Raw genomic sequence first — 72,089 nt, 5'->3', positions numbered from 1 at the left:
GACCCGAGGCTGTCACGGCGACGGATCGCCGCTCCAACAATCCTTGGAAAGATGGTGGAGTTCATGCGCCGCCATCTTTTTGAAGCCTCTGGCAACCTCGCCAATGGCGATTGGCAGGAAAACACCAATAGCAGAATGCAACAAAGACTTACCAGCTATGGAGAGGGTTCAGCCTGTCAGCCTTCTCCATGCACCCGCACCCGGCATGTGACATAATACTACATCACATGTCGGTAAGGGGTTAAAATAAATGTAAAAAAAGTTTGCAGCCAGATCTTGTGCAGTGAGCTCTGCAGATTTTTGTGGCAGATAACTTTAAAAAAAGCATTAGCAAAGAGAGTGTGTGAGCTTGGCGGCGAGTGTGCACTGATCCCAAGTGTGTGCAGTGTCTTAAGTGTGACTTAGGTTTAAGGGACTTAAGTTTGAGGGGCTTTAGCAGGTAACTTCTGTGTTTTGTGTTACTTTGACTGTAAATTCTTCTTTCTGTGCATATTTCTCTTGTGATCCCCATTAGAATAATGGACTCCATAAGTGGCATTGCTACACAGTGTACATCCTGTGCCATGTATGCTTTCCTTGAACAGCTGTTCGAGGGGGAATACTGCTGTGTGGGATGTGTGAAAATTGCTCATCTGGAAGCCCAGATTCTGGATCTAAATGAGCAAGTTTCAAGGCTGCGGGCAATTGATAATATGGAACGAAGTTTGCTGCTCCTGGAGCACAAACTCTCTGGGGAAGATGGCTGTGGGGAGGGAAGTATGGAGGTGCAGAATGAGGGGGCAGCTAGTTGGGTAACATGTAGAAGGCGGGGTAGAGGAAAGAGTTGTAGGGAGTCTAGTCCTGACCTGGTGCACCCCAATAAGTTTGCCAGGCTGGCGGATGAGGGGGATATCAGCTCTGGGGTAGCAATGTTACAGCAAGACATGGCCGCTAGTAACCAGGGGACTGTCTGCTCCAGTAAGAAGGGTAATGGGAGCACAGGCAAGGTCAGACAGGTGCTGGTAGTGGGAGATTCCATTATTAGGGGAACACACAGGGAAATCTGTCACAAAGACCGTGCATACCGAACAGTGTGTTGTTTGCCGGGTGCTCGGGTTCGGCATGTTGCGGATCGGGTTGACGGATTACTGGGAGGGGCTGGTGAGGAACCAGCGGTCATGGTCCACATTGGCACTAATGACAAAGTAACAGGTAGGTGGAAGGTCCTTAAAAATGATTTCAGAGATTTAGGCCATAAGCTCAGGGCAAGGACCTCAAAGGTAATTTTCTCCGAAATACTACCTGTACCACGTGCCACACCAGAAAGGCAGCGGGAGATCAAGGAGGTAAATAAGTGGCTCAAAAGTTGGTGTAGGAAGGAGGGGTTTGGGTTCATGGAGAACTGGGCTGACTTTTCTGTGGGCTACAGGCTCTACAGTAGGGATGGGCTGCACCTCAATGGGGAGGGGGCCGCTGTTTTAGGGGAAAAAATGGCTAGAAGGTTGGAGGAGTGTTTAAACTAGAGACCTGGGGGGAGGGCAATTACACTTGTGCAGGGCAAATAGACGGTGTACATAGAGAGCTGGGAAGAGTCATAGTCCATGGGGGAGGAAGGGGGGCTGGAATGAGATTGGGGAATAAGGACAAAAGGAATACGGACAGGGAAAACCATATAAAGTGTATATACACAAATGCCAGAAGCCTCACAAACAAAATGGAGGAACTGGAACTCTTGATGTTGGAACGGAAATATGATATAGTGGGTATCAGCGAGACATGGCTGGACAGTAGCTATGACTGGGCGGTTACTATAGATGGTTATAGTTTTTTTAGAAAGGATCGTATAAATAAAAAAGGGGGAGGGGTTTGTTTATATGTGAATTCTTGCCTCAAGCCCGTCCTGCGAGATGACATCAGTAACGCAAATGTGGAGTCCCTATGGGTGGAGATAAGAGGAGGGAAAAAGAATAATAAAATATTACTAGGGGTTTGTTATAAGGCTCCCAATATAATGGAGGCAACAGAGGAAATGCTGTTAAGTGAAATGGATGCGGCTTCAAAGCATGGTGAAGTACTTATCATGGGGGACTTCAATTACCCAGATATCGACTGGGGGGCAGAAACCTGCAGGTCCTTCAAAGGTAGCAGGTTCTTGTCAACAACAAAAGACAATTACCTGTCGGAACTAGTCCTGGAGCCAACAAGAGGGGGGTTACTGCTGGACCTTATCCTTACCAACAGACTTGATAGGCTATCAAAACTACAGGTTGGGGGGAACCTGCGGAATAGTGATCATAATATCATTGATTTTGTATTACGCTTTACTAAGCATGTTAGTGAAGGGGCAACCAACACTCTAAACTTCAGGAGGGCAAATTTTCATCAACTAAGGGAAGACCTTAAAGGTATAGACTGGGATAATGCTCTCAAGGACAAAACCCCCCCCCCAAAAATGGGACTTTTTCTCATATATTCTGAAAAAGTCCTGTGAGAAGCACATACCTTATGGGAAAAAGCATAAAAGGAACAAGAAAAACCCTATGTGGCTAACTAGTCTTGTAAGGAAAGCAATAAGCGAGAAAGATAAAGCGTTTAAGGTGCTAAAACGTGAAGGTAGCGATGAGGCATTACAGGATTATAGAGAGAAAAATAAATCCTGTAAAAAGCAGATAAAGGCCAAAAAAATAGAGACTGAAAGAAATATTGCCAGGGAGAGCAAAAATAATCCCAAATTATTTTTCAAGTATATAAATGATAAGAAACTAAAAACAGAGAGCGTGGGTCCCCTTAGAAATAACATGGGGGTCATGGTGGAAGGAGATGAGGAAAGGGCCAATCTACTGAATGTCACCTTCTCAACTGTCTTTACCCAGGAAAATCCCCTGGTGGAAGACACAATGAGGAATAATGTAAATTCTTTTTATAATGTCAACAGTTTAACCCAGGAAGAGGTACGGCGCCGCCTCGCAACCACTAAGATAGATAAATCACCGGGGCCAGATGGCATACACCCCCGGGTTCTGCATGAATTATGTACGGTGATAGACAGACCGTTATTTTTAATATTTGAAGATTCACTGAGGACTGGTTATGTTCCACAGGAATGGCGCATAGCAAATGTGGTACCAATATACAAAAAAGGATCAAATAGCGATCCTGGAAACTACAGACCCGTAAGTCTAACTGCTGTGGTGGGGAAAATATTTGAGGGGTTTATTAGAGATGCTATCCTGGAGTATCTCACTGTGCACAACCTTATAACCCAGCGTCAGCATGGGTTTATGAGAGATCGGTCCTGTCAGACTAATCTGATTGGTTTCTACGAGGAGGTAAGTTCAAGACTGGATCTGGGGGACGCTGTGGATGTTGTATATCTGGACTTCTCAAAGGCATTTGACACCGTGCCACATAAAAGGTTGGTATATAAAATGAGACTGCTGGGAATAGGAGAAAATCTGTGTATCTGGGTAAGTAATTGACTTAGTGATAGAAAACAGAGGGTGGTCATTAATGGCACATTCTCAGATTGGGTTGATGTTACCAGTGGAGTGCCACAGGGGTCAGTATTGGGGCCACTTCTTTTTAATATTTTTATTAATGACCTTGTAGTGGGTTTACACAGTCAAGTTTCAATATTTGCAGATGATACTAAGCTGTGTAAAGTAATAAATACTGAGGTCGATAGTTTAGCATTACAGAGGGATTTGTGGAAGCTTGAGGGATGGGCAGAGAAATGGTTGATGAGGTTTAATGTAGATAAATGTAAAGTTATGCACTTGGGCCATGGAAACAAAAAGTATAATTATGTTCTAAACGGTCAATTACTTAGTAAAACTGAAGATGAAAAGGACTTGGGTGTATTGGTGGATGGTAAACTTAATTTTAGTGACCAGAGCCGGGCGGCTGCTGCTAAAGCAAATAAAATAATGGGATGTATCAAGAGAGGAATAGATTCTCATGATAAAGACATAGTTTTGCCCTTATACAAATCCCTGGTCAGACCACACATGGAATATTGTGTACAGTTTTGGGCACCAGTGTATAAAAAGGATATAATAGAGCTGGAACGGGTGCAGAGGAGAGCAACCAGGATTATTAGGGGAATGGGGGGACTAGAATACAATGACAGATTACAAAATTTGGGATTATTCAGTTTAGAAAAAAGACGACTGAGGGGAGACCTCATTACAATGTACAAATACCTGAACGGACAGTACAAGGATCTCTCCAAAGATCTTTTTATACCTAGGCCTGTGACCAGGACAAGGGGGCATCCTCTACGCCTAGAGGAGAGGCGATTCTACCATCACCATAGACAAAGGTTCTTTACTGTAAGAGCAGTGAGACTATGGAACTCTCTGCCGCAGGAGGTTGTTATGGCCGACTCTATGTACATGTTCAAGAGAGGCCTGGATGACTTTCTGGAGAGAAAAAATATCACGGGTTATGGGGATAAAACATTTATTTAATTCTTGAAGGTTGGACTTGATGGACTTGCGTCTCCTTCCAGCCTTATATACTATGATACTATGAAAAAAATGTCCCTGTTTTGCCATTTTATGACACCCATAATCTTTTCATACTTTTTTCATACTTAAGTGTATGGAACTGTGAAAGGTGTCATTTTCTGTGTGGCAGTTTAATGTTTTCATACAAACCATATACGAACTGAAGAGCCAGAAAAAAGCAGTGGCAGGAAGCTTGGCACCACCACTACAGATGTGATTGGTTGGACAATACTTTTCACTGACTTTCAGAGTTCCCAGTGTTTTTTCTATTAAACACACTGGGGCACATTTACTTACCCGTCCCAGCGCAATCCCCGTGGTGCGTTGTCCAACAAGGATTCGAAACTGCCATGATTCACTATTATGCGCCCAATATCCTGCATGTGTAGCTTCCCCGCTCAGGTCCGCCGGGGTTCACCTTCTTCTTCCCGGTGTATGTGAGTGCATGTCTTGTGAAACAATTTGAAATGTCAAATCCCGCACGTTGTCCAAATCTGTCGGATCATCCGACGACCCGCCCCCCAGTTTGTGTCATGTGAAAGTCGGCGCTGATGCGCCAAAAACTGATCGTGTGCGCCAAAAGCCCCAGTTACATGCGACGCAAAACGGAAAAAGTCGGAAAAAGCCGACGAAAATGCGGTCCGCGGACCCTTAGTAAATGTGCCCCACTGTGATTCACCAGTCAGAAATAACTGGAGAACAGTAATCTTTGGGACTGTAGGCTAGCCTGCTGTTGTGATAGCCTGCTTTAGTGATAGCCTGCTGTCAGTATCAGTTGCCACCTTCTCTTGATCACTGTGTTTTAAGACAGTACAATCTGTTTTATTACATTATTGTCGTAAAACAGTTAAAGCAAATAATTTGTTTAGGCTAAACTAATAGTAATTGGAGAGCAATTTGAAGAATAAGCAATAACATTTTATTTCAAAATAGTTGATATAAGACTGGATACAATTGTAGATTCAAGCAACAAACACAAAGTGCAGAGCAGCTGAGAAAGAGCCATTCCCATATCTGATGAAGCCACTACAGGCCAGCAATCCTAATTACCATCACACTGTACAATATTAATATAGTCTTTTTGATTCAAACAGCCCTTTGTATTTCAGAGAGCCCTGTCCTGTTGAATGATAATGATGAGGCCCGAGGCAGTGTACCTGAGAGGTGTTACTTCACGCGTAGACTCCACGGGCTCATTCCAGACATTTGTAAAACATTCCCAGAATCAAAGAAATTCTCCTTGCATGAAAAGTAAAACACAGAGAGTAATTTATTTCCCAATGAAGAAGATCTTAACTATATCTAGTTGATTTATTGTCACTTACTAATTATTTACATTGACACTTTTGGCTACAGGGACCCAGAGGAGAGACTAGGTATTAGTTCATGTGCCACCCACCTTGTAAAGGACATTTACATTTGAATGAGTTCATGGATACAATGGATTAGTATATCTTTTGCTGATGTCAAAATTACAAAAATACAAAAAATGTATTCTGTCAAATAGGAACTTAAAGCATAACTGTAAAATTACCTAACAAAAAAAATGTTTTAGCACAGCTGGAGAAAGCCTTTGACAACTATTCCAATGATACCAATATCATGTTTCTTGCTTCTTCCTATCCTGAGGTATAGGGCTAATAGATATATGTGGCTCTCTGTAAAATCTCTGCCTCCTAGTCCAGGTCTTAGGCCTCAATGAGAGGACCCCTCCCTATAATATAGTTTTTTTAATCAATGTCTGATTTTTATATTTTATATTTTTTGCCATTATACTCTATGTAAGCTGTACTCTGCAGACCACCCCTTACCTGTGCAAAGAGGTTTCACTGTATATACAGGCAGTCCCCGGGTTACATACAAGATAGGGTCTGTAGGTTTGTTCTTAAGTTGAGTTTGTATGTAAGTCAAAACCGTATACTTTATTATTGTAACCCCAGTCAAAATTATTTTGGTCTCTGTGACAATTGGATTTAAAAAATGTTGGATTGTCATAAGAACCAGGATTAACAATAAATCTTTATTACAGGCAACATTGATAACTGTTAAAGCTGTTTATTATAGCATAGGACTAAAGTACAGTAAATTACCAAAATCCAGAGGTCTGTTTGTAACTAGGAGTCGTATGTAAGTCAGGTGTTCTTAAGTTGGGGACCGCCTGTATACTGTGCTGTGGGTGCATTTATTAGAATTAATGGGGAGCCTGAGCTCTGGCTTTTGTGCATTCAACTTCCACACATACACAATTTTGTTGCATTCAAACTTTCATACACAACCAGCCCTGCTACATACTATTGCTGGAGCCAGTATAAAGAGACTTCCTACTTGTATTTGGATGACCTGAAGCATGTGATCAGTCACATGCTTGCAAAGTTACTCAAGGTCCTGGAGATTTTTTCTTACTGTTGGGAATAGTGAGGACTGATATTCTTCAGCATCTAGTAACTACAGATTGTCTCCTAGTGCGTCTCCCAACAAGATCCACCCACCTTCCTCTCATCTCCAGTGTACAGCTACGGATTCTCATGGCAACCAATCCAAACAAAGTGAGAGAGAGCAGTCAGGGGGACAAGGTAAAACCCATAATAACATGGAAAACAGCTGAGAGTTGCTTATATTAACTTGGTGCAGAGTTATGTAAAAGTTTGTATACTTTACAGTTGTCCCCCTTCCTCTGTGTGCTGAAATGTCCTTTGCTGCAGTAAGATTACGGCGAGAGAATTGCTGAAGGAGTAGTGGAGGGGGAAGTATTCCTGCACAGTGTGATAGCCTGTGAAGCTACAGCACAGACGGGTGTCTGGTAACACACTCCGAAGCTCTTTCTTTCTAAATAGCATAATTTTAAAAGTTGATTTTAGAAGGAAGGAGGCCATAGTTAGCACATATAAGAATATTACCACAGTAATGGTGCCTGGATCTATGTGCAAGCTGTGTCTGTTATCTTGCTGGACTTTAAAGGAAATCTTCCACCAGGATGCAGGATTGTAAGCAAAGCATACTTACATGCTGGTGTGTGCACCCTCTGGCAGTATCTGCTCTTCTTCTCTGCACCAGTATATAAGTGCACTTGGTTTACAATCCTTGACCCTGGTGGTAGATTTCCATCAAATGTGGTGTTTCTATACACATTATCCACTTCACAATTCACTGCTCTTTGACAAATAAGATGTTGTACTCAGTCATCTCTGCCAGTCCCATGGAAGTGAATTCAGCAGTGGTGAAAAACGTATACCAATGCTCTGTTCACACAGGGAACTAAGGGACCTTCATTTTCATGAACGGTGGGGGTGCCATCGGTCAGACCTCACTAATCAGGTACTTATTACCTGCCGCAAAGTATAACACAGCAAGATTCAATCTCCTTCTGCAAACTACAAGAAAGCTGCATTTAAGTCGACAGTAGGCAACAGAGCTTCAAAAATTATTATTTTGGAACTTTGGTTCAAAATTTTATAATATTTGTGATAATTTGGTTCCCCTCTGGAGATATGCATTGTCTAAAACAATATCTAAAGTACAAAAGTTTGGCAAATACAATATTCCTCCAAATTACCTCCCAAAACTAAGTTGATAAGAATGTGAAGCTGAAGGCTACATGTTCCCTCTTTATTCTCCTTTCGTTCTGTTACAAAAAAAAAACCTCTATTACTGATGATCTACAAGAGAAGATTATATTGGCCATTTTGGGAATAGACAAAAATCTGTGCATGCTGAGAGACGAGCCTGACTAATTGGCAGCTTGTGCTGTAAGTAACAGTGTGATTGCTGCTCTGGTTCCCACCTACAGCTTCCTGTTATTGATGATCAGAGATCTTGTGTGATAATAATCTAGCAGGTATCATCTATTTGACTCTTCAACTATTTTGTCTTTCTATATCAAATATGTGATTCAAAATCGAGTATGTTCTGAAGACAAAAAAAGCGCAACTTCAATGCACAGTAGAATTTTTGGTAGATAATAGAGAAATAAAAAATATATCAATATTTTATAAATGCTTTATTTATTAACAAGAATGCAAGACTACAACAGCCCCAATCGCCAAGCATAACTCATTAAATTTACAACATAGTACAAATGTCCCTATGACTGACATAGAGAGTGACCCCTGCTATGCTTACACTCCTGTTTTTGCTGTACTGCCACCTTGATGCACAGGACAACATAATGGAAAGTGAAATAGCAAGGAAGAGCTAAGGACAGATGTAGATGAGTAGCAACTGTAAGTAGAATTAGAGAAGAGTTGGAAGATAAAGAAGGGTGGAAATAGGGGGGTGGTGAGGGAATAAGATGGACACTTCAGCCTCATTAGGAGTCTGGTATAATGTTTATCTGTTGGGCAGTCCCTGTTTTCATTAACATTGCCTGGTATTCCTCAATACCTTGGAGGTTCTTTCAATAAATTTAGTAGAATTTGCCCATTCCATGACAGAGGATGTCAGATCCTCCAGGCACATCATTTTGGTTATCTTGTTGAACCACAGTAAGGCGAGATGGTGATTGACTCAGTTCTCTTACAAAACAGGACGAGACAACCCTAACCATCAGCATGATGAGTGAAGTAAATGTGAGAAATGTGTGTTATAGTTGTCTACAAGTGATGAAGTAGTAACAGTGGATGGGGGCAGATGTAAACTAGGACTGGCTGGCTTGGTTGCGGCCTAGCCACAGATGTCATCATAGCACAATCCTATTGTAGGAGTCTTCCACACTTTTTTATGAATCTGGTAGTCTTTATTAAAGGTTTTTTGTCCCCTTTCCATATACCATCAAGAAATTTGCATATTAACACAGAAAATATCTGCCGCAGGCAGTGAACATAAATTTTGTCATAAGTACATATTATCACAGGAAGAATACAAAATTTCAGGAGTCTTCCACACTTGCCAGAGGCAGCCACATGAAGCAAAAAGAGGGAGAACCACGTGGTAACAAAGTACTCGTGGTGTACATGATAGGTCTTGGCTGAAGGTACATGTTGGTGGTGGCTATAGCAAGGGACTCACACTTTTAAACAGAGAAGATGCAAAAATTACATTTCCTTTATTGGAGAATTTTCAAACAGGTTAGCATCAGTAACAGGTTGTGCAACTGCCCACTCTTATGGCATGCAATGTCTGTTCAAATTGGCTGATTCAAGTACAGATAAACTTCCCTCTGGTCAAGTCTCCTAGGAGCTGTATCAGCTCTGCAGCATCAGCAGCTTCTGGAATATTCCAGGGTACTAGCGAAGAGGGCTGCCTCCATTAACACCAAGTGACTTATACAGCAACATTATTATAATACAATAAAATACATTACTAGATATATTGCACACAGTATACACACTAGGACTACTAGATGGTGTTGTTACACATATATACAGCCTAGACTAGGAGGGAATAGTTGGAGGAATCTTAGAAAAAGTGGATTACACTCTAGAAAGCTCGGTCTCTAAGTTGCAGAACCCAGAAGGGTGTCCTGTCCAACAAGATTAATAGACCAATAATTTTGTAATGATCCTATCTTTATTATAGCTGCTATAAAGGTCAGGTTCAAATTAGCTGAATAATTTTAATCCTGAAATGACCAGGAACGATGGGGAATAAGTAAATTATTAACATCACTATGCAATGTATATACTGCTGAATTTTCACATTCCATGGATAATCCCTTTATTGACCTAAGTGAAGATGTCTCCTGAAATCAGGTCCACTTTGTCTTTCCAATATTGGGGCAGATTTACTTACCCGGTCCGTTCGCGAACCAGCGGCACGTTCTCTGCGGTGGATTCGGGTCCGGCTGGGATTCATCAAGGTAGTTCCTCCGCCGTCCACCAGGTGGTGCTGCTGCGCTGAAAAGTATCTGAACGCACTCAAGTTCACTGGGCCGGACCAAGTGAAGGTAAGCGCGTCCCAAGCGACACTTTTATTGTTTTAAATGCGGCGGTTTTTCCGAATCCGTCGAGTGTTCACTCGGCCACGCCCCCGATTTCCATTGCGTGCATGCCAGCGCCGATGCGCCAAAATCCGATCTCGTGCGCCAAAAACCCGGGGCAATACAGTGAAAATCAGCGCAAATCAGAAATATTCGGGTAACACGTCGGGAAAACGCGAATCGGGCCCTTAGTAAATGACCCCCATTGTGTTCCATCAATATAGCTGTATAGGGTAGAGGGAGCCATAGTGGGTTTGTTATACATAATTTAGACACCATAGGGACTCCATGGACCGTTAGGTGATAAAAATGGTGAGGAATTCTTTGGAGCAGACTCAGAACCAGTAGTTTGGTTTTTATTAGCATTACTGCATGGGTTTTAAGTAGTTGCTGTGAATCTATTATACAGCATGTAACCATAAAAACTGCATGAACCCTTGGGGGATACAGAATCTACAAAAAATTGTTGGTTGTGATATGTTTTTACTTTAGCTAATGACTGAGCAATAATGGCATAGAATATTCCATTTTTATTCGCCTTGAACTCAAAGCATTTGTGTTCTTGTTCTCTAAACACACGCTACCAGCTCCGAATAATTCATTTGCTGTCTTTGTTCTATAAGCGCAGAGAGTAGTTGTGTTGTCAAAAGGGTGACTGTGTAATGGAAGCTGGAGACTGAGATGGAAACCTTGACATTTTAGTGGATACATTCCCAGGCCTTGTCTCAATTGCATTAAGCAAGATCCCATTCTAAATGCAGTTTAGAGAGAGAGAAAAAAAATGAAAGGAATACATAAAAAGATGATCACCTTCCTCCTTACAAAACAAAGCAGCGTTATGTCTTTGTGCTACCTAAACACTAAATGGAATCCTGAACAAAAGAGCTTGTTGTTCCTCTCTTCATCCATACAATTAAATTGCGATGTGTTAAACTGCATTAATTCAGCTGGGAGAGCACTCCCATCATTCTCAGCTGTCACTTTCATTTCTCATTTTTTTTTATAAATGCGTCTGTATATTGTAACTCATTATTTGCTGTAGTCAAGCAATGGCAATCTTTTTATTTTCAACTAAGCACATACATATAATAGAGTCAGACCATGATGATTCTACAGTGGGTGCAGAAAGTATTTAGACCCCTTTACATTTTTCGCTCTGTTTCATTGTAGCCAATTGGTAAGATCAAAAGAGTTCTTTTTTTTGCTCATTAATGTACATTCTGCATCCCCTTACAATGGTTCTACTCCATCATTGAAGTCCAGCTGTGTTTAATTAAACTAATTGGACTTGATAAGAAAAGAAACAGACTTGTCTATACAAGACCTCACAGCTTACCTTGCATGTCAGAACACATGAGAATCATGAGGTCTAAGGAACTGATCAAGGAGCTTGGAGACAGAATTGTGGCAGGACACAGAGTTGGTCAAGGTTACAAAAGAATTTCTGCAGCACTCAAGGTTCCTAAGAGCACAGTGGCCTCCTTAAACCTTACATGGAAGAACTTTGGGACAACCACAACTCTTCCTCGATCTGGCCGCCCGTAAAACTAAGCAATCATGAGAGAAGTAACGAAGAACCCCAAGATCACTTTAAGTAGTTGTTAACGACAGAATTATTTGAAAAGTCACAAACCAAAAAGGCGCAAAATTTGTAAAATGTACTTTTATAATATGTTTTACATCAGAAATTGAAAAAAATATTCCCTATGTGAATACCTTATTGTTTTAACATTTTCTATTGGCTAACTGTGAATGTAGACCTCTCCAGCAAATGTGCTGCTTACATAGGTTCATGCCACGTTCCAGTGCTGTATCCCATGGAAAAAAAGAAATATATCAGTCTCCTTTAATTTTTAGTAAGTGTAGTAATAGCCATACAATGGAACAAGCTCTTCCCTTTCCCAGCAACTAACAGAGGGTCACGGTAAACCCCTCTTGATAAACCTAGCTATCAATGTATGTTATACAGGCGGTCCCCTACTTAAGAACACCTGACTTATAGATGACCTCCAGTTACAAACGGATCTCTGGATTTTGGTAATTTACTGTACTTTATCCCTAGGCTACAATAAACAGCTATAACAGTTATCACAGGTGTCTGCAGTGCAGCTTTAGTGTTAATCCTGGTTCTGATAACAACCCAACATTTTTAAAAGCCAATGGTCACAGAGACCTCAAAAATTTTGCCTGGAGCTACCATTATAAAATATACAGTTCCGACTTACATACAAAATCAACTTAAGAACAAACCTGCAGAACCTATCTTGTACTTAACCCAGGGACTGCCTGTATTGTATCTTGTTGAACATCTAAGTGTTAAGCCAAAGGCAATAATGAAATACCCTGATGAATTGGGGACTTGTAAAACACAGAAAGTATTCTGTCTTCTAGTGGCGTCAGTTTGGACCCAAAATTGAAAAAAATAAAGGACTTCTAAGCACCAGCAGCCGCCACAGGACCGGATGTGTGGTAGTTAATACGGAACATTAGATCACATGAAAGATTGTTTGTCTTTATTATTAAATAACATTTAACTTACCTCAGTGAGGAAACTGTGACCTTTCTAGAGCTTCTATTTGCTGCACTTTAATGGGAACATTATAAATGCCAGGAGAGACTGCGGAACAAGGACAAGCTGAGTCTCAAACAAATTAAAGTTTGATATAGCTGGTGGAGGGGGCCGATTGTTGTGTATCTCTGTACACATTGTCTGCTGTTATATTACTTTTCTATCACAGGGCTGACATTCACAGTGCTTAAGACGTATGGATGGCCTTTTCGCCTGTAAATTTAGCCTTAAAGTCATCTAATTGTGGGCTTTGTCTGACCCAAACTAAACTTGGTTGCTCCGGTAAAAGAATGGTTGGTAATGTTTGGTCCCTGAACTATGGGAAAAGTTCAGCATTTGACATAGAAAAATGAATTGGGAGCTTGCAACCTGCAACAAAGTAGATCTCTTAATCTACAATTCTTAAAAACATGTCCAATAGTGATTAGATAATCAAAGTGAAGATTAGAAAATACTTATTTACAAAGATCTAAATTAGGGACAGAGTAGGTTGGGTGGCTTTAGAGAATGTGCTTGCACTAGTGTAGATGGGCAGGGTCATTGTAAGCAGTGGGCAAGGCGTGTGACTGCCCAGGTGCTGCAGAGCCTGCACCCCCTCTGATCTTCACAACATGCAGCAGGAGAGTGCCAGCCCCAGATGGCACAGGAAGAGAAAGCAGTGATCCATCTCTGACCCTCTGCTTTCTGAAAAAAACTGAAAAGACAGACTTGGGTAGGTAAATGTGATAAATATGTGTGTATGAAAATAAATGTATATAATCTTTATTAAATACATACAAGTGGGCTAATGTGCATTCAAATGTCTGTATGCATCTGTCTACATGTGTGTCTGTGTGCACGTATCATGCATGTGTCAGCGGGTGTATGTGTGCACGTCTTGGTCAGCATGCATGTGTCTGTATGTGTCTTTATGCATGTATATGTATATGTGTTTACATGCATGTATCTGCATGTATGTGTGTTTGTATGTGTCTTCTGAGGTTCTGCAGTATCTGAGAGGTGTATTATGAGGTTCTGCAGCAGCTGAGGTGTGTATAGCGATGTTCTATGGCAACTGAGGTATGAATTGTGATGTTCTACAGTAGCTGATGGGTATGTTATGAGGTCCTACGACAGCTTTAAACATAACTTTGGAGGGAGCAAATTTTGAGGTTCGCCCTGTTGACTAAATGACATAGAAACTGTCCTGTAGATGGAAATTACCTTGCCAATTAGTAAATAATTTCCCAAAGTGAAGGTATACATAGCTAACTCTCTAACAGTAAGAATTGTATAGGACTGACTAGACCAAATATTTAAAGGCAATGGATAAAGGCAGGTAACATTCACAGCAACACCAGGAATAAGGGGCACTTGTAGAACAGTTATATGTTTTCTAATTTAACAAATGGGATGTGTCATCCACTGTATGAGCGTTTTCCTTAGGCCAAAAAAGCAGGAAAAGTACAGTCAGGGTAAGGATGGGCCATGCATCATAGACTGTATTGTATATTAGCTCTTACTCCTTGAAGATAGGGAAGTATATAGTAAAATCCTGTGACTGGAAATGAAGATAAGCACACTGGTATCATTCAGCTCCCTCTCTACTTACCAGTGACAGTAGTAGAAGATGCAGGTTTGAGGAATTGGGCTATTACATTACATCCTCTGTTACTGAAAAAGCACATGTAGGATCAGTCAGTTATGTAACTATTCCATGTTCCTTGGGAATTTTGATGGGTAGAACCATGTTCCTCACTCTCCAACCTTATATACATATACAATATATATGAGCAGATAGAGGATATGTCCTTACTAACATAAGTACAGTACACCGAAACATGGACAAGTGTCAAAAGCGGTGTTCAGAAGAATAGAAACCTCATTACTTTAGCAAAATATATTTCCTAAGAACACAGGTGAAAGAATGTGTTCAGAAATCCATAATGAATGCAAAATGTATGGAGATTTCGTCGTCTCCTGGCTGGATAATGATAACTTATCTGTTGCTTTCATCTGTATTGTTGTTTAATTGCATAGCGAGAACATCATAGAGGTACACTTCACAAGTGTTTTAACCCACATCCACAGTGTGTGATTATTAATCACTGCACTACAAAAGAAACTATATTTAACCCTTTTATTCCCTGGAAGGATGCTACTGTATCCGACAACTTCTATACAGAATAAGCTTTTGTGCAGCAAAAAAATTTAAATGATGACTCACATTTTAACTATGAGAAAAGTCAGCTACAAGGAAATCTATTACTTATCTCTTATTTGTCCAGAGTTACTGTATATTCTGTATCATATCATAAAACTGCACTCACTATTCTGGCGGAGCCACTGTGTTACATTACTTATCCATACTGATCCAGAATTATACTCTATGGTCCACATTTATCATGGCTTGTATGCCTAAAAACAGGCGTACAATAAATTAAAATTGGTGCACTCGGTTTAAGAGCAATTGACACGTGCAGGGAGCTCCAGATTATTGAAGAGGGTGTGCCGATCTTCAATAATCTGGAGCACTCTGCACATTAATAAGCCAAACTGCACATAGCACAGTTTTCCTCAAGAAATGTGCCTAATTATTTAAGAGTGTCGAATGTTCTTAGGTGATCCGGTCTGTTTTCAGTATGTGACAAAGTTGCACTTGTTTTTTCTTGGTGCACTTGGTTTTATGCTGTAGCGACAAACAATTGTGTCACATAACATAATTATAATTTTTATTTATAACAGTTGTAAATGTGTAGCACACTATAAAAACACAGTACCACGACCCTTTAAGTACATAGTATTGCAAGTGTCTGAGAAAATGCAAATGTGGACAAAAAACTGGTGCATACACAATGGGGGACATGTATCATTATTTCAAATTGTCTCATTTTTGCAACTTTTGTAGTTTTTGTGACTTTTTTGAGCTTTTTATTCTCTCATTTTTCAAGTACGCCTTGGCTGCACCTTGTGCAGTGTGCCTTATGTATCATTGTTTCCCAGATGTTCCGTGCGACTTTTCACTTATGTATCACTTTTTGGCTTATTTTTGCGACTTTTAGGCGCAAATCTGCACCTGGTCCAGGGCAGGTGCAAAGGAAGGATTTCTTTCATGGACCCTATTTTAACATGTAAATTGGAATTATTTCACATGATTTAAATGTTTAAAATTTTGCACAGTAACCTGTTTTTTTTTAAATTCTGAAATTTTTGCATTTACATTTTTTAAATTTGTCACCTTATCACCACGTGTGACCTCATATGTCGTCATCTCCCTGGGGTGTGACTAGAGTGCTTAAAAATGCAGGACACAGCCTCAAATCCCAAATTAACAGTAGTGTCCATTCCTGCATATAACCCCCTCATGTGGCTTTTGTCCATTCCTGCATATAACCCCCTCATGTGGCTTGTGTCAATGTGGATTTGAGACATTTGCAACAAAAAGTCTCAACAAGAAGCCAAAACAGGAAAAACTGAACATGTATCACAAGGAAAAAGACATGATCATACATAAGGCACATATCCTGTATGTGTCGCTTCCCCGCTCAGGTCCGCCGGAGTTCACCTTCTTTCTGGTACATGTAAGTACTTGATCTTGCAACACAATTTGAAAGTTAAATCCCCTGCTCAGTCCGAATTAGGCAGATCATCCGACGCTCCACCCCCGATTTCTGTCACATGAAAACCGGCGCTGCTGCGCCACAATCCAATCGCATGTGACACAATCCCCAGTTAAATACTTGTCACGGCAGCGCAAATCCTGAAAACATTGGAAAATTCGTTGAAAGTGTAGCCGCGGACTCTTAGTAAATAAGCCCCTATAATGTAACCGGACCAATGTGGAATTTTTGGTATCTATGTCACAATTAAGTCAACAATTAAGTTAAGTTAAGTTAACACCAAGATTGGTTGAAGATGAATAAAAGGTGCAAACTTTAGGTTTGAACTGAGCTTCGGGGTGTGTTCACATGTTGCAGTTAAAACTACATAGTAAAGAGCTGTATTCAGTCTTGATGCTTTATTTTGGCACAGTTTTTGGGTTTAAGGGGCTCCAGGCTCCATTAACATCTATGGAGCGCAGAATTTGTAAAGCTTTTTTTGTAAAAACAAGGGCATAAGAAGCTAAAAGAAAAGTGGATCCTGCCAGAGGGATCACACTTCTGCATGTAAGTTTATGCTTGGTTTATAATTAGAGATGAGCGAGCACTAAAATTTTTCCTGATGCTCAAGTTCTTGTTTCGAATAACAAACCCCATTGAAGTCAATGGGAGACTCGAGCATTTTCAAGGGGAGCAAGGCTCTGCGATAAAATGTGTCATTTTATTGAGAAATAAGGAAGTCAGTCCTGTTTCTTTGTTTTTTTATTCAATGGAATATTTGTGGAACTTCAAAAAGGAGAATGACCCATGTTAAACATCTGCAATGTGTTCTTCACACATATTGTTCTTCACATACTATTGTGAAGAACACCGTTCTGCACTAATGTCTTCTGATAAGTTAGCAGATGTACGGAAACATCTGCAATGTGTTCTTCGCTGTGTTCTTCACTTAAATGATCCTAATGATCCTTAAATGATACTGTGTTCACTGTGTTCTTCACTGTGTTTCCTTAAGTGAAAGCTCGTTATCGAGCAGGTGAAATACTCGTCCTAGCAACGAGCTGCTTCGAGTACGCCAACACTCGAATGAGCATCAAGCTCGGACGAGTATACTCGCTCATCTCTATTTATAATCCATGATCCTCTGTACCATAATCCATTCTGTACAGCTCCTCCTCCACTGATGTCAGATCACCAGGCTGTGAGGTCTGTGAAGGAGCTGTGTTAATTAATTTTTTAAGAACAATATGGTAAAAAGTACTTCAGGAAATGAGATGGGAACTATGGGATATTTTACCCTTTAAATAATGGCACACAAAACCTGGTTACTGATAAATTTGTTCTTTTGATGAATATTGGTGTGAATGAACACATGCCTGGGTGCAAACAACTTTTTGAAAATTGTGTTGTAGAAATGCATGAGCTTGAGAAAATCTAACAGGAAAACAACTTTAAAGGGTATGTCTCATGGTGACAAACCCTGTCCACATGCCCTTAAGGCATATGGACATTATATGTGAAGTGTACTTCTGAGGAGCCCCTCTTCAAGAGAAATAGTGTGGTTTCCTTTTATGTATACTAGCTGCATCTAAAATATTTATCACATGGCAATGAATTGATTTGAAGGGCTGCCATGTAATAGCGCATTCCTCTACTGCTCCATGGGAAATGTCTGGGCAAAGAAGACTTCTCCTGGGGTTGTTTAGAGCTGCAAACCCTTTAATAATGTTACTTGGGGGAAATTGTGGGGTGTAAAGGATGACTAAGCAGTGTAACCTGGAGGAAGAGGTTACCACGGAGAAGCACTTGTAAGTAGATGGCAGTGATTTTCCATCTGTCTCCTGTGCTTTTTCACTCTGTCATTAAAACTGGGCATTTGCAGGAAAACTTGTCAGCTTAGTGTAACATAAGAGGTTTTCATCAGTCACCTATTAATATGCCGACCTCGCCACACACATCAGCCCTAATATTCAAAATGGAAAGTGTTAAAATTGAGACTCCCTTGACATAGAAAAAGGATATAAAGATGAAAGAGTAATCAATCTCTCATAAATTATATACAGCAGCAGATAAATTATATATTAAAAGCAGCAGTCAAATGATCGGGAGGAACGATAATTTATTCTGCTGAATTTTATCAGATTAAATCCTGGGAAAGATCAAACAAAAAGTTATAAAATAGGAATTAAAGGTAATAAAGGCTCCTTGACATGAGATAATACTGCCACCTGTATTGCATAATTAAGAAAAGGGGGGTTAGAGGTTAACATTAACACTTTGCAGGCTTAATGCATCCAACTCATTGGGCTTGTTATGAAGTATGGGTCACTTGTACCGTTAGCTTGGATAAGCAGCGGTCACAAAGTCTTAAAGGACATCTACCAACAGGATGAAGGATTGTAAACCAAGCACACTGATATACTGGTGTGTGCCCCCACTGGCAGGATCTGCTCTTCTTTTAGCTTTGTATTCCCTGTTTTTTATTTTGTTTTAAAGATTTAAATTTCTGCAAATTAGCCTAAGGAGCTTCAGGCTCCATAGGTTTTACTGGAGCCAGAAGCCCCTTAGGCTCATTTGCATAAATTCTAAAGCTAATTATTACAAATAAGGGCATAAAAAGCTTTACAAAATGGATCCAGTTAGAGGGGACACACACCAGTATGTCAGTCTGCTTGGTTTACAAACCTTCATCCTGGTGGTAGATTTCCTTTATTTTATTTAAGGACCTAGAATCAGCAAAACGTAGCTTTGTCTTATTATCCTATTATACTTTTCTGGTTCTTCATTTTTCTGTACAGCCAAATCTTTGTGCTAGCCTATGTGATATTCAGACTTAAATGGACTATTTTATTTTTAGAGTCCATCTTTGAATACTGTAATAGAGGTTTAACAATGAATCCCTTGGTAAGGACCAACAGAGGAGCAAACATGTTTGCATCTTGAGCTGAAGACATAACATGTTGATGCACATTTCTAGGTTTTCACACCATGTTGTTCTTCTCTTTCACCCCTGTGATGGTGCTATGGGCATTTAGCACCATCAGCAAATTATTGTCAAAAATATCCTTTACATTCATTTTGACCTATATTTAGGCAAGAAGGAAAGATCTAGGATTCCTTATGGTTTTGTGATGGTTTTGTCTGATAAAGGACGGTGACCCTCAAGTATGCGCACCTGAGAGCAAACTCTTCCATGGGCTGCATATCCTTGCTTTTTATGCAGGGGTACGGTGGTCTGTGTGAAGGGGAGTGGCATGACAAATAATGTATCAATTGTACGGTAATTTGCATGGCATGAGAGGTGTATTTGAATATAGGGAGGGGTGTGGTTGGGTACCTCAGTATTTTGGATGCTAAAGCAATTCCCTGGGTGCACCATGGTGTGTATAACAAAAAACAATAAAGTTTTTTTCAAGGATCTGCAAAAGTAGAATATACTACATGATGAGTATGTCTGAGATGTAACCACTGACTTTCTTTAAACCCAGAAATCTTGGCAGGTAATCAAAGTATCAAGTATCTGTTGTCCACTTGAAGAGTATTAAATGATATCTATGATTAGCTAAAAGACTGAAAACTTCTTAAAAGGTGAATTTCCCAGAGCGTTTGACGTCAATAACATGTGACATTTTGTTATAGACCATTATAGCTTCCTAATAAAAACATTTGAATATTAATAGTAGGAAATGGTCCCGTTGTGTTCCCAATACTTGTAACATTCAGACAGATGAAGTGCACACAATGCAAGTTGGGAACACACGGGAAACGGCACCGATCTGGAGTTAGAATTTTCTTGCCAGTAATTAAGCAATAACCACAGATGGTGAAGTCTGTAACTGAAGCTATATGATCTTCCCAGAGGTGATAATCGCTGTTATAAATCCTCTCACTCAAAACACAAGAACAAAATATTTTTTATGTCTTTAGACTGACACATGCAGCTTGCTCTAGATTGTGCAAGTCAAAAATGATCTCCGCTTTTCCTCTGGTTAAACAAAAAGTATAGAGCTAATTACTGAAGCCATATACCTGTACTAGCTCAGGCTAAGAAAACGCTAGGTTTTTCATGAACTGACACAAACCTATATTTAAAGGGAACCTGTGACCGGCCTTTACTTCATTAAGCTAACAGAACCCTCAGGAATTCCCTCTTTAAAGAGAACCCGTCATGCAAAATAACCCCCCTAAACTAAATATATTTTCATAAACTGCCATTAGAAAGCATTGCCTCTATCCCTTCATTGTCCCTCTACATGCCTGTAAACCTAAGCAATGAGGTCCTAAAGCTGTATGCAAATGACCTGTGAAATGTCCAATGAAGAATTAGCATATTCAAGCTGTCCACTCTATTCATGAGTGGGAGGCACAGCCACACCCCCAGTGCTTGACTGACAGCCTGTATAATGATGTGAGGCTGTATAATGATGTGCTTCCTGGTGCTGGTGGCCACGCCCCCTGCAGCCTGTGTGTGCATGTGTGTGTGTGTTTAGGAGAGATACAACAGCTCCAGGTAGCCATGTTACAGCAGAACATGTCAGATTCATGTGTAGCTGATGTCTGTGTCTCTCACCTGTATATTAGGAGGATGCAGCATGTCAGCAGATGCAGCACACACACTAGCCATGCTTTACTAAACATTACACACAGACATGAGCAGGGGGAGGAGAGGGGAGGGGGAACAGGGGTGACATCACTGCCTCTGACCATGTGACCAGCCTCATTTAGATGATAAAAAATAGATGATTTTATAATGATTAATGTATGAAATAACTAGATAAAGGCTGTGATGGATCCTTGTGAGCTGCTCCAACAGGTAGAGGTGACAGGACTAGTGACACAGACCTGATGACAGGTGTCCTTTAAGTGAAATCTCTTCACCTATAAAAAATCTCTGATTAGAATGGACTTGGTCATATTTTCATAAATCACCAGTTTGGAATATGCACAGAAATTTAGAAAATGGCTGAAGCCAGAAAACATTGCTGTTTTACAAAATATCCTATTTGCCAATACAAAACTACCAACGTAGTTTTTCAAAGCCATTAACAATCAGTTAAAACTGAAAGCCAATCAGTCAGATATCAATTAGCCGAGCTACAAATTAATTTATTTATTGTATCCTTTATATCCAATGACCCAAAATTTCTTCCTAAATTGTGATTCAGGTTTTAAAAAGCACTTAAGAAACCTCTAACCCTCACTTATCTATGTAAGTAATAACACTGGTGCATTGTGTGAAAATGCCAACGGGTATGTACAGGCGGTCCCCTACTTAAGAACACTCGACTTACATACGACCCCTAGTTACAAACGGGCCTCTGGATATTTGTAATTTATTGTGCTTTAGTCCTAGGCTACAATGATCAGCTGTAGCAGTTATCAAATGTGTCTGTAATGAATCTTTAGTGTTAATATTGATTCTTATGACAACCCAACATTTTTAAAATACAATTGTCACAGAGACCAAAAAAGTTCTGTCTAGGATTACAATGATAAAATATACAGTTCCGACTTACATACAAATTCAACTTAAGAACAAACCTAAAGACCCTATCTTGTATGTAACCCGGGGACTTCCTGTATTATATTAGTCATGACACATGAGCTAAATCTATATGGCTTTACTATCTAACTCTGATTTGGCTCTGTATTTATAGACAGCTTGGCATTTTGGAAGGAATTATATGGGATGCGTTATAACACATATGCAGCCCTTCTTGGGGGGGGAGTATGAGTTATACCCCTCCCACAGCAGACGCTAATGTGTGTACAATCGGACCTGGAGCCTTCGCAGTAGGGAAGAGTGGGAATGTAATAGAGTAAGTCAGTGCCTCCACCCTGGATAGAACAGACAGATACGACATAGGATTGTAACAATAACTTTATAAGAGTAGAAATAACAAAAGTACATGCAGATTATTGATAACACAACGGCACTACAATAACCAGCAATCCTGCAATAATGTCACATACACGGTTATATACTGAGAGAGACCTGTGCACTATATCTCCAGACAACACAAGAGATAATGGACTTGCAGGGGCCCCTGTGGATCACTGTAGATACAGAATCCTTCCAGGAGATGACAGGCAGACCAACTTGGGGATGGTTAGGGTGGTAGGATTTCTTCCAGGCAGCAGACAGCACAGCAGCAGATGCAGGCCCTGACTACACTAGCAATATGTCCTATCTGACTACAGGCTATCAATGCAACCGGACCTCTGCTACCTAGGTGGCCATCGGAAGCCTAACCACCACTATCCTACACTATAAGTATATAAATATCCCTCACTACAACTTCTGACTAGGTTCTGTAACTGTGTACATGACACAGAGCAGACTACTGGCTCAGAGAAGCAAGAGGCCATCATTAATCATATTCCCTCCACACTCACTAACTGACCTTACAGTGGCGTAACTAGAATCTGATGGGTCCCAATGCAAAGACTGTGCCAGGCACCCCGACTATAATGTATGGTTTATAGTAATAGTCTTCTCATATGGGAAAGTGACACCATATGGGCCCCCTAAACCTCTTGGGCCCGGGTGCGAGCGCAACCTCGGCACCCCCTCAAGTTACGCCCCTGTGACCTTAGGTAGGTAGATCTTCAGGTACAATCATATATTTCTTCTGTGCCATGTGCCTTGGACTCCTGCAGACCGGCAGAGTCTCATCTCTTTCTCTCTGTCTCCCTCTCCAGCCTCATGGACTGTATTTACTAAACAATCCCTGCTTGTATCTCTGGGGTATTGAGATAATGCAGCAGGGACAATAGGCTAATCACACTATTACTCAACAGCATTATCCCATCCCTACACACAGGAGCGTAACTTTAGATGGTGCAGAGGTTGCGATCGCACCTGGGCCCAAGAGGTTTAGGAGGCCCTTATGGTGTCACTTTCCCATATGAGAAGACTATTCCTATAAACAATACATTATAGTCGGGGCCTGGAACAGACTTTGCACTGGAGCCCATCAGCTTCTAGTTATGCCACTGCCTACACATACATGTGAAGCAATGGACATTTAGAGCAGGGCCATATCTGCCATTTTCATCCTGCCTCAGGCGCAGATTGCAAAGCTCTTTGGGGGGGGGGGGGCAAGCAGGCCAATAGCTGTCCAATGTTTCTGGGTCCCAGCCACTGCTGTAGGCACCGCAGCTCAGAGTTACTTTATGTGCCTACCCTTGCCCACAAGCACCACCTGCATCCCTCCTACTTTTCCTCTGCACCCTTAGTTGCACACCTAGTCACAAGCAACTGAGGTTGATAGCAGTACATCACTGTTCTCTGGCTCTGAGTCCTATGCTCCCCATCTCCACTTTCCCCTCCTTGCTTCAGTTGAGGCTTCTAAGGCTACCTACTCTTGACTCCTAGCCCTGACAGTCCCTAGGTCAAATCTGGCCTGGTGTGTGTATGACGATCTACTTAATAGGTGGGCTCTCTCCTTCAAGGATAGCAAATAACACAATGCTGGAATATTTTCCTCATTAACCCTGTCCCCTTGCCTTGAAGAACCGACATTTAATGTGGGGGTACTGTATGTTAACCCTATCCATGCCAAGGACATTGTGCATATGTCTTGACTGTGGTTTCAGTAAGAACAATCAAAAGGATACCAAATTTATATAGGCTTCAAGTGTTTTAATAGAATTAAACTCTTCTTAATGCCCTTTTCGTACGCTAATATCTTTTTATACTTTGGTGTATAGACCTAAATTGTCATTTTTAGCCGGATGATCTGATGTTTTCATTGCTACAATTTTGAGAACTGTACAACTTTTTAATCACTTTTTATTCAGAATTGTATATCTTGGAAAATGGCAAAAAGTGGTGATGACACATTCATTTTATTTGTTTATTTTTATATCAGTTCTAGGGGGTAATTATTTTTAATAATTAATTAATTTTCTTTTTTTTTTTCTTTTAACTTCTTTTTATTTTTACTGTAAGTTTGCCTTGTATATGGCAGATCTGCTGGTGATCTCTAACGAGTTGTCATGGACAGACCGTTACAGATCTGTTTGAATGACAGGCCCTGGAGTCTTACAGCAAAGTTACTGGAGGAGTGGCCACAATGTCATCCAAGATGGCAGCGCCCATGTGCTGCTAGGATTTAAATGCTGCCATCAGCATTTAAGCAATTAACACCCACAATTGATGCCAACACCAATCATGGGTGTCAGTGGTCTGCTGCATAAAGTAAAAGTATATCAGGCAGGTAACATAGGTACCCTGATGCATCCACCTGGCGAGGTTAGGAGAAAGTACAAGTGGCGGATGAACCAAATTTAAAACATAACTTTTAATCATTTGTAATAAAAATAGTGTAGTCAGTAACTAACTAACAACTTCTTAACTATAAACAAACCGGCTACAAGTAACCAATAGTGCATTCTACTATAGGGCATAAAGTACATCCTATACCCTCAAGAATTGTAACAAACTTCTCTCAAACAAAGATCATGTACCTGACCACATGATCAGAAGTTTGTGACCGCATAAATCTTCAAAACACCAAGGCAGGCCTCTGGGACCATATTCTCCAGTCATCTGGGTGTTGAAAGGTCCTCCGAATGGGCTTCACTTGTGTGCATGAGGGAAAGATGAGGTAAGATGGACTAGGTCCACAAGTCACGGGAGGGAGAGGTATGGCACTCTACAGGGCATGGAGTGCCTATTGTACCCTAATTGGGCTAGAGTGGTTCCCTATTATGCTCTACAGAACCTTGACTCTGGGCCTCAGCCCTATGTGACTGCCACCTCGACTGGAACCTATCCCTGCCGTCGGCCCACTGACCTTGAGCTGCACATGGGAGGGAATGGAGCACAAATAAGGCTGCTAGCATATGGTATCCTACGGTCAATGCTATAAAGTCTAAATACAGTCCCCACAGAGTAGAAAAGTGCAAAGAGTATATGAAATAGTGCAAAAAGAGTTTTAGTGTGTGAATCATGCTTCCATTGGTCCACTGACACTCTGTTACCCAACAGTTTTAGTTTGGCACCAGCATTTGGACGCCTACTGTTGTGGCAAATAATTCTACAGTTCACCTGAATGTGAGATGAATGAATCATTGACTGGCCTTAACCATTTGGCAACAGCCTTGAACCAAATACAGACCATCCCTGGGTGCACATCTTTGCTCCTGATAATATTTATCATCAGATGCGTAATGCAGGACTCTAATGGTCTAATCTTTCCCCTGATGAGCCCATACTTATATGGTTGAAACATGTCATGTAGGGACTCTGACTGAGATTACTGAGATTTCGGGATTCACACACTAAAACTCTTTTTGCACTATTTCATATACTTTTTGTACTTTTCTTCTCTGTGGGGACTGTATTTAGACTTTATAACACTGTCCCGTTGACTGTAGGATACCATATGCTAGCAGTCTTATTTGTCCCCCCCTCCACTGTGCAGCTCAGGGTCAGTGGGCCGACGGCAGGGATAGGTTCCAGTCGGGTGGCAGTCACATAGGGCTGCGGCCCAGAGTCGAGGCTAGGGCATAATAGGGCACCATTCTAGCCCCAATAGGGTACACCCAGATGACTGGAGAATATGGTCCTGCCTTGTTGTTTTGAAGATTTATGCTGTCATGAACTTCTGATCACATAGCCAGGTAGGTAATCTTTGTTTGAGAGAAGTTTGTTATAATTCTTGAGGGTAAAAGACGTAATTTATACCCTATGGTAAAATGCACTATTGGTGACTTGTTGCCGGTTTGTTTTTAGTAAAGCAGTTGTTAGTGGGTTATTGACTACACCATTTTTATTACAACTGATTAAAAGTTACGTTTTAAATGTGGTTCATCCGCCACCTGTACTTTCTGCTGCAAAAAGTAGCAAATGCCCGGTATGCATGAGAAGGGCTTAGCCCATGAGTTCAGTCCATCCTTAATGGCATTATGACGTTCAAGTATGTGTGGTTTATTGGTTTAAAAGTGTGGATGATTCAGGCTACTAAAATTCTTACTTATGATGGGGGGGGGGGGGCGATATTATAGTTTTTGCCTCAGGCAGCAAATTCTTATTACAGAAAATCTGTTGGGAGTCTGCCATTTATAGGAAATTAACCAGTAATAAATCTTAATCATCTCATTGACTGTGTTCTCTAATTTGCTTTAAATCTCACATACTGTGTTGCTTAATACTATTATGTGCATTTTCCATCCTTGATAGAGTATTGTAAGGTAAAACTGGTTAATGTGACGGCTTAAGAGGTCAATTAGGATCCTTGCTTCTTAAATAAAAGTCTCCAAAGTAGTTGCTTTACAAACTCTAAGACTGTACAGAGTTTTCAAGGTTGACACCAAAACGAAAACAGTCCTTGGGAAACCTCAGTAATGAGTTGCATTAATCAGTTCTCATAGCAAGGATCAGAAAGAAGAATTTGTACTTAAAGATTGAGGTTTGATATATCATTTGATTCGTTAAAATGTAAAATCTAAGACCATTTCTACTCATGAGGAAACTAGTATTACAAATGATACTCGGTAGGTTGAAAAGGGAAGAGGGAGCCTGTTAAAAGTTTGTTTCAGAAAGCTCTGGTTGGATTCTGGCAGCTCATTTCTGAGCTTGCTAATCTTACCCACGGCTACTCTGCTGAGCAGTTTTTGTTAATTGTCTTGCAAAGTTGATTACCTAGGCTCAGATGCATGTTTGTTCTCCGAACGATGAGCTCATCCCCATCTCTGACCCTGTGTAACCTGGACCTGTATCCCCAGCCTGAGCTGGAACCCTGTGTACCCAAGTGTACTCACCCTCAATGAGAATCTCAACATTCCGAGAAATTCTGCATATTGTCTACTTGGAGTTATCACAGGACAGTGACTAAAACACAAATGCAGAAGCATTTTATACCACTCATCACTAATAAACAGAAATCTTAATCCAAATTGCAAAACTACAGTATGTACAATATATGAGGCAATGTTCCGGGCTCCATCTAATTTTCCACAAGGGCCAAGGAATCCAAAGTTTTACTTCTGATTTTACTGGATGGATAACCTAATATTAGAACAAATCAAGTAATAATAAAACTTCAAACAGAAATTTTAAAATGACCAAAAAAAGATATTTCTCACTTTTCCCTGGTTTTTTTCACAGGTAGAAAAAAAAACTAAAATCTAATTTTGTAATAAGGGTTATCTTGACTTCTTGACTTAGTCTGTTTTTGACTGTTCGAATTACAGCAGAATTAAGCACATTTACCCTCTTGCCTTATAAAGAATTATTATTTATAAATGTTTAGGAATTGCAATAAAATCATAAAAGAAAATAAATGGATGGAAATAATGATCTATAGGTTTGCGCGGGAATGGAGCGTGACTCTTTGATCATATTTAACTGCCTATATCACAGATTGGAGGTGGTTTTTATATCCGGATAAATTATTCTGAGAGCATTCCCAATCTATATAGAACCTATGTCCAAATGGGATTGATTTCTGAACTTTTAGTCTGATGGGGTTTTAGGCCCTTAACTACTTGGGTCGCTATATGGAATAAAATTACCTATTGGGTCACTCCTACTCAAGAACCCACATTCAACCAAGTTGATGCTACTATGCATAATCACACCCTTGAATGGGACAAGTTGTTCAACCATAAATTACTTGCTTTAAACTGACCTATGCAAAGTAACACGCAAAGAGTGAACAGTTGCAAACTCCATAAATACTTATTACAGAAAATCTGTTTGGGTGCCTGCAGCTGTTAAACCAAGATGCAGCAATCCTTACTACAATAATAGGTAAAAAAGCAACATCACTCCCAAATATTCTGTTAAGAAATTAAGGCACAATTACTAGTATATACCCAATAATCCAACATTCAAAAGAAACCTACCATCAGGAATCTACCTATTAAGTAGAGTAACATCCTAAACAAATAAGCTAATTTTCCACAGAAACTACTCCACAATACCTACTACATGCACAGCCAAAACTTCGGGTCAAGGAGCTCATGCGCAGTAACTCTGGGTTCAGTCCCGTGCACGCACATCGTCGCACCTGTGTGACAGAGGCTTCGACTAGAGCACACTAGTAGGAGATATCACAGAGTTTTCTGGGGTGTGAAGTAGCCTTTGCTCCCACAGCCCAGAGAGGTTAGCCCAACCCCCCAGTAACCTCTGAAGAAAATTAGCATGTTAGTTAGATAAAGTGAAGATTAGATTAGAATGTATTATAGGTTTAGGGAAGGACAGTTTAGTGCTTTAGATGTTACTAGGAATCTACCATCAGATCTACTTTAATAGATTGAGTCCTTATGATAGGTTTCCACTAAAGTCTCAAAGCTAGAGAAACATGGACTACGTCATGGCTGGAGAGAGTCAAATAATGCAGGCAATGCAATCATAAAACTTCAATGCCGTTAGTGCCAAATGAGAAAGTGGGTTGAACACTACTGATGCAAATCTAATAATGTCACCTCAGTGTTCAGAAGGTAATGGATTCATATGACTATGCATCTCTACACCTCCTTCACGCTCCGGTAATTAGGTACTTGTCTTTGTCTATTTATGCCAACTTAGATACCATTGACAGGAGACACTATAGGTTACCATAGACATCAGATAAGTTACTTGCTTTTTACCCTATTGTTTTAACAATTATTACCTTACAGCTTCCAGATAAGTGGAAATCATTTTGATGTCAATGTACATAGCTGGATCACCCCCTAATGATATATAGAGCCATTTGCAACTCTAATCTAGGTAACACAATGAATACTCTATCATCTGACTCAGAATAGTAAATTAACTTAGATAAAACTGTTCTACAGCCAATCACAATCATTACTGCAGTGAAGAACGGGGACTGGTGAGCGGGCATAGAAAGTAATTATAAGTAATGAATGCATTAACTTCGGGAAAAGGGACAGCTCTGCATTCTACTTCATCAAACTGAAATTAGGAGAGTGGAGGGACGGGGTACTCCACAGAATTAATTTCATAACCATTATGCAGGCTTGTTTTTATCACATTCTCCTTGTGTGCTGGGAGGGAGCGTGGCTACTAGACAGACACTTTAGGATTTATGGATTGTATGGTATGGGGGTGGAATCTGTTAACAAGCTATGAATCATACTGGAGAGCGGCGCTTTAAAATATTTAGGCATATAATGGGATTTATGAATTATATTGAAGAATATGACTGGGAGTCATCTACTCATTGATTTATTGGCTGTACTGGGTGGAGACAGATTCTCACAATCTGGTTTAATCTCATTTTTAATTTTGTTAAAGAGGACAAAAACTTCCATTAGCCACCTCCAATAGATTCAGTATAAAGAAAGGGTGGAAGACCACTTAACACAGAAGTGTAAACATTGGACATATATATTATTAGAAAAGTAGGGTCTTGTAGAACTGCCAGATGCTCGTAGGCCACAGCATAAGACTTAATAACTCATGATGTTTGAAGGAGAAATTCCACAGGAGAAATGTTGTGTATATGTTGTAGTTTATAGAAAAGATCCTGCCAGATATATGCCTTCAAGTTATGCTGTTGTGCATCCATGTATCTTCGACAGCTCCATCCCCACTCCTTTGCAAAGCCAAGATATGCTTGGGGACATATATAAGACTTGCATTTGAGAGTTTTGCAGAACTCAATACATTACAACTAAAGATGTTATGCCTATGATATCTCCCTCAATCTCCAGAGTTAAAGTTAATACATTTCTAAGTAGAGGCAATTGGGGGAATAGATTAAGACTGTCGTTTAGAAAGGCAGTCTTAAAATCTCCCCTGCTGGTGTTTTTTAACTATGAGGCTCCAGCCTCCACCTGTAGACAAGATTGACAAAGTAAGCATTACGGCCAGGGCCACCCTGCGCCCGCCCGCCTGCCCGCCCCACTCCCTGTCTGCTCTCTGCCCCAAAACAGCCATGTGTGTTAGTCAGACATGCAGGTCGGACAATGCCAAAAACTGGCAGGGAGTGAGAGATTCATGTGCTATCTCTACTAGAAAACTGTTGGAAAAGGCATGATGAATCTCCCTTAAAAGGGTCAGCTCAAAGATTTGAGCAAAAGCCAAATTATGGTGGTTAAATGTTCTTTGTCATGGCCTTCCTACATTACAGGTTTTATGGGGCACTTACTTTTTATGTGGAGTGTTGTGGTTAGAAACTACCAAAAAGGCCCACAATTATTCCAAGTAAAAGTGTTCATGTTATCTATGTTAGAAAGGTATCAGATCACAATGCATCACAGCTTAGTAGCTATAAAGTTGCATAGACATGTACAGAACAATGAAACATAGTTTTAACTTTACAGTACCCATACCAAGCTGTTGCTAGCACTAGGCACTAGGCACTATGGGTTGACTGGACTGCTTTCTATATGAAACCAGTATAGGTGAGTACAGGGTTACATACAAAATAGTTTTTTATTTTTTTTCTTAAAGGGGTATTCCCACAAAGACAAGTTTCTTATATGTACTCAGCATAACAAAATAACACATTCTCTAATTCACTGTTATTAACAAAAATGCTGCAATTCACAGATATAAGTCCAACCTGTCTCTATCAGTCCTGGTGTATACAATTTCAGTTGCTCCTAGATCCAACCCTGTAACTTCAGACTTTCACGCATTCACACTGCCGTTGCCCGCTGTACCATAGCATGGCGGACACACGGCAGCGCTGGGAGAGGAGGAGGGGGGGCTTCTGCTCACCCCGCCCCTCTCCATAGAGGAATATGGTGCACAGCGCTGTATTCCAGAGACAAGATGGGACATTATTACACCGCACGTGTGCTGTACCACCGCACCACTCCGGTAGGGCGCTGTGCGCCCATTGTCGTCTACGGTGGCCGTATGTAGGCCATACATACGTCAGCAGTATATATGTCCCCCATACGGCTGATTTCTATGTCTTGTTCCTGCATTTCTAGCACCGGACACATACACTGATTCACCTCCTCGCAGGAGATTGTGAGGAGAGACAAGCTGTAAACTACCAGCTACAAGGAGATACACGATCTGGGGGAAGGGAAATGCAGGCACATAGCTGTGAGATGTAGCAGAGTCAATAGTGTAACAGTGTAATGGTCTATCAGCCTCTGTGTAATCATCTCATGCATATCTGATCTGTCTCTTCTCTCTTTCTATGTGTCAGTGTGTTTGTGCAAAAGCCAGATGAAATGCATATACACCCTGTACCCTGATAATGTAACCACATTGTCACCCACAGAACTAGATGGATAATACAGTAACGTGTCTGCTTATTGAGGCCCCGCCCACACCCTGGGATTTTGCACTGAGCACGATAGAGAGTGATAGGAGCTAAAACAGCAATAAAACTGAGTAAAATTGTAAATTAAGGGGTTAAAATGATCTTTATTGTGTTAACATCACTAGGAGATTGAAATGTGAGAATTTTATTTAATGGGAAAACTCCTTTAAGTTGAATTTGCATGTAACTTAGAAATGGTATATTTATAGTTGAAGCTCTAAACTATTATTTTATGTCCCTGTGACAATAAGATTTTCATAATTAGGGGCTGTCATGGGAATAAGGACAAGCATCCAGAGAGCTTCACCAGAGGTTACAGTAGACAGAGAGATCTATCTGAAACTAGGTCTCATCTGTAAGTCGGGGACCACCTGAATTGACTAATTTAATTGATTTGCTAATTCAATTGATTTACTAACACCACTGGATGATTGATACATTGTAATCTTATTTTCCAAGATAAATTTTAATATATACAGATAAATATTACCTATAGAGCCACAAAATCTTTCTGACCCAACCTATGACATTGGTTAATGTGTTGCTATTATAGAAAATGAAAAACTGCAAAATTACCGTGCAGCAACATTTATCTGCAATTGCTAATCATGGTATGTGGAGTCAATTCAGTCTATCTTTATGGTGACATAAGTCTAGTAAATCTTAAAGAGCCGACCTTCCACACCTCCATTTCTTGTGTTATAGCTCAACCAAGTCTACTAGGATATATCTCTTTCCAAGACACTAAAGCCTGCAATAGGTAGATAAATTTTCACAATGAAGTTTACAACTTGATATGAACGTCTTCTGTTTACGAGTCAATTTCTCGCCTGGAACAGGATCACAGATGTATGTCTGTAAAAGTGGTTCACTGTTCACTCCCAGCAAAATCCAGTGATAGTCTGATTCAATTATCTTCACTGTGCAAGGGAGAATAATAGACGGTGTTATTAACAAAGTGGTAATTGTGTCTAGTGCTACCTCCAGGATCATCACACAAGGAGAGACAAGCTCAAGTGGGCTAATCAAGGTCATGGAACCACGAGGAGCATTAAACGGTTTCTGCGGTGAAATGTTCCCTTCTTCCTAATACTCTGTCTTCTGCAAACATTTAACATACATGGATTAATGAATTGTGTCCTATGAATAATATGAATATCCAGAGAAGTCGACCACGTTACAAGAGTTCAAGTGTCCTGAACGGAGCCGGCGCCAGAAGCTGCGGGTGTCGGCTGTATATTATAGCCGACACCCGCCTCTAGCATCCGCCACCCGCGATCGGAGAAATCTGTCCGCGGCGTGTTAGAGGCATTTAAAGCTAAGTAAAAGTCAATCGGATCCCCCCCCCGCGCAGCGCTTACCGGGGGGGGTCCGCTCCTCCGATCGCAGCCCCAGGACTGCAGGTGCCCGGGGCTGTGCGATCCTAATCCAGGACCCGGCTGTAAGACACTGGGCATGCGCAGCATGTCTTACATTACACAGTGCAATACATCTGTATTGCACTGTGTAACCTGTTAAAGAGCTTGAACAAGTGATCAGAAGATCACTTGTTCAAGCTAAGATGTCAGTAACTGTAAAAAAAAGTAAAAAAAAAAAATAAAGCTTTTTTTTAAATAAAAATAAATAATAAAAGAAAGTGAAAGTCCCCCCAAACACCACATTTCCCTGTACACAAGTAATAAAGTATAAAAAACACTAAATCACAAAAAAACCCCCACTTATTTGGTATCCCTGCGTCCGTAACAATCTGTACAATAAACCCTAATCAAAATTGGACCCGCTCGGTGAACGTGGTAAAAAAAAAAGAAAACTTGCCAAAAATTAAAACTTTTTATCAAATTGCTTTACAAAAAATGTTCTAAAAAGTGATCCGAAAAAGTTACAATCACCAAAATGATACCAATGAAAAGAACATCTTGTCACACAAAAAAATAAGCTTACAACCAGCTCCGTCAACCAAAAAATACTATAGTTATGCCGCTATAAGAATGGCAATACTAAAACAAATGCAATTTTTTCTATTCTAGTTTTCCTTCAATAAAATTGGACAAATATAAAATAAACTATATAAATGAGCTATCACCGTAATCGTAGTGATCCATAGAATAAAGATAATATATTATTGTTATGCTACAGTGAGCACCCCCCAAAAAAAAATGCTAAAAATCCAAAACAAGAATTAATGATTTTTCTTTCCTCCACACGTAAAAAGTTAATAAAATTGCTTCAATAAGCTTAAAACCCACTTTTTTTTACAGTGAATCTCATCTCGCAAAAAATAAGTCCTTATTTATCTAAATAGCTTAAAAAATAAAGATTGTATAGCCTGTTCCCAATGCGCGTTGTTATAGAACGGTGTGGCGGGTAGTGACTTGCCAACACGGTTCAGACACAGTGATCAGGGCAAGATGGCGGCTGTTCCTGACGGCCATCCATCCTGCCCCATGGAACAGAAGGGTTACGCCCCACCCACATAATCGCTGCTATTGGCTCATCGATTCAGACCAGCCAATAGCAGTGAATTTACTTATGACGTCAGTAATACCGGTCACCATGTCTGTAGACACGGTGATCGGGGCAGGGTGGCGGCTGTTCCTGACAGCCACCAATTGTGCCTTGCGGTCCAGAGGGGTTTTGTTTCCCCCCTCTGTCCATGTTTGCCGCTATTGGCTGGTCGATTTGGTCCAGCCAAAAGCAGCAGTATTCGTCACAATGGGCATCGCTAGGGTGAATAAGAGCAACACTTGGCGATAATTTCCTTACGAAAAACAAAGATTTGGTACAAAAGCGCTGGCCGTGCACATTGTACAGATTACGCTGTACAACTCTTACGTACTGTTCCAATGCGCAGGTCCTGCCGTATCATTTCTCCGTTTTCAAGAGGAAGATATTAGGAAACTAATATTGGGACAAGAAGGACGGCGCCCCAGTACCTCTGGTTTAGATGTTCCTGTGTTTTGCCAGGACAGCATTTTCCCGGTGAATTCTGCTGCTTCTAAAGGTAAGACTCAATAAAGAGTCTGTTCCAAAAGAGGAGTTAGGATGGACACTACATACTACTAAGAGACCTGCGACAACTCCAGAGTTTAGTTGGTCCCCTGGTATATTCTACCTCCTTATATGCAACACATTCAACCTGTTGTGAATTCATTTCAGTAAAATGAATAATTGTAACAAATGTTAGGTCATGTTGCTCCCTATACCCCTCCATTATTTCATAAGGGGCGCCACATAACGGGCGCTGAACTTTCCAGAAATAATTGCAATTTCCATCTTGGACACATCATATTTGGAAACCACCTATATGTTCAAAATGCTCATTTCACCACGTGTATTACACTACACCACATATTACACCTTGCTATATTCCCCAAGGGGTGTACATTCAACAATTAGGGTGACTTTTCGGGTTTTCCTCTGTTTTGGTACCACTACGGCTCCCCAAATGTATCCTGACACATGTGAAGGATTTCTGTCAAATTTGGCCTCTAAAAGACAAACATCCCTCTTTTCCTCTACTGTGCGCCCATAAAGTATTTTATATGCACATGTTGGGTACTTCTACACTCGGGAGAAATAGTTTTACACATTTTTCGGGGTTATTCAATATATTATCCCTTGTGGCTTACAAAAATTAGGGGTAAAGTGACATTTATAGGAAAATTTTCACCTTTTTAATGTTTAGGGCCTAATTGGATTATTTACCTGTAGGGGCAAATACATATATAACACATTGCAAAATTCTCTAAGGGGTGTGCATTCAAAAATTAGGGACACTTTTCAGATTCTTATCCGTTTTATACCACTACGGTTCTCCAAATGCATGTCAAACATTTCTGTCAAATTTGGCTTCTAAAAGGCAAACATCCCCCTTTCCTTTTACTGTGCGCCCATACAACATTTTATATACTTCTACACTCGAGAGAAATAGGTTTACACATTTTGGGGGGTTATTACATTTTTTTATCCCTTGTGGCTATAAAAAATTAGGGGTAAAATGACCTTTATAGGAAAATTTTTACCTTTTTCCTATTTAAGTCCTAAGGAAATCAAACACCTTTACGGACAAATACACATATTACACCTTGCTAAATTCTCTAAGGGGTGTGCTTTTTCAAAATGGTGACACTTGTTGGGGTTCCCCTCTGTCTTGGTACCACTATGGCTCTCTAAATGCATCTTGACACATGTAAAGGATGTCTGTCAAATTTGGCTTCTAAAAGGCCAACACCCGTCTTTCCCTTCTGAGCTTCACTGCGTACCCATACAACATTTTATTTGCATGTGTGGGGCAATTTTATACTCGGGAGAAATGCTAGTACACATTTTTTGGGGTTGTTTCATCTTTAATGCCTTATGGCATACAAAAATTAGCCGTAAAAGTGACTTTTATGGGAAAATGTTCATCTTTTTCCTTTTAGGGACCTAATTGAAGCAAACACCTGTTGGGGCAAATACACAAATTACACCTTGCTAAACTCTCCAAGGGGTGTGCTTTCCAAAATGGTGTCTCTTGTTGGGGCTTTCCTCTGTTTTGGTACCATTATGGCTCTCCAAATGCATCCTGACACATGAAAACTTTTTCAGCCATATTTGCCCTCCAAAAACGAAACAACGCTCTTTCCATTCCAAGTGCCCCCCTGTGTCCGTACAGCAGGGTACAGTGACAAAATGGGTATTGGCATACTCAGGAGGAATTGCCCTAAACATGGTAAAATGCATTTTCCTTTTTAACCCATTGTGAAGGTGCAAATTTTAGTGTTCAATGAATCTATAGTAAGATAAAATTACATTTCTGTAATTTCACTTTCATTTATCTTTCACCCTCATGAAACGCTCATAGGGTTAACAAAATTCCCAAAGGTTGTTTTGAATATTTTGAGGGGTGTATTTTCTAAAATGGTGTCATTTGTGGGGGTTTCCTGTCATGTGGGCCTTATAAAGTCACTTCTAACTAAATTGACCCTCCAAAAGTAGGTTTTGATGATTTTCGTGAAAATCTGAAAAATTGCACCTAAAGTTATAAGCCTCCTAACATCCTAAAAAAAGGAAAAGATTTTTGAAAAATGATGCTAAGTTAAAGCAGACATATGGAAAATGTTAGTTATCAAGTTATTTTAGTGACATGACCAACTTTCCAAAAATTAGAAAATTTTGAATTTGGAAAACATTGTTTTTTTTCAAATTTTTTGCCAAATTTCCATTTATTTCATAAATAAATACTAAACATATTGATTACATTTCTCAACCAACATGAAGTACAATGTGTCACGAAAAAACAATCTCAAAATCAACTGGACATGTTAAAGCGTTCCAAAGTTATAACCACTTAAATAGACACATGTCAGATTTTAAAAAATGGGCAGTGTCAGGAAGGTGAAAAGTGGCTTCAGCGTTAAGGGGTTAACTAATTACGTAGGCCAAGACAGGAGAATACAAATTTAAAACTTTTAGTTGGTGAAAAACAAGGCATTTCAGTTCCACGGGAGAGACATTGACCGTCTATGAGGGGTTATAAGAAACGTTTCTCATTTTTGGACCCAAGACATTCTTAGCAAAATCAGAAGTTGGCAAGTATGCATGATAATATGCTCCTAGGCATCCAGTACTTGGTAACTTCTCCCACCTACATATATGTTCACGATAAGGGCATAGTTTGGGAAGGAAGTCTTTTCATCACTATGGACTTATTGGCATTGTTCATATAAAAATGCCAACATTTTTGGGAGGGTTATGATCAGGGGCGTCGCTAGGTCAAAAGATCCGGGGCTCGTGCCCCGGATATTTTGGCCTGTGCCCCGGATCTCCCCGGGCATCCTACCCTCTCTCAACACGATCCATGTCCTGCACGGATCGTGATGAGAACGTTTGCTGTCACTGCTTTCCCCAGCAGCTCAGCCTCCGGTGAATAATAGTCACAGAGGCTGACGGACCTGTGATGATGTCATGGTCACATGACCTGCCGGGGAAAGCAGTGTACAGAGAGAGAGAGAGAGCTGCATCTGTGAGGTAAGGGGGGAGACAGGATAGGGAAGGGGGAGAATAAGGGGGGTTAGTGTGAGCACATTACTTAGTGGGGGGCTGTGTGAGGCACATTACTTAGTGGGGGGCTGTGAGAGGCACATTACTTAGTGGGGGGCTGTGTGAGCACATTATTAGTGGGGGGCTGTGTAAGGCACATTACTTAGTGGGGGGCTGTGTGAGGCACATTACTTACTGGGGGGGCTGTGTGAGGCACATTACTAACTGTGTGAGGCACATTACTTAGTGGGGGGCTGTGTGAGGCACATTACTTAGTGGGGGCTGTGTGAGGCACATTACTTAGTGGGGGGCTGTGTGTGAGGCACATTACTTAGTGGGGGGCTGTGTGTGAGGCACATTACTTAGTGGGGTGCTGTGTGAGGCACATTACTTAGTGGGGGGCAGTGTGAGGCACATTACTTAGTGGGGGGCTATGTGTGAGGCACATTACTTACTGGGGGGCTGTGTGTGAGGCACATTATTTACTGGGGGGCTGTGTGTGGGCACATTACTTACTGGGGGGCTGTGTGTGGGCACATTACTTACTGGGGGGCTGTGTGTGAGGCACATTACTTAATGGGGGGCTGTGTGAGGCACATTACTTAGTGGGGGGCTGTGTGAGGCATATTACTTAGTGGGGGGCTGTGTGAGGCACATTACTTAGTGGGGGGCTGTGTGAGGCACATTACTTACTGGTGGGGGCTGTGTGTGAGGCACATTACTTACTGGTGGGGGCTGTGTGTGAGGCACATTACTTACTGGGGGCTGTGTGGGGCACTTTTCTTACTGGGGGCTGTGTGGGGAGCTTTTCTTACTGGGGGGCTGTGTGAGGCACATTACTTAGTGGGGGGCTGTGTGTGAGGCACATTACTTAGTGGGGGGCTGTGTGTGAGGCACACTACTTAGTGGGGGGCTGTGTGAGGCACATTACTTAGTGGGGGGGCTGTGTGAGGCACATTACTTACTGGAAGGCTGTGTAAGGCACATTACTTAGTGGGGTGCTGTGTGAGGCACATTACTTAGTGGGGGGCTGTGTGAGGCACATTACTTACTGGTGGGGGCTGTGTGTGAGGCACATTACTTACTGGGGAGCTGTGTGGGGCACATTTCTTACTGGGGGCTGTGTGGGGAGCTTTTCTTACTGGGGGGCTGTGTGAGGCACATTACTTAGTGGGGGGCTGTGTGTGAGGCACATTACTTAGTGGGGGGCTGTGTGTGAGGCACACTACTTAGTGGGGGGCTGTTTGAGGCACATTACTTAGTGGGGGGGCTGTGTGAGGCACATTACTTACTGGAAGGCTGTGTAAGGCACATTACTTAGTGGGGTGCTGTGTGAGGCACATTACTTAGTGGGGGGCAGTGTGAGGCACATTACTTAGTGGGGGGCTGTGTGAGGCACATTACTTACTGGGGGCTGTGTGAGGCACATTACTTACTGGGGGGCTGTGTGAGGCACATTACTTAGTGGGGGGCTATGTGTGAGGCACATTACTTACTGGGGGGCTGTGTGTGAGGCACATTACTTAGTGGGGGGCTGTTTGAGACACATTACTTAGTGGGGGGCAGTGTGAGGCACATTACTTAGTGGGGGGCTGTGTGAGGCACATTACTTACTGGGGGCTGTGTGAGGCACATTACTTACTGGGGGGCTGTGTGTGAGGCACATTACTTACTGGGGGCTGTGTGAGGCACATTACTTACTGGGGGGCTATGTGTGAGGCACATTACTTACTGGGGGGCTGTGTGTGAGGCACATTACTTAGTGGGGGGCTGTTTGAGACACATTACTTAGTGGGGGGCTGTGTGAGCACATTACTTACTGGGGGGCTGTGTGTGGGCACATTACTTACTGGGGGGCTGTGTGAGGCACATTACTTACTGGGGCTGTGTGTGAGGCACATTACTTAGTGGGGGGCTGTGTGAGGCACATTACTTACTGGGGGGCTGTGTGAGGCACATTACTTAGTGGGGGGCTATGTGAGGCACATTACTTACTGGAAGGCTGTGTAAGGCACATTACTTAGTGGGGTGCTGTGTGAGGCACATTACTTAGTGGGGGGCTGTGTGAGGCACATTACTTACTGGTGGGGGCTGTGTGTGAGGCACATTACTTACTGGGGAGCTGTGTGGGGCACATTTCTTACTGGGGGCTGTGTGGGGAGCTTTTCTTACTGGGGGGCTGTGTGAGGCACATTACTTAGTGGGGGGCTGTGTGTGAGGCACATTACTTAGTGGGGGGCTGTGTGTGAGGCACACTACTTAGTGGGGGGCTGTGTGAGGCACATTACTTAGTGGGGGGGCTGTGTGAGGCACATTACTTACTGGAAGGCTGTGTAAGGCACATTACTTAGTGGGGTGCTGTGTGAGGCACATTACTTAGTGGAGGGCAGTGTGAGGCACATTACTTAGTGGGGGGCTGTGTGAGGCACATTACTTACTGGGGGCTGTGTGAGGCACATTACTTACTGGGGGGCTGTGTGAGGCACATTACTTAGTGGGGGGCTATGTGTGGGGCACATTACTTACTGGGGGGCTGTGTGTGAGGCACATTACTTAGTGGGGGGCTGTTTGAGACACATTACTTAGTGGGGGGCAGTGTGAGGCACATTACTTAGTGGGGGGCTGTGTGAGGCACATTACTTACTGGGGGCTGTGTGAGGCACATTACTTACTGGGGGGCTGTGTGTGAGGCACATTACTTACTGGGGGCTGTGTGAGGCACATTACTTACTGGGGGGCTATGTGTGAGGCACATTACTTACTGGGGGGCTGTGTGTGAGGCACATTACTTAGTGGGGGGCTGTTTGAGACACATTACTTAGTGGGGGGCTGTGTGAGCACATTACTTACTGGGGGGCTGTGTGTGGGCACATTACTTACTGGGGGGCTGTGTGAGGCACATTACTTACTGGGGCTGTGTGTGAGGCACATTACTTAGTGGGGGGCTGTGTGAGGCACATTACTTACTGGGGGGCTGTGTGAGGCACATTACTTAGTGGGGGGCTATGTGTGAGGCACATTACTTACTGGGGGGCTGTGTGTGAGGCACAATACTTAGTGGGGGGCTGTTTGAGACACATTACTTAGTGGGGGGCAGTGTGAGGCACATTACTTAGTGGGGGGCTGTGTGAGGCACATTACTTACTGGGGGCTGTGTGAGGCACATTACTTACTGGGGGGCTGTGTGAGGCACATTACTTACTGGGGGGCTATGTGTGAGGCACATTACTTACTGGGGGGCTGTGTGTGAGGCACATTACTTAGTGGGGGGCTGTTTGAGACACATTACTTAGTGGGGGGCTGTGTGAGCACATTACTTACTGGGGGGCTGTGTGTGGGCACATTACTTACTGGGGGGCTGTGTGAGGCACATTACTTACTGGGGCTGTGTGTGAGGCACATTACTTAGTGGGGGGCTGTGTGAGGCACATTACTTACTGGGGGGCTGTGTGTGAGGCACATTATTTAGTGGGGGGCTGTGTGAGGCACATTACTTAGTGGGGGGCAGTGTGAGGCACATTACTTAGTGGGGTGCTGTGTGAGGCACATTACTTTGTGGGGGGCAGTGTGAGGCACATTACTTAGTGGGGGGCTATGTGTGAGGCACATTACTTAGTAGGGGGCTATGTGTGAGGCACATTACTTACTGGGGGGCTGTGTGTGAGGCACATTACTTAGTGGGGGGCTGTTTGAGGCACATTACTTAGTGGGGGGCTGTGTGAGCACATTACTTAGTGGGGGGCTGTGTGAGGCACATTACTTAGTGGGGGGCAGTGTGAGGCACATTACTTAGTGGGGGGCTGTGTGAGGCACAATACTTAGTGGGGGCTGTGTGAGGCACATTACTTACTGGTGGGGGCTTTGTGTGAGGCACATTACTGGGGGGGCTGTGTGGGGACATTACTGGGGGGCTTTGTGGGGACATTACTGGGGGGCTGTGTGGGCACATTACTTACTGGGGGGCTGTGTGGGCACATTACTTACTGTTGGGGCGTGATGGGTAACATGCACCTGGTTTTGTTTAAATGCAAGACAAAGTGTGAGCGCAGCCTTTCAGTATTTGGGGAGATTGTTAGGGGCAGCAGCAGGATAACACTGCCAGGGAACCAAGATGTGGGGACAATGAGGAACATAAGATGTGGTGATGTCTAATGGAGAAGATGGAGGAGACGTCACCTGCAGTCACTGGAGGGAAAAAGTAGGGATTTCTCTGGTGTTTCTGTAGCTGTATACACTGTCAGTAAAGTTGTTATGTGAGGGGTTATGTACAGGAGGGGGCATTACTAAAAGAGCGCTACATATGTATTGGGGCCCTTGCCCCGGATCTTTTACAACCCTAGCAACGCCCCTGGTTATGATGTCATCCGAGAGCAACAGGTTGCAATTTTAAAATTCAGGTTCAGCGGTGGTTTGCTCATCACTACTTACTATCTTTCTACAATTAGCAATAAGCATATTGATAATTCCATAAAAATGTAAATGCATAAAATGTTTGTTCATTTCACTTGTTAAATAAGACCAGTTAATGAAATTGGTTCCTATTTTCAATTGATACCAGACACCTGATATCAACAAAATTGTTGATATCAGTATGTTTATGAATTTCTATTTTTGCATAAAAATTTGTTATTGAACATCAATGTCCAGCCTTTCATCACACAGGAAATATAGGCCATTCGGGATCTGGAGAAGACTTAGTTTTACAAACTAAACATATTTTGGAGCAGACACACAATTTTCTTGTGACAATGAAATGTATTTTTCCTACTTTCACAAACGGCAGGGACCCAATTCTTTAAGGCGGCAATTGGCATACAATAAAACATGTCAATAATTTCCAGTGAATTGCAGAACATTTGAGAGCTAAAGGAAAATCAAATTGTTTGCAATGCTTGAAGAATTATAATACTATTCTTTAAGTTTAGAGAGTGTTGCTGTACGAAAATGTGAAGTACAGTCAGTAGAATAATAAAATAACTATAGGCCGAGTTATTCAGCACGAAAAAATGTGCTGAAAAACTCAAACTCGGCCTATACTTGATTAAAATAAGAGTCAACATACATCTTTCCAGTGCCCCCCGCAGTTTCTCTTCTTACTTCCGGGAGAGGCAGGTCTGTGCACACACTATGACATCAACCGCCACTGACATAGTGCATGTGCGGTCAGCGCAGTATCTGTCACTGACAGAAGTAAGAAAAGGACCTGCGGAGGGCGTTGGAAAGGTGAGCATTGTATACAAAGGCAAAGTGACAGTTGTGTGTCAAAAAGACACACATACATTTTTATTGTATACATGAACATTACACAGACATGACAGCACCAGAACAGATAAAAACAATTAAAAGGTAAAAAGTACCCTGCTGAAACAATATAAAGCAGTTTCATATGACAATGCAAAAGTATTTCTATACAGTCAGCCTTTTATGAAAAGTGGCCCCAGTATAAAATATTGTTGTAAATGATACATGCATAAGAAAAAATGCCTAAACAGTTCTGCTGCTGACATCATAGGAGTTTCCAGAGATGCTTAGCACTTGTTGTCCAGCTCACCCCAAACAATTTCAATTGGGTTCAGGTCTGGTGACTGTGGAGGCCAGGTCATCTGGCGAGGAACCCTATCATTCTCCTTCTTGGTCAAATAGCCCTTATACAGCCTGGAGGTGTGTTTGGGGTCATTATCCTGTTGAAAAATAAATGATAAACCGGATGGAATAGCATGCTGTGGTAACCATGCTGGTTCGATATACCTTCCAATTTGAATAAATCCCTAACAGTGTCACCAGCAAAGCACCCCCACACCATCACAAATCCTCTTCCACACTTCACGGTAGGAACCAGGCACGTAGAGTGCATTTGTTCACTTTTGCTGCATCACACAAAGACACGGTGGTTGGAACCAAAGATCTCAAATTTGAAAATATCCACTGGTCTAATGTCCTTGTGTTCTTTAGCCCGAACAAGTCTCTTATTGCCTGTCCTTAGCAGTTTCCTAGCAGATATTTTACCATGAAGGCTGTTGCAGACAGTCTAAACTTAACAGTTGTTGTTGAGATGTGTCTGCTGCTAGAACTCTGTGTGGCATTGACCTGGTCTCAAATTTAAACTGCTGTTAACCTGCGATTTCTGAGGCTGGTGACTCAGATTAATTTATGCTCTGTAGGAGAGGTGACTCTTGGTCTTCCTTTTTCTGGGGCGGTCCTCATGTGAGCCTGTTTCTTTGTAGCGCTTGATGGTTTTTGCATCTGCACTTGGGGACACTTTCCAAGTTTGCCCAATTTTTCGGACTCACTGTCCTCCATTTCTAAAAGTTATGATGCCCACTCATCTTTACTTAGCTGTTTTTTTTTCTATCTGTAATACAAATTCTAACAGTCTATTCAGTAGAACTATCAGCTGTGTATCCACCTGACTGATGGTCCCAACCCCATTTGTAAGGCAAGAAATCCCACTTACTAAACCTGACAGGGCACACCTGTGATGTGAAAACCTTTTATGGTGGCTACCTCTTGAGGCTCATCAAGAGAATGCCAAGATGTTTTTTTGTTAAGTATATAATTCACACATGTTAATTCATAGTTTTGATGCCTTCAGTGTGAATCTACAATTTTTAGAGTTATGAAAATACAGAACACACTTTGAATGAGAATTTGTCCAAACGTTTGGTCTGTACTGTAGATTCCATGCTTTTACAGAAATGAGAGATGGCAATTGAGATTGTTTGGGGTGAGTTGGACCGCAGAGTGAAGGCAAAAGGGCCAACAAGTGCTAAGCATCTCTGGGAACTCCTTCAAGACTGTTGGAAGACCATTTCAGGTTACTGCCCATTGAAGCTCATCAAGAGAATGCCAAGAGTGTGCAAAGCAGTAATCAAAGTGTCTACTTTGAAGAACCTAGAAGATAAGACCTATTTTCAGTTGTTTCACACTTTTTTGTTAAGGGGTTTTCCGGCGCTGTGCTCGGCAATTTCCGTCAGCTCCATAGAGATTAATAGAGCAGAACAGTCATGAGCGGCCGTCTGCTCCATTAGTCTGACGGAGCAACGAGGTATCCGACGGAGGTACGTGGGACCCCACTGGACCCCTCATTTTCGTGATCTGTGGGTGTCTCATCACTGAGACCCCCACTGATCAGCAAGTTAGGGCCTATCCCGTGGATAGGCCCTAACTTTTGTTCATGGGAAAATCCCAAGTAAATAATTCACATGTGTTAATTCATAATTTTGATGCCTTCAGTGTGAATCTACAATTTTTATAGTCATTAAAATACAGAAAACTCTTTAAATGAGAAGCTGTGTCCAAACTTTTGGTCTGTACTGTATATGACTGTACCCTGACAGAACAGGGATAAGTACTATCTCTAATCCCGGCTATTGCAGCGTTAGAACAACTGTATGATGCGGCCGGTAGGGTGATCCATGTCCCTAATATTTAAGAAACTTTGCAGCAGTTTAACTGGAAAGTACAATGTTAAAGGAATAGTTTCATATCTTAAGTTCTTTACAACAGATTGGACTTTTTCTTCCTTAAAAAGCTTGAAGTTTTCAACTTCTGTTACATGGTAGCTTTCAGATCCCAACATACTGTAGATGGCACTATTTTACTTGTTGGGTACTCTTCATTCCTCATGATACAGAATGTTTGAACTTTCTATAACTGTTAACATGTAAAGGTTATAATTCTGATGGTGTCTGTTGACCTCACAAGAACCTCCACCAGTGTTCCCTTCTTGATTTGACAGAACCTGTTGCTGTTAGTTGATAAATGACTTCTGCAACACAATTCTGTATTGTTTCTACACATGTTGCTTTTTCTTCACAACCAAGCTCATCACAAGATCACCACAACTCCTCAGCACATCCCACTTCAGAGACAGTCTGCACATAACATTCCTTCCAATAGACTATCTGGTCAGTTTACCATCTTGTTTCCCTAGAGGCACACTGGGTCTTTTTTGTCTATAGTGCATCTCCTGGTAAATTATTTTTTCCCTTATTGTTATAGACACTTACATTAGATTATTTCAGATAAACACTGCCATTGGCACCAGCTTGTTACAACTGACCAATGAGAAACTGCTGCCACTGTCAATGCCAGGTTCTGTAATGTATGGTGGCGCTACTGAACACCATAGCTCAGTAGTTACATAATCTGAACACTAAATCACTTTAGTTGAATGTACTATACATATATACATTATACTCACATTACATTTATAAAGTAATATGACTGGATTCATAATTACACTGGGGTTCATTTATCTTTAGTCTGGACATTTGCACCTATTTTTGTCTCATTCATTTATCACAGAGTATTTTAAAAGGAAAAGTTCCCGTGGTGCTACACTAACATGTGCCCATATTGTTTTTAGCTGGGAAATGTATTGTTCCTGTCCCCAGAAAATGACATTTGTAAGCCTACCTGGCACACTGCCTGAAGTAGCAGTGTGTCCCAAGGGTGTGTGCCATTTAAGCAGGGCAGTGCCCTCCCTTGGGCTGATGAGTCACCCTCTCAGACACACATGCCTGTGGGACACCCTTTAGACAAGATGCCACGTAGGCTTACAAACTTCATTTCCTGGAGATAGGAACTATGCATTTTTTAGCTAACTGTGTGGGCGCAAGTTAGTATAGTGCTATGGTAACTTGTTATTAGGTTTAGGCATCCATTGCATCCATATTTGATAAATAGAGGAGGACAAACATAGGCATAAACACTTTGGAAACAGGAGGGAAAGAGTCTTACCAAGGACCATTGTCCCCATTGACTCCTTCTATAATAACTTAGTCTGAGGCCCATGAGACAGTTCTTAAAACGCATTTCAAAAAGAAAGAGAGCTAATTCAATGAAGCTTTTGAATGATAGATGATCATTCATCCCTTCAGGTTGCATACAATTCATCTGAAAAATCCAATGCACCTCCTTTCGCAGGATAGATTATTCCAATCTTCCCCATGAACAGGTGGTTGTACCCATTCCGTTGCTTGAAAATGTAGGACATTTGGATTCCCTCCATGACATAAATGTTTGTGTCTTGTTGTGTCCTGGTTATTATCCACATCCTTAATGTGATCCCTAATCCTTCTCCTAAATTGTCTTTATATTTTTCCCACATAATTTAGTGGGCAAAAACAGGTGATTCAATAAATAAATTCTCCCTTAAATTTCCTCCATAGATATATTTTAACTAACTAAGCAATGTGTAAAGTGTGGTAATCCTTGTGAATGTATATCATGTTAGTGGAAGATTTTTAAGGTAAACAAATATTTAAACACCTATTGTTATGTCAGCACCCTGCCACGGAGAAAGCCCAAAGAGGCGAAACCTAGGTTTGTGTTTGTGAGCACAACATTAAAAGAGTTTTTATTACTATAACTTGCTGATCTGCAAAATACATTTATCCCATTTATGTAGGAATCATGGTCAGCCTTGGAGTCAAGGTGGAGTCAAGTTTGCAGTATTTTATGGGAATTGCGGGTGCACGAAGGGTCTTCCATGTTGTAGTGGTGAGGTTGATCTTCAAAACTGATGTGTCTGTTTGTGTATTAAGAAATAGAGCACTATCATATATTTTCCTTTTTTGAGTAAAAAGAAAAAAAAATGGTTCTTAAAGTAAAACTGAGCAGTTGCTTAACATAAAACACATTACATGTACTGTACTTTGGAGCAAATTTTTTTTCACACAGACTTTTTTTTCTCCAAGAATTGTTACATTTGAGGCCAGCTCCTAAACAACTCCTAAATAAAAGCATTTAATGATTCAAATGTAATACCTTATATAGATAATTTTTTACATCAGTCTCCACTGACTTGTACAGTGGGTACCATCTGTCATCTAACACTTGTTTTTGGCCTACATAATGCTGTAAGATGCTTTACAGGGCCTCTGACACAGATATGAACTTGTCCTATCTCAGCATTCCTATTGACTCTAAGAATTAGTAATTTCAAACTGTTGTGTATTGTGGATATTGGAAGACATTTACCTTGTATTTCATGAGTTTGGGAACATCTTAATAAATTAGAATAGCTGCATTCAGTTATTCAATTCAAAAAGTGAAACTCATATTATATAGAGTTGTTACAAACAGTGTGAACTTTTTCAATTGGTTATTTATGTTAAGGTTGATTATTATGACTTACAGCCTAGGAGAACCCAAAGGTCGCTATCTCTTTTTATGTAATATTATGTAAGACCAACCGTAAATATCCTTGAACACAACAATGTTGGCCAAATGAAAAATATGTATAGTAAAGGCACTCAATACAGGGTCAAGGCTCATTTTGCATGAATGACTGAATCAGTGTGGCGTGGCATGGAGGTGATGTGTAATAGAAGCCCAGTTTGCTTTTATTGTAGTAGACTTCAGCTTGTCTGCATTGTTGAGTGTGGTGTCTCTCATCTTCCTTCTGACAATGCCCCATAGATACTATATGGGTGGGATTAATGTTAGGTGAGTTTGCTGGCCAATCAAGATACTGTGGTTATTAAACCAGGGACTTGCAGTGTGGACAGGTGCCAAGTCCTGCTGGAAAATGAAAATTCCATATGCAGAAATTCTGTAAACTTACAGTAAACTTTCCCGTTAGATGGCTGCACTGACTTTGGTCTTGATAAAACACTTTCACCAGCAACTGACATGGCTCCCCAAACCGTCACTGGAAAATTCCAAGCAGCTTCCTCCACACTCTGGGGACTTGATTTGCAAATAAAATGCAAAATTTACTGTTTTCTGCTGATTCTGTCTATTGGTCAGGAGGGGCTTGAACTCCAGCATTGTTGATTCACTGTGTTTGATTGGCTAGCAAACTCACCTGATGTAACCCCATAGAAAATCTATGGAGTATTGTCAAGAGGAAGATGAGAGACACCAGACCCAACAATCCAGTTGAGCTGAATGCTGCTTTCAAAGTAACCTGGGCTTCCATAACACCTCCGCAGTGCCATGAGCTGATCGCTTCCACGCCTCCTTGATGCAGTCATTCATGCAAAAAGACCCCCAACCAAGTATTGAGTACATTTACTTTACATACTTTTCATTGGACCAACATCTCCGGGGTCAATTTTTACATTTGGTCTTATATTATATTCTAATTTTCTGAGTTAATAACTTTTAGGTTTTCCTTGGATGTATATCCATAATCATCAATATCAACATAAATATACACTTGTAAATGTTCACTAATAATTATATGTAATCAGAGTTCCCCTTTTTGAATTTAATTACTGAAAAAAATAACTTTTTGCTGATATTTAGATTTGTTGAGATGCACCTGCATTTGTAGTTCACCATGAACCTGCATTCGGGCCCCGACGTACAATCTGAAACAAAGGTCATCAATAACCATGTGCCATTTATAATATTGGTGTCTTTTATGTGACAGAGGTTTTTTGGGTTACATGAGGCACCAGGTACTGGGTGCAATTACTATTTTTGCAAGGCAAATGTAGTCATAAATTAACATTTTATACATGGCTCCTCACAGTCTACATCAGAACTAAATACATCTCATGAGGGCTTCAAACTGATTTTGGAAAGTTACCAAACAAAATATAGACATTTTCATTTTGATCAGCATGATAAGGGAAACATTACCCTTTTATGAGTCAGTTTTGCTCCTAGTTATGCTCTTTGAGATGTGACTGTATTCTCACATTCACAGACTTATGGATTTGTTCTTGGGCATTTTAAAAGAAAATCAACAATTTATAAACTTGTCACAAACATTAAACCTGAGTAATTTGTTGTCGATCAATCTGGAACCAAACCAACATTAGAAAAGTAAATCAATTTCTCTCCTTCATCAATAGGAGACACAAATACATTGTGCTGGGAGGGAAAATGGATTTTATTTTCAACATTTTTTGAAGTGTTGGGAATATTTTTGTTCATTTTTTTCTTTTAATTTTCATCATTTTGTTTCCTCCTTCAAACAATGTCTGCTTGATCTTGGTTCATATCAGAACTATGCTAGTCAAGACTATGCTACTACCTAGAAGATGTGATGATGTTTATAATGAACTTTTGAGAACGTTCCTGAGAATTTTTACCAAAATTCCATTTTTATCCACTGTACATCGGGCCAAAGTTAACCATGCCCCACTACAGGCCTTTTGGCAATCATCCATTCTCTACACACTGCTTCCATTAATGGCAGCACGCATTGATGCAGGAGGACGCACACAGGATAAATTCTCACCGCTCCTAGTATCTGCTGCTTTGCCCTGGATTCTGGCACTAGCTGTATGTGCAGTGCCCGGGCCAAGAGAGGACTTGAGAGGTCAGGACCGTTCGGCTACTCCCCTCCTGCAGTCTCTGCACTTCCCCAGGGGGTCTCCAGTATTAGTGCTTGTTCTAAGGGGCCTCTAGTATTAGTGCCTGCTCTGGAGTAGGGTCTATAATATTTGTTCCTGCTCTGAGGGTCTCCATTATTATAGCCTTTCTCTGAGGTGTGTCCAGTATTACAGGTCTGCTCAAGGGTGCCTCCAGTATTTTAGGTCGGCTCTTGGGGGTCTATTGTATTTTTTCCCTTTTGGCATGGGGCTCTTCTGTATTATAGGTCTGCTCTGGGGGTCTCCTGTATTGTATATCTGCTCTGGGGATCTCTACTATTTAATGTCTGTTCTGGGGGACTACTATATTATAGGTCTGCTCTAGGGATGGTCTCAACTATTATTATTGTCTGATAATGCACTGTATTAGTAGTCTGCTCTGGGGTCTGTATAAGTACAAATGTAGTATTATGCAGCCGTGGTTTCTGGGGTGGCAAATAGGGTTTTGAGAATTTTGAGTGCGATACAATACCCAGAAAAGTATTGCGATACTCGATACCGATACAATACTTTCAAGAAAAGAAAAAAAGTATTATCTGAATGTTTAGGCTGTGGTCACATAGGGCGTTTACATTGCATTTAGAAACGCAATGCAAAAGTCTGGGGGCGGGGCTCTGTAAGATTTCATATGCATTTCCTTTGAAACACATGCTATCAGCAATAGTCAACCAGTGATTTGCGAGGAGATGCTTTAGTGCTTTAAGTGTACTATATGTATTGTAAAGGTTGTCCTGGTAATGTTAATATAAAATAGTATACAAAATAGTATAATTTAGGGCTCATGTAGATGGCCGTTTTTGATGTCTGTGTGCCATCCTTTTTTTTTGCGGATGGCAAACTGACCCACTGTTTCCTATGGGTCTGTTCCCATGTCCATTTTCTTCACAGATGTGAAGGCAACCAACTGGGCAGGGAAAGAAGTAGATTAGAAACCCATCAGCTTTTTTTGCATGTGAAAAAAAAAAACGGATACAATATGGTCTGAATACAGACATCACATCCGCATATTTTGCAGATGAGCAGCGAACATGCCCGTATTAATTAATCCTTATTTTTTGTCTTTTTTCATTGAATTTAACTGTATTATATGCTTAAAATATTATAATTTCCATAATAATAATAAATAATCATCATCACTGCAATAATAATAATCTCCTTACTCCTTAATAATCATCTCAATATGAATAATAATAATAATAATAATAATAATGTCAATAATAATAATTTCAAAAATTATAATAATAATCTTAATAATAATAATCTCTGAGAAGATCCCTCTCCATATTCCAGTGCATTAAATCCTCCCATTGCAACCACTAAGCACAGAGTCTAGTGGATGGTGGCTATATCTCTCTATGGCAGGAGGAGTGTGGAGGTTGTGGGTTCCCATCACAGCTTGGCAAAAAAATTACTTAATTGAATTAAATAGAGACCTTGTGTCCGGGTAAGCCCTGGCTGGTGTAGACACCATATATGGACAGATGGTAATATTTCCTTGATAACGTGGTCCCTGTTCTACAATTACCCAACACATCTACACAAAGGATTCCCTGCCCAATGTCTGTGGAAGTCATTCAGTACCGCATGTAACAGAATGCCATTCTGGCATTGAAAGTATTGTATAAGTACCAAGATTTCGATGCATCGTGCAACCCTAGTGGCAATTGTTGTACTGTGGTTTTTGTCATGTATAGGGTGCTGGTTACTTGCGTAGCCCCTTGAACTTGAAGTATAACAATGAGTTCCTCAAAACCATAAAGGTTGTGCACCCCTGGTCTAAAAGCTAAAATGTTATGATTAAGAACCCAAAAATAGCTTGAAATACCTAAAGTTGTATCTGTTGTGTGTTCTGCATTTATTGAATAAAGCTACTACTTTTAAAAGATGCTCTCAGTGCTGGAACTTCACTACTCATTATCTACTGATATCTTGCATGCCGGCTTGGTGTTTGTTTCAATCCTATCCTATCCTAACTATTGCTTTGCGGTGAGTTAGAGTTATAAGTTTGCGGTGAGTTAGAGTTATAATTTTTGCTGCGGTCTAAAGATAGGTAGAAAAAGCCAGCCTAATGATGAATCCTTTTCACCATATTTATACCTTGTGTACATTGCAATATTAATACACATTAGAGCTAAAGAGCCAAACAATGGAAATAGCTGCTTCTGTACCCGAAGAAGGGGAACATATCCAATTTCCACCCTTCACTTGACACATACTGTACTTTGTTTCTCCTTAACAGGTAATTATTTAAAGTTTGAGATCTGGCATTTTAGCCAATGAGTGGTTAATAATACTGCTTTAACCTTAGAGTATCTAACATCTTGCTACTTTCTTGTCATTATTAATGATGTATTATTTCAGCATATAAGCATAGAGGGACATTGTTTTACCTCCCAACATTTGAAGCCTTTTCTTCTCATCCTCTTCTGTTAATCACGTCAGCTCACACGGGAGAAATCCTCGCAAATTGTGTATGCAGGAATGCAACCCTGCTTTTATCACTACAACAGCTGCCTCAAGCTAAACATTTCATCCTGGGATACAGCTTTGGTGACCTGCAGACTTCCAGCGAATTCAAACCAGGTCCTTGGCAGTGAAGCATCTTGAATTAAAGAGACTAACTGGGAATTTTTCTCATTCTGGATAAATTACTCAGTAGGGGCTGGCTTATCAAGATTTTCTTGTTTTGCTGTAATATTGGTGTCAAAAGTATACAAGTCAAATTTGCATGTATGTTGGAACTGTATATTTTATAAATGTAGCTACAGACAAAAATTTTTTTGGAAACTGTGCCAGTTGAATTTTCACAAGTATGTGCTGCCATAGGAACAAGGGTCAATAAAGCTTCATGACAGACACATTACAGCTGATTCAATGTAGAGAGAAACTGGGGGGTACAGGTGGGGTTAAGTCTCTCAGGACTTATAGCCAAAAAAGGAGTAATGAAAAGCTGGGGCGCAGGATCGTATAAATATGTAGTGGTGCTCTAGCTCTCATAGTCCAAAGCAAACAACAACATGCATAGTGTAAGGAAGAAAACAAGTTGGCACTCACCATATAGAATTATTCAGTCTTTATTCCAGAACAACATTAAAATCATGATGCAGGAGAGAGGGATCACACAGGAGCCCACGAGAGGCGACGGTCCGTTTCGTGCTAACTGAGCGCTTAGTCCTGCGCTCACTGAATTTTATAGGGTGAGTGCCAGCTCATTTTCTTCCTTACACTATGCACATTACAGCTGATCATTGCAGCCTGGGACTAATGTAAAACATCCAGGGAGCTTCACCAGAGGTCACAGTGGGCAGAGGGTCCTTCTGTAACTAGGGTTCGTCTGTAAGTCGAGTGGCCTCAAGTAGGGGACCATCTGTAATTTGTTTTGACAATAGCTAGAGAAACACATTAACTATCTACAAACTACACAATAATTATTTTATGATTATTCCTTTTATGATCGCCTTGCTATTTGTAGCAAAAAAAGGTGGTAAATGGTGAAGTTGTATATGCCTATGAACTATTTATGTGACTTTCCAAAAGAGAACACTGGGTACCTGAGGGAGTCATTACAAAATGATAATATCTCTCAATAGAATTGTGGAGCATAGCCCCTAACCCTGATGTAGTTCCACCCACAGTAACTAGTAACGTTAAAGTGTTTATACTACAATTAGCTGATGTTTTTTTAATTTTATTCAATAGTTATTGTACTAAACAGCCATAACTCCAATGTATTCTCCCATGGTATTTTACTTCTTACAGTGCTTATCGAAGGAATAATACAAAGTAAACAAGAAAAAACATAAAATGCAGATCTTAGAATAACGTAGAATAACCACTACTTAGAACACCAAGTTCCTTGGGACATGAATCATTCTTTGAAATGATAAAAAGAACACTCTGGTTGTTGATTGTTAGTTCTTTCACTGGGTGTTCCAAAATCAAGAATGACTGCTTATGCAAAGGCCTCAAAATTATAGGGGCACATTTACTAAGAATCCGGAAACTGCACTAAACGTGTTCTGTCTGTGTTTAATGCTGGGTGCGCCAGATTAAGAACGTGTGCCAGAAATCATGAATCTGTCACTTCCCTGAACTGGCCCAACAGACTTCACCAACTTTTTTGTGGTGCACCTTTAATATAGGGCATGTGACAGACTTTGCTTGTTAAATCAGACGCATGGTCTGACTGAGGGCCAGGAACATCCCCTAATTTTCGTTACATGGTGGGTAGTGCAGCTGTGGCACAAAACGGTCATGTGCAACACATTTGTGGTGCAAACACTTCTTAAAGACATGTGAAAGCAGTTTCCACAAGTGCAAAGTCCGACAGAAAACTGACGGAAAGCCCTTGGTAAATGTGCCCTATAATGTTTACATGTCCCCGGAAGTTGAAAAATTTAAGACACTCTTTTCCTGGGGCTTTGTGACTTGACTTTGTGTCAGGCTCCGGTTTTTCTTCTGTTATTTGCAACCTGATATTAACCAGAATCTCTTTTTCGAAACTTGGCTAGTTTGTGCTCACTTTTCCTATGGAACGTTTAATATGCATTTTGCTCCAACTTCTTCAAGTCATGTAGCCAGAAGAATACGAAGAAATACAAAGGTAATTCAAGTTTAGAGAACAAGTCTGCATTTTTACGGTGCATTGTATTGTAAAGCTGCACATGTGTCAGCTACAATCTGTACTATTGGAATACCCCTCAAAATCTGTTGAAGTGGTATTGTTGTTTAAAGAAAGAATGCAGATTATGTAAAACCCTTTAAAATATTTGTTTAGAAGTTAGCACCTATTATACTTTCTTGGGCTACATGCAGACTACCATGGTGTATTCTCCGACTGCAAACATTGGTGCTGTAGTCTACTCTTTATGACCCATTGGCAATCGGCATGTGTGGTCCACTCACATTCTGAAGACAAGATTTCCTGAGCTGCAGACACACATATAGGACCTTCTCAGAGTTTTGCGCCTCTGGCAGTTGGCTCATGCACTAGGCCATGGAAACTACAGCGGTATGTATGAGCCTACATGGGGTCACGTGCTAGCTGATAAAACAGTTGTCTGCTTGGAGCCTGAATCAGCTTTTGCAGCAATCCCTTTATTTTCCTTGTCCATGGTGCTGAAAATCCCACCTTAGAAATTAGATGGATAAATCCTTATAACATCTTAGATGTAATACCTATTTGTCACAGTATACAGTAGACTATACACATATACAACAGTAAAACATACATTTTAATGGTTTAGTTTTAAGTTTCTCAAAATGTTTGAAGTTATTAAGAAGTCCAAATATCAAAGGTACAGTAACTAGAAATTGGAATTTAAACATAAGTGTAGTCCCTTAAAAAATGTATCTGCCAAGTATAAGCCAGGATGGCCCAATTTTTATTTATCATTTTGTTATGGGAACTTGTATTGAGCACCCTGTCTAAATATATCTATATATATTTATTTATTTATATATATAGTGTCATCATATTCTGTGCTGCTTTACAAATTATGGGGGACATACACAAATAAAATAAGACATAACATAGTGAAAACACAGTCATATAGAACAATAGGAGTGAGGACCCTGCTCGCAAGAGCTTACCATATATCTTCTGTATCTATTTATCCTGAAACCCCCAATATACAAATTATTTACTGCAGAGTAGTGCAAAGTAACCAATCTCACATCATATACATAACTGCTGCTTTAAACTGACATTTTATTATGCAGAGAATCAATCGATTCACAAGAACAGAAACAGGAGATTGAGGAAAAGTACTTAAGAATTTTGTTTTTCTTGACTCCCTATAGGCTGATTTTCCTAGCAATGTCTAAATACATGGCTATAGGTTTCATTGATGTTGGATTAAGGGAATTGTACTTCATGTATATTTTCTTAACTGTGTTTCTTAACATGTTACAGCTTGTAGTGCCACCTGTTGACTTTTAGTTTTCTTTATATTTGCTTGAGGAGAAAGAACTGAGTAGCTTGAGAATATAAATACTAATTAAATTCATTAAGTTCAGTGTCCTCTTCTAATGTGTTCTTTCCATAGGTGATAAAAGTGATTAATTGCATACATACTGCATGGTGCATTGTATTGAGGTTGACAACTTATCAGTGCTGCCAGATTGTGCAGTATGTGGCGGAGAAGACACATGATGTGTTTATGGGTCTATACTCACATTTAATCTGGGATATTATGAATTTATGGAGAATCTGATACGTTTATGGGCACCATTAATGGGGTGGTAAAACAAACACATAAAATAGGTGCACCTTGCCTCAGCTGCTTGTGTAATTATGTGGGGAAACACTCCATCAAGATCCACTGCTTTGCAGGACGTTATTATAATATCAGGGGATGCAAGATCATTACAAAGTGGTACAGTTCAAATACTGAACCCTACTGCTACCATTCTTCATTTATAGTATCAACAGGTCTGAATACGTCTTAATTTGGGAAACAATATAGCATGATTACTGTCCTCTACGAACACGAAAATAACTATTATAATGCTGACAAGAAAATAAGTAATTTTGCACTACTGTATAAAAATATAAATATTATAAAACATGCAGTCCCTGGGTTACATACAAGATAGGGTTTTATAGGTTTGTTCTTAAGTTGAATTTGTATGTAAGTCAGAACGGGTATACTTGTATAATTGTGACTCCAGACAAAATTTCTTCTTGTCCCAATGACAAATGGATTTATAAAATTTTGTGCTGTCATAGGAACAAGTGTTATCAACAAAACTTTATTACAGACATTTACAGCTGATTATTTCAGCCTGGGACTAAAGTAAAGAATTAACAGAGCTGCACCAGAGGTCACAGTGGGCAGAGGGGTCCGTCTGTAACTAGGGGCCGTCTGTAAGTTGGGTGTCAGGTGTACTGCCTCGTACAGTATGTATGAGAATACATCTGCTAAAGTTCTGCCCATTATAAAACATAATACCTCTTGTGTTACTACATACTATGTAAATCATAACAATATATGTACTATGGTGCTTTCCCCACAATATAGAATTCCAACTACTATAATATTGTCTCCTATGTACCAGAATGCAACTACTATAATACTGATCCCTATGTACAAGAATATAACGACTATAATACTGCCCCCTATGTACCGGAATATAACTACTATAATACTGCCGCCTATGTACAAGAATATAACTACTATAATACTTCTCCCTATATACAAGAATATAACTACTATAATACTGCTCCCTATGTGCAGGAATATAACTACTATAATACTGCCTCCTATGTACAAGAATATAACTACTATAATACTGCCCCCTATGTACAAGAATATAACTACTATAATACTGCCCCTATGTACAGGAATATAACTACTATAATACTGCCCCCTATGTACAAGAATATAACTACTATAATACTGCTCCCTATGTACCAGAATACAACTACTATAATACTGCTCCCTATGTACAGGAATATAACTACTATAATACTGCCGCCTATGTACAAGAATATAACTACTATAATACTTCTCCCTATATACAAGAATATAACTACTATAATACTGCCCCTATGTACAGGAATATAACTACTATAACACTGCCCCCTATGTACAACATTATAATAGTGTGAACAATAATAAAGCTACTTGAATATTCACCAGTAAGTACATTAAAATGACAAACTCCTTTACATTGTAGATGTTCTGCACAGTATTCATGTCTAATATAGACATGTGCAGCTAAACAGAAGGCGGTCTGGTACAGCAGGTGGTGTGATACCTACATGAAGGTATTGGAGCTGACATAGTAGTTTATGGTGACATGAGAAGTAGATGTTCTGTTGATGAATATTCAGTTACAAATGGTTAACACAGGTGAGAGAAAAAAAATGTGAAAATAAATAGTGATAGATGGAAGGTTTAAGACCCTGCACGTGCTCCCTCTGGGTACATTTACATTGTTAAATTCATTCAGGAGCGGCTGCTAGCACAAGATACTTCAAAGAAGCTTGTGTTGAGCTTTGAAGCTGTAATATTATCTGGCAGCGGCAGAACATGTGGTGGGAATCATTGCTTTAATTTCAAACAAACTGCAGCCGCGTTAACACACAACATAAAAAGACAGATGAATCTGGAACCGGTCAGTTTGGAAAATTGAGGAATATTAGCTTCTTAAAGATATAGCATGGTTCTGAAGAAAACAGAAGCCTTTTACTTCTGTACTTGAGATGGAGCCTTTGATATTTTGATATTTATTATTGCAAAAAATGAAATGCAATGTAATGGTGAGGAAGTAAAAAAAATAAAAATAAATATATATATATATATATATATATCTATATATATATATATATATATATATATATATATATATATAGTATAAAGAAAGCGGGCAGCACTCCGTTGTAGATAAAAGTAAAAAAGTGTCTTTATTCCATAGTGAGCAACTGTGACAGCGACGTTTCGGCTCTGCAAGAGCCTTTCTCAAGCCATTCAAACAGTGAAATGGTGGCCATATTTAAATACAACAGGTGATCACATGACAAATTGGGATACTCCCACCATTTTTGTATAACTGTGATATAATGCTTATTACATAGTCAAATTACATATCGTGAACATTAAACATGACACATCGTGGACTTTTCCTTTATGTAAATTGCATGAATATTGCATTCCAGAATTATCTATGTTGTATCTGATAATTTTTCATTTTTTGGTTTCCATAGCACCAGACGCTCTTGCTGGGGCATAATACACATGCGCAGAACCAGGCGCATAGTGTGTGTCCCACCGTGCGACATATTTTTTATGCGCACATTTTGGCGCTCAGCTTGCGTTCCATGGAGCATTTTTCTTCCTTTTTTCTTCCTTTTTTCAAAAAAAATTTTTTTCTTCCTTTTTTTAAAAAAAATTTTTTTTCTTTTTTCAAAAAAATTTTTTCAAAAAAATTTTTTTTCAAAAAAATTTTTTTATATGTATCGGAGAACATTGTTGCTGATCAGGGAAGGTCGACACGTGGAAACAGCTGGGAAGCATTGCTGTCAACACAGAAGCACTTGAGCACCTTTACACAGACAAGACCAATGGCTGGACTAATCTGTGTCACTAATAAAGCTGTTTGTTATATATAACACAATTTTAACGTCTATCACATACATATACATGTATTTTACATTGTGCACTATGTTTAATGTTCACGATATGTAATTTGACTATGTAATAAGCATTATATCACAGTTATACAAAAATGGTGGGAGTATCCCAATTTGTCATGTGATCACCTGTTGTATTTAAATATGGCCACCATTTCACTGTTTGAATGGCTTGAGAAAGGCTCTTGCAGAGCCGAAACGTCGCTGTCACAGTTGCTCACTATGGAATAAAGACACTTTTTTACTTTTATCTACAACGGAGTGCTGCCCGCTTTCTTTATACTATTACTGGAGGACCTGAGGCCCGGTCCTGGGTTGCCTGCACCCAATTTTCTTTTTCTCTGAAGGTTTGTGCTGCTTGGACTTTCTTTTTGTATATATATATATATATATATATATATAAATATATATACAGGCAGTCCCCGGGTTACATACAAGATAGTTTCTGTAGGTTTGTTCTTAAGTTGAATTTGTATGTAAGTCGGAACTGTATATTTTATCATTGTAATCCCAGCCAGAACTTATTTGGTCTCTGTGACAATTGGATTTAACAATGTTGGGTTGTCATAAGAACCAGAATTAACACTAAAGCTTCATTACAGACACCTGTGATAACTGTTACAGCTGATCATTGTAGCCTAGGACTAAAGAACAATAAATTACCAACATCCAGAGGTCTGTTTGTAACTAGGGGTCAACTGATTGATATGTATAGGGATTTTGAAATTCTGAATGTGCCCCTTGTGGGGGTGATGGAGTGAAACAAAACATTCTTCCTAGTTTCCTTTTAGATGTACGGCATATATACTCGTGTATAAGCCGAGTTTTTCAGCACAAAAAATGTGCTGAAAAACGTCCCCTCGGCTTATACACGAGTCAATACTGACTAAAATTGACTTAAAAAATAATAAACTTATATACTCACCCTCCGGTGGCCCCGATGCGCAGCGCTGCTCCCCCGATGTCATCGCAGCTCCTCTTCTGGCTTCCCGGCTGTTCTTCTTCCTTTAGCGTGCTGGGCGCCGCCATGCTCTTCTCGCGGGCGGAGCCTAGTATGACGTCAGCAGCGGCGCGTCATACTAGGCGCCGCCCGCGAGAAGAACATGACGGCGCCCAGCAAGCTGAAGCAAGAATAGGAGCCGCGATGCCATCGGGGGAGCAGCGCTGCGCATCGGGGCGCACGGTGAGTATATAACTTTATTTTTTTATTCTGCTGGGGGCACGGCTGTATACTGCTGGGGGCACGGCTGTATACTACTGGGGGCACGGCTCTATACTACTGGGGGCAGGCTGTGCTGTATACTACTGGGGGCAGGCTGTGCTGTATACTACTGGGGGCAGGCTGTGCTGTATACTACTGGGGGCAGGCTGGGCTGTATACTACTGGGGGCTGGCTGGGCTGTATACTACTGGGGGCAGGCTGGGCTGTATACTACTGGGGACAGGCTGGGCTGTATACTACTGGGGGCTGGCTGGGCTGTATACTACTGGGGGCAGGCTGGGCTGTATACTACTGGGGGCAGGCTGGGCTGTATACTACTGGGGACAGGCTGGGCTGTATACTACTGGGGGCAGGCTGGGCTGTATACTACTGGGGGCAGGCTGGGCTGTATACTACTGGGGGTAGGCTGGGCTGTATACTACTGGGGGCAGGCTGGGCTGTATACTACTGGGGGCAGGCTGGGCTGTATACTACTGGGGGTAGGCTGGGCTGTATACTACTGGGGGCAGGCTGGGCTGTATACTACTGGGGGCAGGCTGGGCTGTATACTACTGGGGGCAGGCTGGGCTGTATACTACTGGGGGTAGGCTGGGCTGTATACTACTGGGGGCAGGCTGGGCTGTATACTACTGGGGGCAGGCTGGGCTGTATACTACTGGGGGCAGGCTGGGCTGTATACTACTGGGGGCAGGCTGGGCTGTATACTACTGGGGGCAGGCTGGGCTGTATACTACTGGGGGCTGGCTGGCTATATACTGGGGGGTCTGTGACCAATGCATTTCCCACCCTCGGCTTATACTCGAGTCAATAGGTTTTCCCGTTTTTGTGGTAAAATTAGGGGTCGGCTTATACTCGAGTATATACGGTACCTTCCCTTGTTTGCGGCCAGCAAAGTGCACAAGGCTTAAACCTTATTACCTTATGAGGACTTGAGCAGAAGATATACTTTTAACATATTTCAAAGAATGCTGTTCAACATATTACATAACTGAGTGAGAATTTTGTGACTATTCCAAGAGTCGGATGGCTACATGAAACAGTCTCTTAGTATGTAAATAAATTGATGAATTGTCTCTGTCAAATCATGATCAGACCATCTATTCTTCCAGCATATAGGAGGATGCACACAGGACCATGGTACACAGGCATGCTCTGTAGCACTGCATAATTCTCAAGAAAGATGCAGCACACTTCACCCATAAAGCTATATGTTTTGTTTATACGTGACTCGGAGCCATTGGCATCAGAAGACCCAGTGGGCCAAGGTGCAAACTTAGAATCGAGCCCCCCACCTAAATGCCATCAGCAATCCATATGTAGTCAACAGTGCCAGTGTCATTAAGGTAATTTAGTTAATTTACCTAATAAATATGCTATTCAGCAGCGCCCAGTTAAAAATATTAAGTCAAGCCGCCTCCAATCATCCAACAGTCTTCTATTATTATACGGTCAATGAGACCCCCCCCCCCCTTTTATAGTATACTGTCCAAGAGCCCATCCCCCCAATAATATAGAAAGGAGTATCAATAATATACTGTCCAAGAGTCCCTACTTCCCCAATGAAATACTGCCCCCACCCCCCTAACAATATACTGTCCAGGAATTTCCATCCCTATCCCAAGACAATATATTTTTAGGAGGAAGGGGTATGGAAATGGGAGGGGGGGTAAGGGAGGATGAGGGGGGTATTGAAACTCTTGGACATTATATTATTAAAGAGGGGGGTCTTTAATAATATAATGTCCAAGAGTTTCAATACCCCTCCATCCTCGCGTTATAATATATTGGCCATGAATTTCCTTACCCATTCCTCCTAAAATATATTGTCCAGCAGTTTCCACTTCTCTCCCTCATAATATTCTGTCCAGGAGTCAGGAGTTTCCACTGCCCCCCCCCCCCCCAATAGTATACTGTCCAGGAGCAGAAGCCATGAAAAAAATCCTAAATGTATTACTTGCCTTGCTTCCTGCTTGCGGGTCTGGCGCTCCCCCAAAATTTCTCATATGCACCCTGCCATATATTGAACACAGGCAGGTAGAGCATGTGGACGTGCCTGCATGTGTCGCTGAATGAATGCTATATGTGTCTCAATAACATACACAGAATTGGTTACTGATCCACTCCTGCAGATACGGCCCACACCAGGTGCTGGGCTGGAATCCTTATGCCACTGCTCGGAGCTCACCGATTCCCCTTCAGGTTATTACACTCCTGAACCTAGTGCGATAGTGGGAAATATTCAAATATGATTTCCAAGATGCGATAAGGAACATGACAGCACCAAATTTGCGCTATTTTGCCTGCGGTCTTCATATAGTCTTGGCAAACTGTTAGCAGTAGAAATTCTTGCTGGATGGATCCTCCTTTATTACATGCTAATGACTTCTTGTTCAGTCTGCTCCAGCATATTGTCCAGTGGTTAGCAGACATTATAACTATCTTTGACAGGCATGATTTTTTTCCCTCTCTATATTAATATCTTTCTAACAAAACACATCACTGATGAATGTACATGGAAATGTAATAAGTCAGCGACTAGAGAAAGCATATTAAACTGGATTTACAAGGGAAATTTGAAACCCACTCTGTAATATTTGTTTCGCAATTCTAGTAATATATTCATCATTAATGTGATCTGTATTAGGCCCCAGTGTCCCTGTATAATTTTGAAAGTTGTAGAAGGGTAATCAGATGTCATTGGCAGATAATCAGTCATTTTGCTTTTGGGAAAAATTAATTCTCACTTATACAAACTCCCCTCCCCAAATAATGAACTCTGCACTGAAAACTAAATAGGACATATGGCAAGGCTAGGGGGTATATGTCAGCTGATCTGTCAAAATGAAGGGCTCGGAAATGTTGTAGAATAGGCTGAAATCCACACAATATGCTGCAGATTAAAAAGTAGGGGGTAACAGCCATGGGTGGTCTTGTGTCAGGAGATGCCAACAAAACACACACGGTCTTGTTTAAAGTATTTCAAAACATAGGAATTAGGAGATTTATGTGAACTTCTAATGAACCAATGCACCACATTAATATGCATATGTAGTTCAAAAACATCTTTATTGAAGACTCATGTTAAAAACAATTAAACACATCAATCTTATCTATCACTACTGGGGCAAGATTTGATGTGGGATTTCGGTGACTTATGGAGGGCACTGTGCGCTCCAATGATGTTTGGTGCTCACCACTGAAGCATCTCATAGGGTGCAGCCAACACGCCCTTGTAATGTATGGCATAGATGTATTTTACATAAAGCGGGATACCTCGCCCGTTACCTTTTCCTCCCCCAGAAAGTTGGATAAGGAATACATTGTTCACCAGTGCATGAAGTTTCCCCCGACCCTCCTGCCAAACCACATATATGAAGAGGCTCGGGCGGGTGGCTGTGTTGATTTGTTCATTCGAGGACTAAACTGCAGTAAGTAAATTTATCCCTTTTGCCTCTAGTTGTTTCAAATAAATTACATGACTCTTTCATTTCCCCTATAAGACATGTGATGTGGACATATGACCAGCTCAGAGAGAATCCATCTTTTGTCTCATGCCTGCTGCAGTGGGAAAAAGGTGCAGGACAAATTAAAGGGCCAGTAGCATTTTCCCACAGGGCAGCAAAATTTTGAATAAGAACTGATTACAAATACCTCTACATTTCAATGACCCATTTGAATTTAAACTGTTTCTACTCCTTAAATACCCATTTAAGAAGTAAATATATTTACAATTACCATTGTGACTGTAACAATTTACTTTCTCCATTTTTGTTTTATTTACTTGGACAAGAGAACCTGTCAGGCAAATTAACCGGCAAAACCAAATTTATTTTCATAAAGCATTGCCTCTATCCCTTCATTGTCCCTCTACATGCCTCTAAACTTAAACAATCAGCTAAAGCTACTAAAGCTGTATGCAAATGACTTGAGAGAGGTCCAATGAATCATTATCATACTCGGCAGTCCAGCTTATTCATGAGTAAGAGGCACAGCCACAACCCCTAGTGCTTGACTGACAGTCTGTATAATGATGTGACACTCTTCGTACTGACCTCTCTATGAACTTCCTGGGTCTTGTGGTCATACCCCCTACATCCTGTCTGTGTATGAGATACTCCTTTACACGTGACTGACACTCCTGTTGCTAGCTCATCTATGTGCTCTCTGGTGCTGGCGCCCCCTGCAAGCTGTGTGTTTGAGGTTTTCCTATACACATGACTGACAGCCTGTATAATGATGTGACTCTCCTTGTGCTGGCTCCTCTATGTGCTTCCTGGTTCTGACACCCCCTGCAGCCTGTGTGTATGAAATAATCCTATAGACATGACCGACAGCCTAGATAATGATGTTACGCTCCTGGTGCTGGCTCCTCTATGTACTTCCTGGTTCTGTAGGCTACGCCCCCTGCAGCCTGTGTGTATGAGATTCTCTGTGATGGTGTAAGCTGACACCTGGGAGCGGAGTCTAAGTGGCACTTGGTTTTCACAGAGCCCACCGCAAAGGGGGATGGACTTGCTGGGGGCGGCCGGGTATAACCTGGTTGCTCCACAGGCACGACTTTGCCCGTGGTGGTGGCCAAGGCATGGTACAAAGTCATAAGGTAGAATCATGGTCGGGGACAGGCAGCACGGGATGAACATCAGGAACAAAGCAGGAGGTCAAGGCAGCACGTTGTCAAAGTTGGGAATGGATCCGGGGTCACAACAGGAAATCAGCAGACAAGCACAGGGCAACGAAACAAGCTTTCTCTGAGGCATGAAGCACAAAGATCAATCGGGGAATGCAGGAAGTGGCCAGCTTTTATAAAATCCTGGAAATGGCCAGCACCAATTAGCAGTTTGCTGGCCCTTTAAATCCTTGAACGCCGATGCGCCCTAGGTGGCAGGGCCACGTGTGTCATGCTGCTGAATCTGGAGCATGGATAGGTAAGGAAGCACAGGGAGGGGAGCTGTGGGCTGCGGGAGAGCCGGGACTGGAGCGAGGCATGGGTGCACCCGTGAACCAAGATGTGGATCACGGTGACACCTGTGACATTCTCCTATACACATGACTGGATCCTTTATAATGATGTGACTTTCCTGAAGCTGCTGCCTTTACGTACTTCCTGGTTCTGGTGACAACTCCCCTGCATCCTGTCGGTGTATGAGATACTCCTATACACATGACTGATAGTCTATATAATGATGTGACACTCCTGTTGCTGGCTCCTCTATGTGCTCTCTGATGCTGGCACCCCCTGCAGGCTGAGTGTATGAGATTCTCCTGTACACATGACTGACTACCTGTGTAATGATGTGACACTCCTGTTGCTGGCTCTTTTATGTGCTCCCTGGTGCTGGCGCCCCCTTCAGCCTGGGTGTTTTTGGAATACTCCTATACACATGACTGACATCCTTTATAATGATATGAAACTCCTGGTGCTGGCTCCTCTATGTGCTTCCTGATTCTGTAGGCCATGTCCCTTGCAGCCTGAGTGTATAAGATACTCCTAGACACATGACTGGCTCCTGTATAATGATATAGTGACACTCCTGGTGCTGGCTCCTCTATGTGCTTCCTGGTTCTGGCGCCCCCTGAAGCCTGCGTGTGTATGAGATACTCCTATACTGTACACATGACTGACAGCCTGTGTAATGATGTGACACTCCTGGTGCTTGCTCCTCTATGTACTTCCTATTGCTGGAGGCCACACTCCCTGTTGCCTGTGTGTATATGAAATACTCCTATACACATGCCTTACAGCCTGTATAATGATGTGACACTCCTGGTGCTGACTCCTCTATGTGCTTCCTGGCTCCCAGATAAACAACTGCTGCATGATGGGCATGTTATGCACTTGTGTAACTGATGCCTGTGTCTCTCACATGTGTACAGAAGAACAGAGCATGTCAGCAGGTAAAGCACAAACACTGTTAATGCTTTACTATACATTACACCCAGACATGAGCAGGGGGACGAGAGGGGAGGGGGAACAGAAGTGACATCACTGCCTCTGACCATGTGACCAGCCTCATTTACATAATAAAAAATATGATATTAGAATGATTAATGTATGAATTGACTAGATAGAGGCTGTGATGGAATCCTTATGAGCTGCCCCAACAGGTAGAGGTGACAGGACAAGTGACAGAGACCTGATGACTGGTGCTCTTTAGGAGAATCCCTAAGAGAACATTATTTATCATTTGAAGATCTTGTTTTTTGGTACCTAACACAGGTGTGCATTATATGTATTAATGTATTTTAATGTATTACTTTATTACTCTAAATATGACAAATCCCTACAGATTTTAGGGATAAACTTGTTAGTGCAGATCTCAAAGGGTTGTTCCAAATGGAACAACACTTTTTATATACAATACAACAAAAAACTTCTTAGAGACCTGAATGATATGGCTTTATTTGTATAATCCTAATCATTTTAGTGGACAGATTACTTTTTAAAGTTTTTATTCCATCTTACGATCCATAGTAAGCAGTTGCATCAATGGTCAGTGCCTTCCATCTCCCTGTGATATTGTCTATTTCTGCAGCGTGGAATAATACATTTCTGCCCCTCAAGCTGATAAGGCAATAATGAATTCTGTCGGGAGATAGATCTATCAGTTCTTGCTATCTCACCCTGCTGTGCCCCCACAAGTCAGGTTCAAAGTACTGTGGGATCAGCATATGAATCAAGACTTCAGATCTTTAAGAAGAAAAGCTCTTACCTGGTCCTGACCAATCCTTTCCATTTTTGGAAGGTAAGAGCTGGTTTCTTTGTAGAAGACATCCCCAGCAACATTTCGTTTGTGTGTTCTTGACGTACGTAAAAGCCTCAGTTGACACATTGTTGATGGGACTTTGAGACTGCTGAAATCTCTCCCAATATCTTATGCTGTTTTATGTAGCTTAAACACTGCAAATGGCCGCGCACCAGATACTTTGATTTGTTGCCAAGCAATCGAGAACCTTTATTTTTAACCAGTCTGTATGAAAGACTTGTCTGCTCTGTCTTTACTAATCCCCAGGCCCCCACCACTCCAGTGTTCTTTAGTAATCACTATTATTGGATGTGGCTAGGATTTGCTTTTTTACATGAACATTTATCCATCTTTATGTACAGAGAAACACTTTTATAGAGAAAGTTCTTGCACACATACATTATTTACATATTCAATCATGAATGCATACTAATGTGCAAATATTCTGTATACATAAGGATACACACAGATACAAACATGAACATAACAAAACTGAAATAAGTTGGTTGCATTAGTGTGAATACCATTTTATAATGGTTATAACTGGTGGTCTTCAGAATTAACCATTGATAGTTAAATGAAATCTACCATCAAAATCCAGCATGTGTAAACCAGGAGACTTATAGATCTAAGCACTGAGACTGTGGTTATCTTCTGATATTTGTTATCCTGCCTTCTAAAATCAGTTTTTAAAATGCTGCTAATGAGCCTGTGGGGCTATGCTAAGCCCTCTGGGGTCTTTATAGCCTTTATTTCGCTTTAAAGACTGTTACACTGTCTCACCCTGCCCCCTGCTTCCGCAATGCTTGTGCAGTGAGCAGGAAATGCCCACTGCACCAGTGCTGAGGAAGCAGTTATGCATGGCCTCCTTCCTACTTAACTCAACTTTTTAAATTATGCAAACGTTTGGGGGTGTTACCTGACCAATAGAATACAAGGTAGTCCCACTCAAACATCTCAAAAATCAGGACCTCAACAATGAAATGTCCAGCAAGGGAGTAGAAACTCCAGAAACAGATGGCAGATCACTGGTTCAGATCCACTCTGAGAAGCTGTCTTGCTGACAGGAGTTTGCATGGAGAAGGGTCCCTAAAAACTCTCAGCTTACCAGCTTGATCCCACTACTCATTCATAGGGGACAATGAACCAAACATTGTGTAATACTGTCTCCACAGATAAGCAATTTAGAAAATTCTATTGTACTCACTAAAAAAGACATAACATGCACATAACACTACCAGAAAATCCTGCAGTGGGTCCAGGACTGGTGTGGCTAACGTTTCAACATAGTGGCCCACATTGTCGCACGGCTTTCATGAAACTCAAGTATAAAGTATGGTCTAGAGTTTTCGTCAAGGTTTTTTTTACTCATGTCTCTCTGGTTGAAGCGGGATATAAGACTCTCTTACACTGGTATCTAGTACCTCAGTGTTTATATAAACTCTTCAAACTCCCCCCTATTGCTATAGAGGTTGTTCTGCAGGAGGCTTGGTTATGCATATTTGGTGGGAATGTTTTAAGGTTAAGAGATTTTGAATTAGGATACATAAATTTATCTTTTCCTTGACAATACATAACTTACTTTTCAGGCCCCTTAACATACTAAAAGGCTTTTTACCGTATATACTTGAGTATAGGCTGAGTTTTTTAGAACAATTTTTGTGCTGAAAACTCCCCACTCGCTTATACACGGGTATATAAACAAAATATGCGGAGTACTTACCTGTGCACGATTGCAGGCTCCAGGTCTGTTGCATAAGTGTGATGTCAGCTCCTGGTGAGTACTGAGTTTATTTTATTTTATGAGCTGACTATACTGTGAGATGGCAATATACTACACGCGGCTGGCTGGCAGGCTATATACTACAGAAGGCTGGCTGGCTATATATTACTGAGGGCTGGCTGGTTATGTACAGGTACTGGCAGGCTATATACTATTGGGGGCTTGCTGGCTATATACTGGGGAAGCTTTGACCAATGCATTTCCCACCCTCAACTTAAACTCAAGTCAATAGGTCTTCCCAGTTTTTGATGGTAAAATTAGGTACCTCAGCTTATACTCGTGTCAAGTTTATTTTTTTGCTGCTAAAATTACTATAGCTTGTCACTGGAAATCACCACACATAAGCTTTGAGTTTTTGAAAGCTAAATTGTAATGGATAATGGTTAATCACAATTTGTCGGCCATTCTTAATGATAAGATGACCATATTTAATGCCACCTGGGATCCCTGGATTTGTTTTGCGAACAGGCCTTGATTTGACTGGCTTATGTGCTGTACACCTATTTTTGCATGTTTTTTTAATTCCTGCTAATAAAAACCTTTTGAAATTAACATTTTTGAGCATGCAACACAATTATGTTTAACACTGCGTGATAAATGGGTCGTAACTCCGTGTCATTACCTGTCCAGCAACCGCGCAACCACAACGAGGCTTGACGCTAGCTGTCAAACTAGGTAAGTGGTGGCGAACTCACACTGAGATGTCCCTGCGGGCTAAGGCCCTGTTTAAAGCAGATAAACCGCCCTGATAAGGGCGAACCCACCATCAGGAGCCTAACTAAGGCCCCTTCCACACTTGCGTTGCAGATCATGTCAGAGTTTTATCAGGGTACGATCAGGGTTTGGTCAGTGAAAATCTGACATTTTGCATCAGAGTTCAATCAGTTTTCAGTCAGAGTTTGTTCAGTGTCTCAGTTTTTCACACACATTTTTAAAGCACTCAGGAATGTGGTCTATCTTCTCTATGGCAATTGATGAGTGAACCGGAACGCACATTTATGTGTAGAATTTTGTGTTGTGTCAGGCATAGTGCAACCGCAACACATATGTGTCATGTGACATTTGTGTTGCGGACACTTCTTAACTACATGTGTAAGCAGTTTGAATGTTCTTTTTAGTGAAAAGTCAGACAAAAATCTGGTGCAAAGGCTGCAAATAGCGCTCAGGGCAGTACAGCTACTGCACTGAGAAGATGCTGGTTTAGCTCTGCACAGGAGCCGAACCGGCATCGGGGGTCGCGGGATGTCAGCTGTAATATGCCGATGACATCCCAGGCTAACACCCATGCATGTGCATAGGCTGACGCTGCTAATACCCTGCAATACATAAGTATTGCAGAGTATTACCATGAACAAGCAATCAGATGATTGATTGTCCATGTCCCATGGGGGAAGTAGTCAAAAAGTTAAAAATAAAGTTTTTCAATTAAAAATAAGTTTATAAATCACCAAAAATGTCCATAAGCCACAAAAGAAATAAAGAAACATATAACACTCAAAAAAGACTAAATCATAACACAAACCCCACATATATATATATATATATATATATATATATATATATATATATAGTATCACCGCGTCCGTAACAATCCGTAGAATAAAATTAAATAACTATTAAACCTGTACAATGAATGCCGTAAAAAAAAACCTTTAAAAACCCGCCAAAAATTATGATTTTTACCTAATAAATCCCACATAAAATACAATAAAAAGTGATCAGCAAAACTCCAGAATTATACTGTTGCAAAGTACAACATTTCCCGCAAAAAACAAGACATCAAACAGCTTCGCAGCCAAAAGATTAAAAATGTTATGCCACTTGGAAGACGGCAATGCAAAAATGATAGATTTCCCCCCACATTAGGGTTTTATTTGGCAAATTTAGTAAAACATAAGAAAAAATATTCATGTCTGGTATCCCCGTAATCGTATGGACCCATAGAATAAAGATACCATGATTATTAGGCTATACAGTGAACACAAAAAAAAGCTAAAAATCCAGTACAGAATTGATGCTTTTCTACTCGTGACCTAAAAAAAAAGTTCCTAAATTTTCAACAATAGGGGATACCAACCCCAAAATTGTAACAATGGAAAAAGCATCTCGTCCTGCAAAAAAAAATGCAACAATAATGAAAAACGAAAATTTTATAGCCTGCAAAAGGGGCCAATGAGAAAACTAAAATCCTGACAGCTGCAGGGCGCTCCTTCCCTTCTGCGCCTCGCTGTGCACCCATAAAACAAGTACCGGCCACATGTGGGAGGTTTCTGTACTCGGGAGAAATTGTAGAAGAAATAGTATGGTGGGTTTTCTCTTTTTATCTTTTGGAAATGTGTGTATTTTAGGGCTAAATGAACGTATAACCGACAAAATTTGACCATTCTGAATTTCACCTCCATTTTGATGTAATTACTATGAAGATCTGAAGAGGTTAGCTTTTAGCTTCCTAAAATCTGTTTCTGATAGTTTGAGGGGTGCAGATTTGAAAATGGGTTGATTATATAGGGGGTTTTAATGCTAAATATGTAAAAATTTCATTTAAAACTGTATTTATCCCCAAAATAGTAAATTCTGAAAATACAGAAAATCGATAATCTATTTGTAAGCCGCACGACATCAAAATAAATTATCCAGACATTTCCAAAATTATGTAAAGTAGACCTATGGGAAATGTTATTCAGCAACTTATTTAGGTGGTAAATCTATCTGCCTGAAAACGCGATGCTTTAGAATTTCGAAAATGGCAATTTTTAAAAAAAATTCATAACTTTTTCATTTTTTTGTAAATAAACGCAAAACTTATCAGCCAAATTTTACCACTAAAATGAAGTACAACATGTGGGGAAAAAAACTATCTCAGAATCGTTTAGATAAGTAACAGTGTTCAAAAGTTATAACCATATAAAGCGACGCAAGTCAGAATCCAAAAAATGGGACTGAGCCTTAAGCTACAAAATGGCTGCGTCCTTCAGGGGTTAATAAATCTGGGCCAATATCTTTCTCCCACCACTCCTGCACCCACTGGTGGATTTTGGTGGTTTTATGTGGAGACTGTT

This window comes from Engystomops pustulosus, chromosome 6, assembly GCF_040894005.1.
Source record: "Engystomops pustulosus chromosome 6, aEngPut4.maternal, whole genome shotgun sequence".
Taxonomy (NCBI): domain Eukaryota; kingdom Metazoa; phylum Chordata; class Amphibia; order Anura; family Leptodactylidae; genus Engystomops; species Engystomops pustulosus.
The sequence above is the reverse complement of the archived record's forward strand: the minus strand, read 5'-3'. Positions refer to the sequence as shown.